Source organism: Nicotiana tomentosiformis, chromosome 4 (genome assembly GCF_000390325.3).
Source record: "Nicotiana tomentosiformis chromosome 4, ASM39032v3, whole genome shotgun sequence".
Classification (NCBI taxonomy): Eukaryota; Viridiplantae; Streptophyta; class Magnoliopsida; order Solanales; family Solanaceae; genus Nicotiana; species Nicotiana tomentosiformis.
In genome coordinates, this window is record NC_090815.1 from 43,281,793 (window position 1) to 43,353,881 (window position 72,089).

General features: G+C 38.7%; 2 protein-coding genes, 1 long non-coding RNA gene and 1 pseudogene across 3 annotated transcripts; 1 reads left to right on the forward strand and 3 right to left on the reverse strand.

Moving 5' to 3' along the window:
• The first annotated feature begins 13,228 nt into the window (after positions 1 to 13,228).
• On the forward strand, positions 13,229 to 14,555 carry LOC104113665 (transcription factor PRE6-like). Its single transcript, XM_009623905.4, has 2 exons — positions 13,229 to 13,704; positions 14,310 to 14,555. The coding sequence occupies exons 1-2, from the start codon at positions 13,579 to 13,581 to the stop codon at positions 14,460 to 14,462; spliced, it is 279 nt and encodes a 92-aa protein (XP_009622200.1). The 5' UTR covers positions 13,229 to 13,578; the 3' UTR covers positions 14,463 to 14,555.
• Positions 14,556 to 19,181: 4,626 nt separating this feature from the next.
• LOC138908946 (uncharacterized) lies at positions 19,182 to 20,269 on the reverse strand. The gene is made up of 2 exons (XR_011415374.1): positions 20,074 to 20,269; positions 19,182 to 19,280 (listed from the first exon to the last, which is right to left on the reverse strand). It is a non-coding gene; the product is annotated as an uncharacterized lncRNA (long non-coding RNA).
• A 2,253-nt stretch (positions 20,270 to 22,522) lies between these two features.
• LOC138909580 (uncharacterized) lies at positions 22,523 to 23,365 on the reverse strand. The gene has a single exon (XM_070200787.1). It carries the CDS (start codon positions 23,363 to 23,365, stop codon positions 22,523 to 22,525), a length of 843 nt encoding a protein of 280 aa, XP_070056888.1.
• A 1,848-nt stretch (positions 23,366 to 25,213) lies between these two features.
• LOC117280886 (uncharacterized) lies at positions 25,214 to 41,482 on the reverse strand (annotated as a pseudogene).
• Between the last annotated feature and the right edge of the window lie 30,607 nt (positions 41,483 to 72,089).

A 72,089-nucleotide genomic window follows, 5' to 3' on the forward strand; every position in this document is an offset into this window, starting at 1 on the left:
AACGCATATCAGTCGCAGAGTGTGGCAGAAGTGCTCAACTCAGGAGGGCCATTTTGCGACCCATTTTGCGGGCCGTAGAAGTATTATGCGGTCGCATATGCGACCGCAGATCTGCGTCGGGGCTTTATTTTTCTAATTTTATAACCCGACCCCCATTTCGTTTATCTAGCCTAAGGGTTCATTTTTGGGGGATCACTGGTCATTTTAAAGAGATGAGAGAACTATTCTAGAGAGAGGAAAGGGAGGGTTAAGGATTGCACCACTCTACCTTGATCGAACCTTGGGATTTCATCGAAAGGAACTTGCTAGGGCTTCAAAGAGGTAAGAATTTCTTTCCCCAATTCTTCAATTTCGGGTTTGGGGTTGATTATGGGTGATAAAGGTAGATTTATCACATGCATGAGCTAATAGGGATTGTGGGAAAGTTGTTGAACAATCTTGTGTGATTTCATTGTTGAATTAGTTGAGGGAAAGGATGGGTCATAGTTGTGACAGCCCTTGACATACGAATTTCTCTAATCATGCTTGTAATTCTCCCCTCCTCTATAGATTTGCATCGTTAGGAGTGTTGGGACATTATTGTGGCACTACAAAAAGCTCTTTCGAGGTATGAAGGCTAAACTCTTGTTCTAGTATCGGAATTCCTGAATCCTTGTAAAATTCTATCATATGTAGTCGAACTTGAAACGTTGTTGATGAGGGGTATTCAAACTAGTAGAATTGATGCCCAATTGGCATAACGTGTTAGAACCCTCGTGTATTAATGATTCTCTATTTTTGACTTAATCATGTTATACCCCTTTGGGAAGAACATCTTGTATGAAATCAGTGTGATTACATTTCTCATATGATGATACTTTATGAATTTACACTTGCTACGGCCAAAGGTGCCAAATAGTTGATTAGATGGGAACTCTTTTGTACATATTATTAACATTTTGGGAACTCGAGTTGTGGCATTGTGGTTACACCTTAACCCGCATACATTGGGGTGAGGCGGCGGGGCCGCTTTGTGTAGAGTTGTGGTATTGTGATTACACCTCCACCCACATACGTTGGGGTGAGGCGGCGTGGCCACTTTGTGTATAGTTATGGTATTGAGAATACACCTTCACCTGCATACATTGGGGAGAGGCAACGGGGCCGCTTTGTGTAGAGTTTTTGGTATTGTGATTACACCTCCACCCCCATACATTCAGGTCAGGCGGCAAGGCCGCTTTGTGTAAAAGTAGTTATAGAGGATTCCCGACTTGAAATATATATGTGTTATTGGATGTTCTTAATAAATCTTTTTTGACTTTTATGGCTATCTAAGACTTTTATTTTTACCATGATTCATCATATCCATCGTGTAATTCCAAGTCCTTGCATATGTTTGGTTTTCGTACTAATATTATTCGACATGTACTAACGTCCGTTTTGCCGGAGGCGCTGCATCTTTAATGGATGCAGGTAGTTCCATAGCAGGTGGTACTGATCAGTGATAGCAGGACACCCCCTTCCTCAGCTGACTTGGTGCGCCCCACTTCATTTCGGGTTCATGTATTTCTTGTTCCATGCACATAATGTATTGAGGTATGCCGGGGCTTTGTTGCCGGCATTATTGTATTACTCTTTTGTTTCTATTAGAGGCTCTGTAGACATAGTGTGGGTTGTATCCTGTTTTGGGAAGGTTGAAATAAACTTGTTGTAATTGTATCATTTGTCCCACTTTAACTACGAATGTATAGTGTACTGTTTTGAGAACTTGTTAATGACGTAACTAATGGAAGTGAACTAGTGTTATTCACATGACCTCATGATGTTTAATTAATGATATAAATGTATCTTTTCTTTAATCATGCACAAGTTGGGTAGAAGGTATTGTATAGGCTTTCTCGGTCGGGGTATCTTAGTTGAGCGCCAGTCACGCTCCTCGAGGTCAAGGCGTGACAGTAGGTTACTATTGGCCTCGGATGAAACGGGACGCAAAGACGTTCGTTGAGAAATGCGACAAGTGTCAACGCCATGCGTAGTTAGTGCACCAACCAACAGAACTCTTGCGTTCGGTGTTGTCCCCATGGCCATTCATGAAAATGGGAATGGACATAGTTGATCCTCTACCATAGGGTCCTGGAAATGTAAGATTGTTTTTAGTTTTAACTAACTACTTCACTAAATGGGTTGAAGTAGGCCCTTACCAAAATATCAGTGAACACGAAGTGGTCGACTTCATATGGGACTACATAATCTGCCGATTCGAAATTCTAAAGGAAATTGCTTATGACAACGTGCCGCAGTTCATAGGTTCGAAAGTCACAAAATTTTTGGAAGGATTGAAAATCAAGAGAATTACATCTTCACCGTACCATCCAAGATCTAACGGACAGGCAAAATCAACCAACAAGGTAATCATTCAGAACCTGAAAAAGAAGTTAGAAGATGCTAAGGGAAAATGGCCCGATGAGTTACTGGGAGTGTTATGGGCATACCGAACAATAGCAAAGTCAAGCACAGGAGAAATACCTTTCTCTCTCGTGTGTGGCACGGAAGCACTGATACCGGTGGAAGTGGGAGAGCCGACTTTAAGGTTTTCTCGAACAAACGAAAAAGCAAACAATGAAGCATTGCTGGTAAGGTTGGACTTGCTCGACGAATACAGGGACTTGGTATATGTAAGGATGGTTGCTCAAAAGCAAAGGATGGAAAGACATTACAATCGCAGGGCCAATCTCCGCTACTTCAAGGTAGGAGGCTTGGTTTTGAGAAAGGTGACTCAGAGCACTCGGGAAGTCAATACCGGGAAGCTAGGACCAATATGGGAAGGCCCTTATCGAGTTTCAGGTATCATCGGTAAAGGGTCGTACAAGTTGGAAAATCAAGATGGAGTCAAATTACCCAACAATTAGAACATGACTGCAATTAAAAGGTATTACTGCTGATGGATCCTACCAATGCTGAAAGTACACGCTGCACTTTGTTTTCCCTTCGACCAGTTTTTGTCCCAATAGAGTTTTTCTGGAAAGGTTTTTAACGAGGTATCAACAAAAACCATACTATGAAGGGAGTGACATCGGCAAAGGAAATACCTTTAGATATCAAGGCAGTAACATTTTCACATCGATGGCGAACGACTATGTGGATGGTTAAATAATCTTTTCTTCGATGGCAAGCTTTGCCTTCCATCAATAGAGAAAGGATTATTTAGCCATTCACAAGTTGTTTCCACCGTTGAAACAAGACTTTCAGTGTTTGAATTCGCATTCTTCGCATTTGAATACTAGAGGGAATAATATCCGATACGGCACCAGGAATGCCACGAAAATCGTGGACTGCAAGAGTCGGGATCAATGTTTCATCAGGATTGGGGACTGCATGATCAACTCCGTAGAAATAAGTTGTACAAGTTAGCAACATTTATGCTTATGTAATTTTAAAGATAGAAAGAATAAAATAAAGTCCTTTTATTTTTATCTTATTTCTTGTCCAAATAATGAGTAAATTTTATCGTTTGAAAGTTAACTAAAACTTCAAATGCTTCTGCCGGAATGAACAAGAGATGTCCTCTTCAAGAGCACCATAAACATAAGGGCCCTTTATTATGGAACCCTCGTAGTAAAGGGTAGATTCCGGAAGCGTTTATGCCTGGAATCAAAAGCTATCGGATTAAAAAACTCGAAGGTCTAATCGACTAAATATAAAAGAAATATTTTTGTGCAACACTTAAGCAAAAAAAAATTTATTTATTTATCAAAGTGTCAAACTCGGTGAAAAGCTTGACATAATTAGAAGATTCAAAAAAACAATTATACATCATCGCCGCCGGAACCCGAAGGGGGAGATGGATCTACAATTCCCCCGGTAGAGGAAGGCGGATACGCTCCGGGTTCAGCGCCTTTATCTTCTTCAGTATCCCCTTCAGTTCTTGAGTACTCAAAACTAGTGCTTGGAACCAGTACTCGAGAATTGAGTCGCAGTGGGCAGAACAGGAAGATTTTGACGAGTAGATAAATCCAGTTCCTGGGCATGGGCAATATAATCGTCTATGTTGGCGATGCCCGATTTGGCCTCCTCCAAGGTCTTCCTCTTCATATGATATATGGAATATGTCTTCTTGAAGTCAAGGGAATCCTCTTGGCCTTGGAGTTTGGCCTGGAATTTATTGATTTTGGCTTGAAGCTCTTCCCTTTCGGACTTCATAGCATGGAGGCGGGTGTCGAGCTCAAAATTCATAGGTCCATGGACTTCTTAAGCCTCTCTTTCATTCGGTCCCTCTTTTCCTCGGCAACATTGGCCTCCTCAATTTTAGAGCTTAAGTCTGCCTTCAAATTATTGATCTGCTCCTCGAAGGCAGACTCGCGCTCGGCACCATCAAGCACAACGTCATGGCGCTTGACCCACTTAGCCTTAGCCTCTTGAAGTTTTTTGTGTAATTGAGAAGCTTCTTAGATGTGGGCCTTTTATCTTGTTCGCTCTGCTGAAACCGAGCCTCAAGCTCGCCCATCTCAACAGCTTTTGCCTCTAACACTGGGAGGCGCGCAGCAAATTGGTTCCTTTCGGCCAAAAGTTGATCCCGCTCAGAAGCAAGTCCTTTCTTATCGAGGATCAACCTTTGCAGGCCTTCAAAAAAAAGAAAGTTGGCCTATAAAATAGAATATTAAAGTCAGGATTTCCATTGCGGCATGTGAATAGAAAAGAAGATATGAGGAAACTAGTACTGTACGTACGTCGCGCTATGCATGGCATTATTTATCAGGAACTCTCCAGAAAAGGAGCGCATTTTCTTCTAATCTTTCTCTGAAGCCAACGACTTCGGATAATTCGCAAGCTCCACCGGCTTGGACAAAAGATGGCACTCTTTCGAAATCGAAAGAGTAGCACTTCTCCTCCCTCGAGGATCTGGAGAAGGTGTTGAATAATTATGCCCCAAATTCCCGTGGTCGGGAGACCGGGGAGGAGAAGCACCCCTTTCTTGGTCAGGTGGTACCGGTGAAGGAGACGTAGTTGTTGCTGGTGGCGAAGGAGCAACTAGTGTCAATGGGCGTGGACCCATCGGTATGGAAGGTGAAGAAGCAACGGTGGTAGAAGAACTGTTGATTGTTATTGGCTCAGTGGTCGGAGGCAGAAGAGGCTCAGGGTCTGAACTCCTTGGACCGGAGGCAACAAAAAAGGTCGGAAAACAAGAATCAACATTCTCGATCAATCCCGTCTCGCCCAAAAGTGCCTCAACTTCATCCGATGTTAGGTTTTGAAGTGCTCCCGGTTGAGCATCTGATTGAGCTAGTGAAGATCTTTTTCTCCTTTGAAGGGGAGCTTCTTCACCACTGGCTTCCCCTTCATCGACAAGGACCATAGTGGTCGGCTTGGATTGCGTCTTCTTTGCTCTCTTCTCTTAAATCCCAGTCGAGGAGGAGCGCCATCTCTTTGGTTTCTTGATCTCAGGCTGGGGACTCCGAGAGGAAGCACCCTCACCGGAGGCTCGGGTATATCCACGAGCTATGCTCCGGGCAAGGACATTTTCTAATACCCTCCTGGCCTCCTCGGGGTCAACCAAGACGTCAACCTCGTGGCAGGTGACAGAGCCCCTTGGAAGTCTCGTATTGGACCAAAACACAGTGTTAGCAGTTTGTTCGTAAAAGATTTCTTATGTTCGAACAGGGGTAAAATAAAGGATGTTTTAACTTACCATGGTGCTTGGCCTTTCGCCCGTATTTGGGGGACATTTCTTTCCACTGGCCGGATTCTGGAGTCATGATTTCCAGAATTTTCTGAACCCACTGGTCCAGACCTTAAACACGGGATGGTTCCCATCAGGTGGCTGAGACAAAAGAAACAAAAAAATCAGTAACAACATGAAACAATCTTTTCATGAAGGAAGGAAGTGAATGACCGAAAACTTACGAAAGTGATTCCACGACTCGGGAAAAGTTAGAGTTGTGGCCGGGACGATGTCCCTGGTAGCAACGACAAAGGATCGTTCCATCTATCCGTGATTGTTTTCATCATTTATGCTGGTGAGGAGAGCGTTGTGACCATGCTTGCTAAAGTTTATTACTCCCCTACGAAAAATTTTGGTAGAGTAAAAGTTCATTATGTATGCAAGGGTTAGGGTTTCCCCGGTCTCCATGCTCAGTTGGCGAAGGCAAGCCACCTTCTGCCATATAGATGGGCCTACTTGTGTTAAGCATACCAGATACCGGTGGCAAAACTCCAAAATTATTTGGTCAATCCCTTCACTCGACTCTAGGAAAAATGGACCCAAAGTAAAGGGATATGTACAGACATACATAAATCCCTCCTTAGTGAAGGTAACCTGTTCTACCATATCCAGGACGAGGATTTCAAAATTGGGTCAGTTGCAGTCCTCCTTCATAGTTGGGATACTAGAAGGGCGAATAGAGGAGGGATGCCTACTAAATGGCCGAGTCAGTGAAGATGCAGAAGGAGCCTTCTCTTGAAAGGCGTTAGCGGTGCTAAGATGATGTGGTATGATGGTGCTAATAGTGGGAGGATCAGAATCGACATCAACTTCCTTGTCCTTATTTTTCTTTGGGCCTCCACCGAAGAGAAGATTAGTGTTTCCGAAGAAGACAGAGAAAGAAGCTATGGTAAAAAAAGTTCAGTAAAACTTTTGATGAGAAAGTTGAAGAAGATGCAAAGATGAAGAAAGGCTTTTGAAAGTTGTAAAAGTGAAGAAGTAAAAATGTTAAGTAGCACGAAAGTTATAGATAGCAAAAATCGTGGTCATGATTACCTCAAAAACCGGCGAAAATATTTGCTGAATGGTGGGGAAATACGTGTTCGGGGTATTAAATGCGAGAAAACTTGCGTCCTTTCAAGCTTCAGAGTCTGTTCAGGAATTTTTCCGCCAAGAAAGAAATCTTCGCCAACTTTTCGGTAACACTAAGATATGTCACCGAAAAGTAAGGGGACTATCTGTATGGGGTAAAATTGGTTTATAACGGGTGGTCGAATAGTAACATGATACGTGAAACCAGAAATAGGCAAAGGGCAAGTCAGGGAAGAACCAATACCAGATATAACGAATGTAATCGACATAGGGTAAATCCCGAAGGGAGCATAGTTAACAAAAAAAGACCAAGGGTTTTCCATCGGATATCATTCAATGAGGGAATATTCACTAATATTAAATGAGCGACCATTGCAGAGAATATTTGCATTCATAACCTGTCATCACGTTCATTAATGACTCTTTTGTTACCATTTAAAAAGAGCTTGATACTAGGATCTTGTTTCCCTAGGAAGAGTTATAAATAGCAGGCCCAGCAGCCATTGCAAGGGGATGAAATATTCTGCACACAAAAGCTTTATTTTATTATGTTTGCTCTCAATTCAACAACTTTATTTGCACTTTATCGTTATGTTCGCTTTTGCTCTCGGAGATACTGTGTTCGGAGCTAGGCTCGTCATCTTCTTCAATTTCAATTGCTAATCTCAATATTAATCTTGTCTCTTTATCATTTTTTGGATCAAATCAATTCGCTTGTTTATTAATCATGTAACAAATTCAACTATATTTTTTTACGGGTAAACAACAATACATTTGAGTTCGATTTCTACCATCCATTATTTTCCTTATTTCTCGATTCTCTTACGTAATTTTAAAAAAATGATCCTTCCACAAAAAAAATTGGCATTGTATGAATTCTAATATTCAGTTGAGTCTTTCATTATTCTGTTAAAGATATAAAAAAAACTTCAAAAGGAAAAAGGAAAAATTATCTTGGTGCAACAACTATACAGGAAATTCATCTTGTCCCCAAAAACTATACAGGAAGTTCGCCGAGAAAAGGTGCAACACATCCCTATCATGTCATGTAATTTCTTTCTTTTTTTTCCTTCCACTAGTCCAGTATTTCTATTTAGTCCAATGTGAGCTCAACTCATCAAGATAAATATATACACTAGAGGCGGATGCAGTATTGTGACACCACATTCATGAACCTAGTACTTTAATTGTGGAGCATAAATAATGCATAAAAATTTACTAAAAGTGTAAGTAATAGTAAATATGAATCCATATTTAAAAAATATAATAAGTTAAATACTAATAGCCTTAAAGTTTAAACCCATAAAATTTAAATTTTAAATCAACAACCAATAAACATCCCCTGTCCGGGAAGAGTTTGGAAATCTCTGTTGCATAGGGCTGACTTTGAAAGCTTATATCTCGTAATCTACAAGGAAGTGGAAGATGAGCAACAAATGAAAGTTATAGCTCTTGGAGTCTAGTTTTCAGAAAGTCAAACCATTCATCATTTGGAGTTTTATACAAAATGTTATGACCATTAGAGGCTGTCTAAGAAGAGTTTGAAAATGACTTTTGAAGAATTTGTTCATCGCGAACGCGAAGAACAAACCCCTGGACAGCAGAATAAAGTCCAAATTCGTGTCATTCTTCCATTTTTGGACCAAAGAAGCTCGGGTGAGCCGATTTTTTGAGAGTTTTTTAAGGAAAACATTGGGGGTAAGAATTTCTAACTTGATTTTGATTAAATTACATGAATCTATTGTTGTTTTTATCACTAAATTAGTGAATTGGGTTGAAAAATTTAGAAAACCCTCTTGGTTTAAATTTAAGATTTGGAGGTCGATTTGTTATTGGAATTCGATAAAATTGGTATGGTTGAACTCGTATCGGAATGGGTGTTTGAATTTTATGAAAATTATGTCGGGTTCCGAGAGTCGGGTCCTGCGTTGACTTTTGTTGACTTTTTGGAATAAAATTTTAAGTCGACGAATTATTATCCGAAATTATTTTCGATAAATTTTAATGAAGTTATACAATTAATTTGGATAGATTTGAGCGGTCCGGAGGTCAATTCAAGCAAGAAGGCGATTTTGGAATATCGGCATAACTTCAAAGAGGTAAGTGTCTTGCTTAACCTCGAGTGGGGGAATTACCCCTTGGGCATCAAGTCTTATGTGCTATTTGTGAAATGTGAAAAGCCGTGTACGCGAGGTGACGAGTACGTACTCGGCTTATATGTGTAAATGTTTATTGAGTTAAAGTCTTGAGCATATTATGTGATAAATTGGGTAATTGTTGGTTTGTTGTTGTTAAATCTATTGTTATATGATAATTTGATGTGATTGTTACTTGATTATTTATGTAATTCCGTGAATTTGTTAGTTTGATAATTATTGGAATTGAATTTCATTATGGATTTTTTCTCTGCAAATAATTAATTAAATGAGCTTAAGAAGAGGTGTTTATATAATTATTAAAAATTTGAATTTAATGAAGACTTTGCTTTATGTTGAATAGTTTCTATCTCTATTGGTTGTTTTTGGGTGTTGTACATATTGTGTGGAGCTTTTGGCTATTTTGTTGTGAAATTAATTGATTTTGTTATATTCTTAGAATTTGTTATGGCCATTGAGCAAACTGTAATGTGTAGTGATTTTATTATGTTGCCGTGATAACTTGTCGTGTAAATTGTTGTATTGTGTGAATTATTATTTTGAGGAGATAAGGGTGTCATTTCACCGTTGATATTATGTGGGTATAAGGGTGGCATTTCACTGTTATTGTATTGTTGGAATATTGTCTGGGCGGATCGATAAGGGTAGCAATAGGAGCGATAAGAGTGGCTATTGATATTGTCTGGGCGGAGCGATAAGGGTGGCTATAGGAGCGATAAGGGTGGCAATCGGAGCGATAAGGGTGGCTATAGGAGCGATAAGGGTGGCAATAGGAGCGATAAAGGTGGCTATTATCATGGACGATATGTGATGATGTGGGGTTGTGGTTTTGATGATTTTCATGTGATGTTGTGATTTTCTTGTATTTATTTTTATACCTTGTGTAATTTATCTTATTGTTGGTAAATTGATAACAATCTGATTTATGGTGAAATTGAGAGCCTGTGGCTATGGCCAGGCAGATTATAAAATGAAATGTGGGCATGAGGTGTCGTGAGTAAATAATGAGGATATTTGGCACGTGAATTGTCCGTGCAGTTGAGATATGAAATGTGGGCACGAGATGCTGTAATGAAATGATAATGATATTTGGCACATGAGTTGTCCGTGTAGTTGTGATATGAAATGAGGGCACGATGTGCCGGAAAAATATGATGATTTAATTATGGACACGAGGTGCCGTGGAAACATGAAAAATGGCCTGAGACCCGTGTTTACGAAAAATATGAAAATGGGCTGAGACCCGTGTTTTTATGATTTTGAAATGAGGTGTCACATGGTGACTTTTAATTGAAAGAATTATATTCAAAATATTTATTTGGAAGGATTTTTATTCAAAAAGAATTATATGAAAGAATTGTATTTGAAAGATATTTATTTAAGAAAATTATAATTGAAGATATTTATTGAAAGAATTTTATATTCGAAAGATGTTTATTTGAGGAAATTATATTTGAAAAAGAGTTTTATTCGTAAGAATTATGTGTGAAAGATATTTAATTGAAGAACTTGATTTAACTGGGTATAAATATATTTATCAATTGTTGAGCGATATTAATGGTGATTTTATTGTCTTACTGTGCACATCACTGGTTGTTTTATGTTGTCCTTATTGTTATTTGTTTCCTATTATTTTGTATATTATATTGCACAGGTTATTAGACTAGTGAGTGTCTTGATTGCACCTCGTCTCTACTCCACTGAGGTTAGTCTTGATACTTACTGGGTACCGACAGTGATGTACTCATACTACACTTCTGCACATTTTTGTGCAGAGCAAGGTATTGGAGACATCGGACTTGAGCAGAGTTAAAGCGAGATCGTAAGGATTCAAGGTAGTGCTGCTTAGTCGTCGCAGTCCCTTGGAATCTTTTTATTTCATTGTACTGTTAATTTGTAATCAAACAGTATTGTATATTCGGTACTCGTGATCATTCCATGTATTCAGTTAGAGTTCGTGACTCAGTACTACCAGTCTTGGGAGGTTGTATATTGTAATTATTTCCGTTGTTAGTTTTAAAAGAAATAGCTTCAAAATGTAATTGAAATCGGCTTACCTAGTCTTAGAGACTAGGTGCTATCACGACGCCTGTGGTGAGATTTTGGGCCGTGACATCCAAAGAAATTGAAACCGAGGGACTATCTTCCTAGATTAAACAAGGTGAAGATCTGCTATTTTTCGTCTAATGGTGAAATGTTAAATCTTTTTATTACCCACCTTAAGGTGGTTAAAATTTATTAAACTAAAAGCAATAAATGAATCTCAAGAGAAAGAGGAAAACCTCTGAGTTCCAAACAAATGAAGCTTATAACAATGCAAATTGGAAGACTTCTGCAGTTTAACTAAGTGATGGATGAAACAAAACCTTTTATGACTTAGATATGATAAGTTGGAAAGGTCTAGAGAATGTCACTCCTAGCTAGACTTCATTTTTCTTTGAGAGGTTAACTTGGAATCCCTTTCTTGTTCATGGAAAGAATACAAGTTATAATCTTCTTTTATCTTTTGTTTTCTTTTCTTTATTTTATTTGTCCTCTATTCTTCTTGTCGAATATCCATATTCACCTATATCATCATCAAAATCATCGTCATCAGAAAAAGAGAGTCTGTCCAATTACTTCTTCTACGCCAGAACCATTGATTGGGTTTGTCCTGCTGAAGTTAGGTAAAGAAAGAAGGGTTTAATGATCATCGGCTGACATTACTAAGCAAGAGCCAAGAGTTAATGGAAGAAAATTATTCCACGGAGGGAGCTCTAGAGGCGGATTCATGATTTGATGTGTACTAATTTTAGATTTTAATTCTTTTGAGTTATTGGGTTCTTAATTTATAATTTGCACATATTAAATGAAACTTTTTAAGATGTATACATAGAGGCGAAATGAGAACTTCAAGCTTATGGGTTCGGGATCTTAATCCTTTTAAATTATTGGGTTCTAAATTAATAATTTATACATATTTAATAAAATTTTAAGATAAAAACATGATTTGAACCAAAGTTACTGAATTCGACCGAACCAGCAGCCGACATTGTGGCTGTGCCTCTGCGGATACAAGATTTGGATCAAAGCTATTAAGTTACGTGAATATCTTAAATGGTACATCCCCTAGTTCTACACATAGCTGCACTACTCTACTCCAACCTCGTTGTCATGGATATGATTCACATCTCTTTCAAATCATCATCAAGTCATCATAAAACAAAAAATGTAAATGAATTCAAATACAGATACTATTTCTTATAGTATGTTAATAGAATTAATTTTATATACCCGTAGTTGGGGTGGGGTGGGGTGGGGTGGGGGAAGGTATAGAGACTAAAGTGGTCTTTGTTGTTATATTAAAATGACAGGGAGATAATAAGATAACATGGGCTTGCGTGCTGCTACTGACACAAGAGGCCCCAAAATTGGCAGATAAACAAGGGCAAATTTTCTATTAGCCTTCTTCCCCTACTTGACTTCGTAAACTAACCTCTAGTTTAGGAGACATATGGAGAAGGACATCAACGCGTTCCTTCTCCTACCCTTTAACCCACAATAAAGTAAAAACAATATAAGTATTGATCAGAAAATGAATCTTGGATCTAATTTAATCCAAAATCTAACTCATGAGCTGAGAACCGCTCAAAATCATATAAGTTAAGAGACCAAGTTCTCCATCAACTACTAATATTTGAATGTAACACCCCCACACCAAATCTGACAAATGAAGCGTGGACAATATAATATGTGACATGAAATCGGGTAAACCAAAAATTAGAATAAGTCTTAGAAATTGAAATTTAAACCTAACTCAATCCTAACAGTTAATTAGGATTGTCCAAAACTAAGTCCTCCCCTTCCACTATCGCCTTGTGAACCTAACAATTATAAGCAAATCTATGTTCAATTCGACATATATACACGTATACATACACATATCTTTATATATGTTACTCCGCGCATAATTATACTAAAATTAAGTTTATTATTACAAAAAAACAATGGCTACAATAACTTTTATACCAACGGACAGAGGCAGATGAACATATATTTAATAGGTTCAACGGACCTCATAACTTTTGATATGAAGTATATATATATATATATATATATATATATATATATATATATATATATATATATATATATATATATATATATATATATATATGTGGATAACATAGCTAAAGTTCAATAATAAAAATTTTAATGATTGAATTCCTTAAATATTATTTAAATTCTAAATCAACCTCTACTCAAAATCATGAATCATATTTTCTAATAATCCACCAACCCATCCAGCCTACCCTAGCCTCCTTATTCTCTTTCACCGATTCCTTCTATTTCCTCTCTATATATTTCAAACTTACTATAAAAACAAGAATAGCCCACAGTTTTCTCCCATGCACTTGTCTATTGATCTTCACCTCCAACACTTCTTGCTTAGTGTTTTTCTCTTACTCTTCTTTATGGTTCCCATATCTCTTTGTCCATAACTTGTCTATGAAATAGTTACTATCCTCTGCTCTTTTTAAACTCCCACTCAACAGAACTCACACAATATTCACTCGAGATTCTATTATAACTTCTCTCTGACAGCTTAATCACAAACTCTTTCCGTTCTGGTTTATTGTTTGAATTGTGAGTTCCTTCTCAGTTCCCCTGACAATGTCAAGCCGAAGATTACGTTCGAGACAGTCAGGAGTTTCAAGAATAAGCGATGATCAAATTGCCGATCTGGTATCTAAGTTACAACTGCTTATACCTGAAATCCGCAATAGGCGTTCTGACAAGGTACCATGAATATATATTTTTGAATTTAAGTTCTATGTATTGACTGGTGTAATACACAATTATGTCGCTTATAAGATAACATAAATAAATCTCTATAGTACGTATTAAATATTGCTAACCTGATAAAACTAGTAACTAACATAGTTACACTGATCGTTCAAAAAATTGGTATTGTCATGTATATAATTAAATCCGAATATTTGTTAGCTATATTTACTCCACATTGGTCATTTGTTGTCTTCAATTACTTACTATATCCATGTTGTGTGTGCACAAATGAACACATTTTCATGAAGCCATTCATATTTTATGTGGCCTTCGTTTTCTTTTTAGGGATAAGTTTGAGGGTCATATTCTCATGCCCACAAGCCCTCATTTAATACTCTGTTGCAGCATGTGGTGTAGGACTCTTTGTCACTTCATAATATTTCTTGCTAGTCACATTTATAGGACTCTTTGTCACTTCATTATATTTCTTGGTAGAGTACTCACATTTGTTTACATGCATTATTTGAGCTTATGTTAATTAAATAAAAGGTTTAATTAGTTAGTATATGATCACGTGAATAATTATAACTTTTATCTTACCATTTGGTTTGAAGCAGGTTACAGCTTCCACAGTGTTGCAAGAGACATGTAACTACATAAGAAGTTTACACAGAGAAGTGGAAGACCTAAGTGAACGATTATCGGTGCTTTTGGATTCTACTGAGAGTGATAGTGCTCAAGCTGCTATTATTAGAAGTTTACTTATGTGACAATAATTGCCATTATTAGAAGCATACTAATTTCAACTGCTACCTCTATTTTGTACTTCACTTTAATTCCATCTTGTTATTTTGGATTCCAAAGTTTTGCAAGAGACATGCAACTACATTAGTAGTTATATTTAATTAGCGTTTGGCCACTAGGCCAGTAGTGTAGGAGAGACGCTCTCTCTCTCTATTTAGACTGGCTAGTATCAGCTATGTCATACATATATATATGGCAAGTTTTGGATAGTATTATTGGTTTCTATCCATCCATTTCAAGAGCTGATGCTTCTTTGCCCAACCATTGTTAATTATAATTAAATATTTTATCATCTGTCATTCTGTTACTTTCTTTTCATCTATTAGGCGTACGTAACTTTGCTGCATCATAGGTGAATTTACAACGAGTATAGAGATCCATTGGACTATTTTCATCCTGCCTTTAATTAGTTTTATTCTATATGATGTCGTTTGACTTATAACGAGTAGAGATCAATGACTTACTTTAATCTACATATTCCAGTTGTAGTTGTCTCGGCTTCTGCTATGGCTACGGATACCAATACCAATACCAAATTTATTAACATAAATATCCGATTTTTTGTAAACGGAATATTAATATTAAATCCAAACGTAATAGTATATGCCCTTCACTTTTTGTAAAAGACATTTACAAAACAGTTTGCACCTCTTCAGAAGAACAGTTTGTACCTATAAATACCAGTCCACTCTTTCAGATTTTTCATACGAATTTCTGACTTCTCCTCCTTTCTTCTGCATTGTTTTAACTACAAACAAAGCATCAGTAAGTGTGATTTGCTACCGATTTTGTGTTTGCTGAAATATTGGTGTTTGAAGTATCGCTACACCAGTGTGTAATTCGTTCCATCCTGGGAGGAAATAATCCACAACCTTGGGTACTAGGAGGGGATTAAATTCCTTAAGGAAACACTGTGAATTCAGTGGGCTCGGATTAAATTCTGTTTCATTTACATTTATGTTATTTTATCTTCTCCATAATTGTTTTACAAATACAGTTAAACAACAGTAGTCATTAACTGTGATAGTTTAATATAAAAAACAAGACATTCTACTCTAAGTTTCAATGGTTTGACTCTTTAAATTGTTGAAATTATCAATCTCTTTCTATATAACTTATGATTTTTACGTAGCATGCTAGGTATCTGCTGATACTTGAGATATAGCAAAACATTTCATATGAAATAGAAATTTAGTGTGGTATCTGGCGAGCTCTGACTAGTGTGTGCAATTAACAAATCAAGAGGTAAGGTTACAAAATTAATTACTCAAAAGGCAGTAATTTCAACATTAGGCTTTACTAGAATGGATATCCTTTTGTTATTGGAGTGTTTTACTTCCCCTGTAGGATTATCCGGTGTTAATCCAAATTAATCAGTCCATCAAAATTTTGATACCAAATGATTAAACAAAAATAAAAATATTAAGTAGGATTTTACAGGACAATCTTTGATGCCTGAAAGTCGTATCCACTAAGCACGTCACTTGACAGCTTCTTGTCAGCAAATGTCTAATTCGGTATATGAAGATCAATGAAATTTTAAAAATTAAAAAATAATTAAAAAATAATAATAAATGACATTTCAATTTACAAGATGCAGTACCCCTTGGTGGACCATTTCGTAGCTTGACAAAACTAGGGGTTTCATAAGGTTCATGTGCGGCAGCTTGGCTAAAGAGGTGTGGACCATGCAATACAGAATGCGCATGATTTTATTACGTTTCAATTTATATATACAATATTTTTCGTTTTGGGGCTTCACAAAATATTTGATGATATTATATTTTAGTTAACTTTTATCATTTTAAAAATTTAAATACGTAAAATTATACAAATTTTAGGCTTTTATACGTTGTTCTCTGTAAAACTACTTTTTTCTTTTTACTCCATTATTTTTTGTATTTTATCTTATAATATTGTAATAGATATAAGTGAAGTTAATATCTTAAATAATGCGTTATTCAAACGTCGTTATATGTATTGAGACAGATGAAGAAATTTTATCTTATCTCCCATTGTACGACCTCACGTGAGGCTTCCTAACAAGTTAACAATCCTTTGGCACTAACCTCTAACCCTCGGTAGTAATTGTAATTATATGACAAGTTGAGGAGAGAACGTGGTAATTATATGAATGATGTAAGTTGATCATATTAGGCAAGTTGCAGACTAACAAAAATAGAACTTTACTAACCTTTCTCAACCACTGTTTCCTACCGTGGAAGTTGGGGAATTCATAATCCTGAGATACCGTATTATTCTATTTGCACACTTGACAAACACTTATCCTAGGTCGTGATGGCGCCTAACACCGCCGTCAGGCAAGCCAACGATGATTGATCCACTTAATTACTCATTTTTATTCCTTTTGAAATCATAATTTCCATTAACTAAATAGTATGAAATAGAATTTACAGGGTGAAACAATTATAATTACATGAACTACCATACTAAACAGTCAATAGGAAACCCCAAAATTCGGTGTCACAAGTGCATGAGCATCAACTAGGAAATATGATAAAATACATCATCTGTCTGGAATACAAATTAGACAGGAGAATGTAAATAACTGTGATGGAGACTCTGTGTGTTACGGATACGTAACATGGGATGCAGCTCACCTAAGTCCCCGCAATAGCCACGCCTCTGCGCCCATAAGAATACTAGACATATATGTACCTGTACAAGATATGCAACAAGTGTAGCATGAGTACATAAAACACGTGTACCCAATAAGTATCTAGTCTAACCTCGAAGAAGTAGTGACGAGGGGTCGACTTCGACACTTACTATGGGCTAATAATAAAATACCGAAATTATAATTAAGCATGGATTATGTAAATACAGCTGAAAACTCAATAACAAGAAATAAATAAATAATTCTTTCACTGATAGTAAATCTCAAATTAATTTCCATCATTTAACAAATTAATCTCTCAAGGAAATGAAACAATATCAATTATAATTGGACTCCAAGAATTATTACGCACAAATTATGCCGATGTCACGACCCAACTCCATGTCAGGCTGTGATGGCGTCCAGCACCGTTGCTGGACAAGCCAACAATGAACAACTTAGTGATTTCTCATTTGTTTTTGTTTATTAAGAAATTCCAACATTTAGCTTTACTTATATTTAAAGTATTTGATAAATAAAGAATTTTTAAAGCAAACAAACGGAAACATCTAAAAGAAGTTATAACTATTGAATTACAACCCAAAAATCAAAGTCTACTAATACGTGCCAAGATATAGTGTCACAAGTGTGTGGGCAACTAGTAGAATATAGAAAAGATGACTATCCTACTGTCTGAAACATAATAGACAGATAAAAACAAAAGAGAAACTTCGGCATGCTGCTGAGCAGCTCAGTAGGGGGCAGCTCACCGTGAAGTCTCGGTCCAAGATCAGGTATGCGTGCCGGACGGGTGACTAGATGCACCAGCCTCAGATCCTGTACAATTAAGTACAAAAGCGTAGTATGAGTACATAAATAATATGCACCCAGTAAGTATCCCGCCTAACCTCGAAGAAGTAGTGATGAGGGATCGACTTGACACTTACTAGGGCCAACAATAATGTAATTAAAGTGTTATGCTAAGTATGAATATCATGAATAATACTGACAGTTCAATAACGGGAAGAGATAAGTTCTTCTTTCATAATTAAAATCTCAATTTCAGTCATATCATTTAATAACTTACATTTCAAGGCATTTAACAATATAAATCACGGAGAGTTCCAAATAATTAACATGCACAATTATGCCGAGGGCGTATGGCCCGGTCCAACATAATATTAAATTGTGCACTGCCGGAGGGTCAAACGACGCGAACCATAGATGCATTTATTTACTACTGAGGCGCTCGACCTGATCCACAAATAGCAATTATTTTTAAGGAAACACGAATTTCCATTTACAATCAAGTATTCTAATAAATTCTTTAAATAGGTGAACTTAGCCCTTTTTCAAATTCTTTTGTCAAATTTTAACATGATTAGAGTAATTGAATTAGTAAGTAAGGGCACACACATTTCGAATAAGGCATGATACGATTCCTGAGCTACCCAGACGATAGCATAATAGTAGCTACATACGGACTCTCGTCACCTCGTACGTACGTAGCCCCCACAAATAGGTACACATTTATATTTAATTCACCTATGGAGTTAATTACCTCTTACAAGGTTAGAAAGGAGACTTAACTCATCTCAAAGCCTACTTCCCAATTCAAGAACGCTCTCAAACCTCCAAATTTGACGCCAAACAACTCGAAGCTAGTCAAAAATTACATAAACTAATCAATCTATGCTCAAAAGTTCATAATTCCACCATTTAAGTGATTATAGTCCTCAATCATAGATAACTTCCAATGTATTTTTCTTGGCTATTATTGGCATAACATGCATTACACAACAAAACCTCCTAAGTCATGCATTCATGTCCATAACGTTGTGGTGCGTCAATGAGTTTGTTGATATTATTATAAGCGCTTGCATGTTTCTTCCATTTCTTGCTGTCTTTCAGAAATGCCTTAGCAGAAACTCCAGAAAATAGTCCATTAGCGATTCCTGAGGAAACATCATAGTCCTCAAGGGAATGCACTAAATAAACAACAGAAGATTTTAACTTCTCTGGAAATCCCAGCGCTGAGCAGCTACATAATTTTATTTTACTTTGAGAAAGTAAGTATGCTGAGCAGGTGATGCTGAGCAGCAACAAAATTTTGCACCACATTTTATTAAGAACTCATTTTGGACAAGAAGCAACTTCATATTCACTACTAGAAATTCGGTAAAACCCGACCAAAAAAACCGACCAACGTTGGTCGGTAATGGCCAAAAATCGACCAAAACGCGACCATTTATGTGTGGACGGTATTTTTGTGGTCGGAAAGGAATACCGACCAAAGTTGGTCGGAAATTACCGACCAACTTTGGTCGGTCAATTAAATTCAAAAAAAAAAAATATTGCGAAAAAACCGACCAAAGTTGGTCGGTTTTTTCCGATCAAAGTTGGTCGGTTTTTTCCGACCAAAGTTGGTCGGTATTTTAATTATGTAATAAAAAGATTCACCATCTGGGAATCGAAACGGGGTCTGTACTGTGGCAGGATATTATTCTACCACTAGACCATTGGTACATTTTATTTTAAGATTGCCTTTGATTTGATTTATACTCTTTAATTGTATTTTCGCACGAAAATAATCGACCAAAGTTGGTCGGTTTTATTAAAAAGTAAAATTACCGACCAAAGTTGGTCGGTTTTTTTAAATGATCCGCCGAATTAACCGACCAATTTTGGTCTTTTTTTTAATATTAATTTTTATTTATTTTAATTGAAAAACCGACCAAAGTTGGTCGGTTTCTTGAAACATAAATTTCGCGGGACTCAAAAATAGTTTCCCGCATTTTTGCGCCAAAGAAAACCGACCAAAGTTGATCGGTTTCGTAAAAAAAAAATATTAAAAAAATTTTTTTTTGAAAAACCGACCAATTTTGGTCGGTTTTTTGATCGACCAAAGTTGGTCGGTCAACCTTGGTCGGTTTTTGCAGAATTTTTAGTAGTGATTTCACTGGTTGTCATAGGTTCTCATTATGCAATTAGCTTTACGCTGGGGTATTCATGCTGTCATATATATGATTATATGTTCAACAAGCATTGACCACCATTTGAACAGAGTTTTGTATTGACTAGATGCCCCTCTGTTAATAAACCAGAGTATTTAGGATTTAGGCTGCCATAACTGTTAAACAGAGACAAATGATAACAAGTGAATGATGTTTTCTTTTTTTATGAGGTGGTGACAAGCAGCTCAGCTTGCACTCACCTCAATTTTTCCACCGAAGTGGTATCTTCCACTAGCATAGGTAACAAGTAACTCTAACCAAGATTTATGGTCCTCGGTCTGCTTCATTAACTACTATGTCATATCCTTGGGTGCGACAAGCCAATAATATTGAAGGTGTTTGGAACTAGACATACCAGACACTAAATGTAACTGAGTCAGCAAGAAGTGACATTAAAAATGCAAGGAAATCCATTTCAACCATACTGCATGTCACTAAATATGCAAGGAAATCCATTTCAACCATACTCCATACATCATTGAATACAACAAACAGCAACAACAACAATAACAAAAATAATAACAACATACCTAATATTATCCCACACCGTAGGGTATGAGGAGGGTAGTGTATACGTAAACTTTACCCCTACCTGGCGAGAATAGAGAGGTTGTTTCCAATAGACCCTCGGCTCAGGAAAGTATAAGCACCACAATAATGAAAATATAGATAAGGGACGGTACCAAAAAGTCATATAAAAGCAGAATAAAAAGAATAAGACAATAAGGTGATCAACAATGAAAGAAAACAACGGTTAGTCATAAATGCGTCAATACTATTGTCTTGTCTCCATACCTTCCTATCAAGGGTCATGCCCTCAGTCAGCTGAAGTTGCGATATGTCTTGTCTAATCACCTCTCTCCACCTCTTCTTAGGCCTACCTCTACCTCTTCGTAGGCCCTCCAATGTCAACCTCTCACACCTCCTCACTGGGGCGTCTGTGCTCCTCCTCCTCACATGACCAAATCATCTAAGTCACGCTTCCCGCATCTTGTCCTCAATAGGGGTCATACCACCTTGTCATGAATAACCTCATTTCTAATTCTATCTAACCTGGTGTACCCGCACATCCATCACAACATCCTCATCTCTGCTACATTCATCTTCTGGATATGAGCGATCTTGAATGGCCAACACTCAGCCTCATACAACATCGTTGATCCGACCACCACTCTGTATAACTTACCCTTAAGTTTCGGTGGCACCTTTTTGTCACACAAAACGCCGAAAACGAGTCCCCATTTCATCCATCCCGCGCCAATACGATATGTGACGTCTTCATCAATTTTCTCATCCACCTGAATAATAGACCCAAGGTACTTAAAACTCCCTCTCCTAGGGATGACCTGCGAGTTCAGCCTCACCTCCCCTTCCCCTCCTTGAGTCTCGCCACTGAAATTACACTCTAAGTATTCTGTCTTGGACCTGCTCAACTTGAAACCTTTAGATTCCAGAGTTTGCCTCCGTACCTCTAACTCTGCGTTCACACCGTCTCGCGTCTCGTCGATCAATACAATATCATATGCAAATAGCATACACCACGGAACCTCCCCTTGGATGTGGCGCGTCAGTACGTCCATCACCAGAGCAAACAAAAAAGGGCCGAGTGTCGACCCCTGATGCAACCCCATCATAACCGAAAAATGGTTCGAGTCCTCACCCACCGTCCTTACTCGGGTCTTTACTCCATCATAAATATCCTTAATCAACCTAACGTATGTAAAACGTACACCTCTAGCCTCCAAACATCGCCACAAAACCTCCCTCGGAACTTTATCGTACGCCTTTTCTAATTCGATGAACACCATATTCAAGTACTTTTTTCTCTCGCTATAATGCTCCATCAATCTCCTAACAAGGTGGATGACTTCTGTAGTCGAATGCCCCAGCATAAACCCAAACTGGTTCTCGAAAATAGACACACTCCTTCTCACCCTTAGTTCTACCACTCTCTCCTAGACTTTCATACTATGGCTAAGCAGCTTGATACCCCAATAGTTATTGCAATTTTGGATATCACCCTTATTCTTGTATACAGGAACCATCGTGCTCCACCTCCACTCTTCGGGCATCTTATTCGTTCTAAAAATGACATTAAATAATCTAGTGAGTTACTTCAAGCCTGCCTTGCCCGCACTCTTCTAAAACATCACTGGGATGTCATCCGGCCCGGTCGCTTTGCCTCTGCTCATCTTACGTATAGCCCCCTCAATTTCATCAACTCTAATCCGCCTACAGTACCCAAAGTCACAGCGGCTCCCAGAGAGTTCCAAATCACATAGTACAATGCTCATGTCTCCCTCCTCGTTTAAGAGACTATGAAAGTAGGTCTGCCATCTCCGATGGATTAGCCCATTATCCAACAAAACTCTACCTTCTTCGTCCTTGATGCACTTCACTGGTCCAAGTCACGCGTCTTCCTTTCTCGCGCCTTGGATAACCTGAACAACCACTTATCCCCACCTCGACCCTCGAATTCCTCATAGAAACGACTAAAAGCTGCAGTCTTGGCCGCGGTAACTGCTAGCTTTGCCTCTTTCTTAGCCGACTTATAATGCTCCATATTCGCCCTCTTCTCCTCCTCACCTACACTTTCCACTAGCTTCAGATACGCTGCTTTCTTGGTTTCCACATTTCCTTGAACCTCTCCATTCCACCACCAGTCTCCCTTGTGACCGCCAGAGTAACCCCTTGAGATCCATAATACCTCTCTCGCAGCTTCCCTAATGTACTGCGCAGTCGTGGTCCACATAGCGTTTGCGTCCCTACTACTCCTCCAAACCCCCATAGTCACCAGCTTGACCCCCAACTCCTGCGTTTTAGCTTCCGCCAAGGATCCCCACTCTATCTTATATTGGCTATACATTGCCCTCTTCCTCATGATCTCAAGGTCCATGACCAGAAGCCTATGAAGGGTCGAGAGGTTCTCACTCGAGATGACCTTGCAATCCGTGCAAAGACCTCTATCGGACTTCCTACAGAGTAAATAATCAATCTGAGTCTCGGGCACCGAACTCCGGAAGGTGACCAAGTGCTTCCTCCTCTTCGAGAAACTCGAGTTTTCTATCAACAAATCAAATGCTCTAGCAAAGTCCAGCAGAGACGTTCCTCCTCCGTTTCTATCTCCAAAACCAAAGCCATTATGCACATCATCATACCCCCCAAACGTCGCTCCAATGTGGTCGTTGAAATCTCTTCTTATGAAAAGCTTATCGGTATGCGGGATACCACACACCATCTCATCCAAATCCTCCCAAAAATGCCTCTTGACTTTCTCATCCAAGCATGCTTGGGGTGCGTACGCACTGATTATGTTCAAAGTAAAACCTCAAACAACTAGCTTAATAGTTATCAGTCTGTCATTCACCCACCTAACCTCCACCACTAGCTTACGAAGGTCCTTATCAACCAAGATACCTACCCCGTTCCTGCCCCCCACTCTCCCAGAATACCAAAGTTTAAAACTGCCCGCATCCCGCACCTTATCTCCTATCCACCTAGTCTCATGTACACAAGCTATATTAATCTTCTTTTTCTCGAGAATCTTCGTTAACTCTACAGATTTTCTAGTCAAAGTTCTTATGTTCCAAGACCCACTCTCAGCCTAGTAGCTCCCTTAGCCCTCTTACCCCCCTCCCCGTTGATACCCCCGAGGACAAGACCTTACCCTACCATCGTTCACCAAAGCCACTATAATCTATAAGTCACTACGCAAGCACTATCACGAAAACAAGCGACAAAAATAAAATAAATTACCGAAATATAATCTACCACTAAAGGTCGCAAAACAGGTGAAGAAATAAAATAAAGGAACTAACAGGAACTATAATCTACAACTAAAGGTCAGAAAAACAGGTGAAGAAATACAGTACAAGAGCTAAAGAGGGCTATAATCTACAACTAAAGATCACAAAGAAAATGTGCAAAACTATAATGCAAAGTTATCACTAATGCAATTAATTTAACAATGCTAGGGCCAATACTAACTAAAGATTCAAGAACAAAATAGGCAGGCAATGAGATACAATTACGGTAAAATATCAAACTATTAAAATATCAAGGCAAGAGAGAAACAATATAACCTGAATTGCAGCCTTTGAAGTTAACGGAAATCTAGCCGTGATGGATTACGACGAGCTGGAGGAACGGTGTCGTCGTTTGAAACTCGCGGACCGAGAATCAATCGGATTTTTTTGGATTTGTATTCGATTTCGATTTGTTTAACCACTCAACCCAAATGTTCCGTATATACTCTCTGAAAATCTTCTGTACGCCTCGTCGGAAAGCTCACCGGAAAACCGATAAATCTCCAAAAGAAAGAACGAACTTTGCCGGAAAATCAATACTGTAATTCCAAGAACCCGGACTTGATTCTCAAGAAACACAAAAGTAAAAGGGAAATTAAACTGAAATGCAGATGGAGAGAGAAGAAAAATTCAATTTATTATCTGCTATAAGATCTTTATATGACTGTTGTTGGAATACAGTTGGTTCTTGGGCTGCAAAGATGATGGAATAAGTGAACTGCGAAGACAATGGGCACCCGGGGGTGGGGTGGATGGAAAAGATGATGCAACCGCAATGGAATATGTGAAAACAGTTGTCTTTTTGGCTCAAGAAGATAGTGGTTCTAGGTGGAGAAGATGGCGGCAATGATGATTATGGATGGATAACCGAGTTAGATGCTTCCAATTTTCCTTGTAATGAAGAACGAAAATCAATCCAGTTTCAGTTGGACGGGAAAATGGGGTCGTAACAAAAGCAGCAACAAAAATATGGAAAAAGTGACGGCCGCATACATCATTGAATATAACTTATAATAACATGCCAAATGCAACAAAAGAACTCCAGTCGATCTTTTATTATAGCTTCTACAGAAAGGGGAGGCTTACTAGAGTTCAGAATAATTGTGGTGTGCGCTGTAATATCCCCATATCGAAGATTCCATCGGTATGAAGAAACAATAAACTTACAGTTAAAGAGATGCTACCAGACAAGTAAATGATTCAACAGAACATAAGGGAAACATGCAAAAAAGGGAGAAAAGTGAGTCACAATCTCTTCTGGAATTTTAACCAAGAAACTCTTTCCAAATCAAATATGTTATCAACTATGATTTCTCAATAATAACAGAAATATTCATACAGTAGCTCCCCATGGGATAAGACAACGACAACAATGAGACATATCAAAGGCCCCAGATGGATATGGCATTTTAATTGTTCCTAAGACACCAATAATAACAGCAGGCACACCCATAAGCCTACCAAGCACCAAAAACCATTGTTAGCCAAAACAGATAACAGAATAACAGAAATACAGGCTACACTTTTCATGTAGAAGAGAAGGATAGATCTCTTTTACAATAAGAAAGATTTACTCAGCAGAAAACAAATACTAACAACCAGCAGTCCACAGACGCCAAATTTGGGTTGGGATTACTACTGAAGCATGCTGATAAATATATTTGTCTGCCCCTAGTGGAAACTGTATTCCTCTTTCACGGAACCAAAAATAAAATACCTTCATACTGAAACCAATTCTGAATCCGCCTTCTTAACTGTCAAGCTCTTATATGGAGAATTGGCACAGGAACATAATCCCGGCTTTTTCCCATACAAATGGGGTAACATGTCCCATAAGGCTGGAATAAGGCACTGTAACTTCCTTGCATGAGTTGGACAATGCCTTTCATGGTAGATCATACCCAAGTAAGGTCATAGAACGCCTTTGTTCTTGACAGGGTAATCAGTGTATCGAGGATCACGTGGCTTAAATTCTTTGAATTCCATTGCTGACTCATCAATATTAGCAGTGTGGGTACCATGACCAGTGTCAAGATTGAGATTTGGTAGGATATTGCAGCTCTTAGCAATCTTGGTGACAGCTAGAGCTACACTATCTCCTTTCCCAGAGCGACTTCTTTTCCATACTCCCAAGTAAATAGAAGAAACAGCACAGACCAGCTACTATAAAAATTGACATAGAAGTCCTAGTGTGTTGAAACTACAGACATCCAAACATCACAAACTGCACCAAAAATTGACCTTGATTATGAAAATGAAAAAGCTTGCAGCTCGATCCAAGTAATATGATAAATTGCTTCTTGAGGATTAAAGGTCATATCATTTGATATATGTGATTATCCAAACAAAACTTCTTCAATACAACAGTTCCACCTTAAAGTTCTCTCAGAATTGTAAGACTCCCCTCTCAATAATCCACAGAAGGAGCATCCACTCATACCAAATATTGTCTACTATTAACCACCTACAGGGCGAGATTGGATAAAGCTCCATTTGTCCACACTGAGGGAGAAGATGGACATACCAACAAATGCAGATCACAATAGTAACCAGCACAGATTTTAAAAACTCAGCACCACCACTTGGAACAAAGTTATATCTTTTAGTGGTCTGATAGTTCTGTTTTCTACATAACGCCAATGTTCCAATCCATTACCAAACGCTCAAATAAGATTAGTTGGCTCCAGTATACTGAAAGGGGTACATTCAATCTAACTTTGCCTTAATCCAGAACATGGATCAGATATATGAGTGCTCTGTATCTATTCTACTCTTTTCTGGCACACTTCATTCTAATACTACAATTTTGTCGCAAATTACGACAAAGACAAAAGCACCAATAGGTAGACAATCACCCATTATTCATGAAAGAGAAAGCCATGAAATGCTTCTATTGCAGCAAAATACTACCGAAACTAATTCTCAAACATCGACTGAACGAAAAATCCAAAAAAAAAAATATCATATCTAAGTAATGCTTTGCTGAATTCTCCAAACCCTCAATTGATTATTTACAAATCCTTCTGTAAACTTTGAAAATCTCTCTTTTGTTTCGTAAAAATCCTCCAAATACAGAATGACATGGAAAATTCTTAACTAAGATGCATTACATCACAATGCATACATTAGCGTAGCCTTAGAACAATATTAAAATTGTCTCCCTCTGATGTATAGGTCACGGGTTCGAACCGTGAAAACAACCACTATTGCATGCATTATGGTAGGCTATCTACGTTAAAGCAGGATGATTTGTGCACCGGCTCCCTTTAAGATACATTACATCCTTGGAGGACCTCTAAATCCGTTACTCTAAATATTTTACCACTATCGTCAGCAATGGTTAACACCTGCTACAAGCACAACTAATTTTTTTTTATTTTAGAGACAAAGATTTTTTAATTCAAGTGGAACAATTTCTTCATTGAAGAGCATCTTCTTCAATAAATAGCATACGGCTTTCATCCTCATTAAACAAACCAAGTAGATTGGAATTGCGAGCATATTTAGCATATTCCTTTTTTGACCTAAGTCGTCTTTCCCGGCCCAAGCATCCCACCAGTTTAATATAACATCAAGATTTGACCATCCTTTGATTACTCATCATCCTATCTTACCATCACTTCATCAAAACACATCATTTCTCAATACACACTAAATCATAGTTCATAGTGATGATGTATGACAAAATAGTGGGTTTTGAGATGCGATGTATAAAATAGGAGGACAAAGAAACAAAGATTCGCAAATCTAAATGTTATCAACTGTTGGAATGACTGGACAAGGGAAGAGGGATTTTGGTCAATCTTACCGACAACACTCTTGTACTGGGTTTCTCGGATCCCTTATCAAAGAATACTGAAACATCAGCATATAAAATACCTCACACATAAATACTGGAACAGGGAAGTAAAGGAACTGAGCTTCAGAGCTGACGGCTGACCTAGCATCAGCAACACATAAATAAGGGTGAATCATAAAGTTTTAGGATGTAACTTATATTTGTAAAACTATTCCATGTTTTGAAAATAATTATATTGTGGATGTCCATTTATTACTCCGCTATAGATAATCTTCCTAAAGAAGATTATCTATTTAATACTCTGTTGAAGTTTATCTATAAGCAGCTGATACAGGCAGGTTGCAAGCAGCTTCTTATTAAACAGGCAGGTTGCAAACAGCTCATGCAGACAGCTTACATGTAGCTAAAGAAAAGCCTTGCAGCTGCTTCCTGAAAAGCCTCGCAGCTGCTTCCTTTCTTCTATAAATAGAGGAGTTTTCAGTTCATTATGTACATAAGTTTGAAGTTTGAATAATATATCAGTTTCTCTCTATACTTGTCTTTACTTTACAGTTTTTATTTTATAACACGTTATCAGCACGAGACTCTGCCATCTCGAGAAAATACTTTGAAAGTATCAGAGGTACGAACTTTTTTTTTCTAAATAATGTCAAATCTTTCTTAACTTGAGTTTATAGCCCTGGATATATTGGGTAAAAGCTACATGTCTTAGGTGCTTGATGCCGAAATTTATCTTGATGCGATGGGTCTGGCAGACACCATCAAAGATAAAAATCAGGCATCAAACCAAGACCGTGCCAAAGAAATGATATTCCTATGCCATCACCTTGATGAGGGTCTAAAAATAAAATATCTTACTGTTAAAGATCCAGTCATAATGTGGAATAATTTGAAAGATAGATATGACCACCTGAAGATGGTCGTTCTTCCACAGGCACATTATGATTGGACTCATCTAAGGCTACAAGATTTTAAATCTATCAGTGAGTATAATTCTGCTATGTTCAGAATTATTTCCCAATTGAAACTATGTGGTGATAATATTACTAATCATGATATGTTGGAGAAAACTTTCACCACTTTTCATGCCACAAATATGCTCCTGCAGCAGCAATATCGAGAGATGGGATTTAAAAAGTATTATGAACTTATTTCACATCTTTTTGTAGCCGAGCAACATAATGGGCTATTAATGAAAAACCATGAAAGTCGACTTACTGGTTCTTGTCCATTCCCTGAAGTGAATGAGACGAACTTCCACCAAGCTAAGCGTGGAAGAGGACGTGGCCCCAGTCGTGGTCGGGGAGAAAACTCTAATCGTGGTAATAACAATGCACCAAAGAACCCTCCTCACCACAAGCAGTGGAAAAGGAAGGAACAAAAGCATGAAGCGGTGCAAGCAACAAAGCCAGAAAATGCATGCTATAGATGTGGAGGAAAAGTGCACTGGTCACGTATATGTCGTACGCCAAAGCACCTAGTTGAGCTGTATCAAGCCTCCCTGAAGAAGACAGAGAAAAATATTGAAGCAAATTTTATTTCTGAAGATAATTTAGACTTCATGCATTTGGATGTAGCTGACTATTTTGCACTCCTAGAAGGAGAAACAAGTCATGTGATCGGTAGTGAATCTGTAAAAATGTAAATATTTTAATTTTTGTTGTTTGTAGTAGATAGTATGGTTATGTAATTGTTGTACATAAATAAAAGTTATGCTTTGATAATAATATTTACTATCATATTTATTTTGTTTATGTGGATAATCCTCAAATTATGTTTGGATCAAAGACCAATCATGAAGATATTTGTGTAATTGATAGTGGAACAACTCATGCCATATTCAAAGATCAGAAATACTTTTCTTATTTGCATAAGGAAAAAGCAAATATTTTTACAATTTCTGATAATATAAGTTTGATTAAAGGCTCTGGAAGAGCTATTGTATTTCTGTCTAAGGGAACAAAACTTATTATAGACAATGCATTATTCTACTCCAAGTCCCGAAGAAACTTGTTGAGTTTTATAGATATCCGCCGAAATAGGTATCATGTTGAGACAATAGATGAAATGAACGTGGAATATCTTTGTATTACAAAGAATATTTCTGGCCAGAAATGCATTGTAGAAAAGTTACCAACTTTATCTTCTGGCTTATACTATTCAAAGATTAGTACAGTTGAAGCACACTCTATCGTAAACCAGAAGTTTACTGATTCAAATACTTTTGTGCTTTGGCATGGCCGTTTGGGCCATCCTGGATCAATAATGATGAGATGAATTACTGAAAATTCGAGTGGGCATCCATTAAAGAACCTGAAGATTCTTACAAATGATGAATTTTCTTGTGATGCTTGTTATAAAGGCAAAATGATCACTAGACCATCACCAATGAAGGTTGGCATTGAGTCCCCTACCTTTTTAGAACGTATGCATGGGGATATATGTGGACCTATTCACTCACCAAGTGGGCTATTTAGATATTTTATGGTCCTAATAGATGCATCTTCAAGATGGTCTCATGTTTGCCTACTATCATCTCACAACCGGGCGTTTGCAAAGTTATTAGCCCAAATAATTCGATTAAGGGCACAATTCCTAGATTATCCTATAAAGGCTATTCGCCTTGATAATGCTGGAGAATTCTCATCTCAAGCTTTTGATAATTACTGACTATCAGTTGGAATAAAAGTTGAACATCCTGTAGCTTATGTTCATACTCAAAATGGCCTTGCAGAGTCATTTATTAAACGACTGCAATTGATAGCAAGACCACTACTTATGAAAATAAAATTGCCCACTACTATTTGGGGCCATGCTATCTTGCACGCAGCATCACTTATCCGTCTCAGACCAACACATTATAATAAATATTCTCCGTCACAATTAGTTTTTGGTCATGAACCAAATATTGCCCATCTACGAATTTTTGGATGTGTTGTATATGTGCCAGTAGTACCACCACAGCGCAGTAAGATGGGCCCCAAAAGAAGGTTAGGAATATATATTGGGTTTGAATCACCCTCTATTATTCGCTATCTTGAACCATTGACGGGAGATTTATTTACTCCTCGATTTGCAGATTGTCGATTTGATGAAACAAATTTCCCATAATTAGGGGGAGAGAAAAAGGAAATCAAAAGAGAAATTGTGTGGAAAGTTTCATCATTATCTCATTTTGATCCACGTACCCCTATATGTAATCAGGAGGTCCAGAAGATCATCCATTTACAAAATATAGCAAATCAAATGCCAGACGTGTTTACTGATTTGAAAAGGATAACTAAGTCACATATCCCTGCAGAGAATGTGCCTATACAAATTGATGTCCCAGCAGGACCATCTACTAGCATAAGAACTAGTGAAACTAAAGCACGCCTGAAGCGTGGTAGGCCTTTGGGTTCTAAGGATCGAAATCCTAGAAAAAGAAAATCGACAAATGATCAAAATGATATTATGAAGGGATCTCCTGAAGAGACCCAAGATCTGATTAGTTCTGAGATTCTTGAAGAAATCAATGAACCCGAGACTCAAGTGAGTGAGGAACTTTTAATAAGTTCTACTTGTGATGGGATTAATTTAAATCGATCTGAAATAGTGGTGAATAATATTTTTGCATATAATGTTGCAGTTAACATTATGCAAGATAGTGAGGATTGTGAACCCCGGTCTGTCGAAGAATGTCAACAAAGATCTGATTGGCCAAAATGGCAAGGGGCAATTCAATCATAATTGAACGCACTTGCTAAAAGAGAGGTCTTTGGACCAGTAGTCCAAACACCTGCTGGTGTAAAACCAGTTGGTCATAAATGGGTTTTTGTGCGAAAAAGGAATGACCAAAATGAAGTTGAAAGATACAAGGCTCGCCTTGTCGCACAAGGATTCTCACAATGACCTGGAATCGATTATGAAGAAACATATTCACCAGTTATGGATGCCATAACATTTCGATATCTTATCAGTTTAGCCTTACATGAAAGGCCTGGAATACATCTAATGGATGTGGTTACAACTTATCTGTATGGGTCACTTGATAATGAAATTTACATGAAAATCCCTGAAGGATTTAAAATGCCTGAAACATATTCAAAATCTCGGGAAATGTACTCAATCAGATTACAAAGATCCTTGTACGGTTTAAAGAAATCTGGGCGCATGTGGTATAATCGCCTCAGTGAATATTTGCTGAAAGAGGGTTACATAAACGATGTTATTTGTCCATGTATTTTTATAAAGAAAATGGCTTCAGAATTTGTTATACTTGTTGTTTATGTTGATGATATAAATCTTGTTAGAACTTCAGAAGAGCTCCAAAAAGTAATTGAATATCTTAAGAAAGAATTTGAGATGAAAGATCTTGGAAAGAAAAAACTTTTTCTTGGTCTGCAAAATGAATATTTAGCAGACGGGATCTTTATCCATCAATCTGCCTATACAGAAAGGGTCTTAAAACGCTTTTACATGGACAAAGCGCACACATTGAGTACACCAATGGTTGTTCGATCACTTGAAATGACTAAAAATTTGTTCCGACCTCCAGAAGAGGGTGAGGAATTCCTTGGTCCCGAAGTATCCTATCTCAGTGCAATTGGTGCACTAATGTATCTTGCTAATGCTACAAGGCCTGACATAGCATTTTCTGTTAATTTACTAGCAAGATATAGTTCTTCTCCTACACGGAGACATTGGAACGAGATTAAGCATATATTGCAATATTTAAAGGGAACTCTTGATATGGGTTTATTTTATGCTAACAAAGATAGTACAGATCTTGTTGGTTATGCAGATGCAGATTATTTATCTGATCCCCATAAAGCTAGATCTCAAACCGGGTATCTGTTTACATGTGGAGGTACTATCATATCATGGCGCTCCATAAAGCAATCTATTATTTCTACTTCTTCAAATCATGCTGAAATAATAGCTATTCGTGAAGCAAGTAGGGAATGCGTATGGTTGAGATTAATAATTCATTTTATTCGAGAAAAATGTGGTTTGGAATGTGAGAAAAGACCCAAAATTTTATACGAAGACAATGCTGCATGCATAGCCCAATTGACGGGAGGATTTATAAGAGGAGATAGAATGAAGCACATTTCACCAAAATTATTCTACACACACGATCTTCAGAAAAATGGTGACATTGATGTGCAACAAATCCGTTCAAGTGACAATCCGGCAGATTTGTTCACTAAATCTTTACCAACTTCAACTTTTGAGAAGATGGTATACAAGATTGGAATGCGGAGACTCAAATATTTGAAACAAGATTTTAATCAGGGGGAGTAAAATACACGATGTACTCTTTTTTCCTTACTAAGGTTTTTTCCCACAGAGTTTTCCTTATAAGGTTTTTAATGAGGGAGCTAGCAATGCATATTACTAAATATGTGTACTATTTTTCCTTCACTAGGAGTTTTCCCACAAGGTTTTTTCCTAGTAAGGTTTTAACGAGGCATAATACCTTTTAATGAACATCCAAGGGGGAGTGTTATGAAAATAATTATATTGTGGATGTCCATTTATTACTCCGCTATCGATAATCTTCCTGAAGAAGATTATCCATTTAGTACTCTGTTGAAGTTTATCTACAAGCAGCTGATGTAGGCAGGTTGCAAGCAGCTCAATGAAATGATTTGCAGCAGCTTCTTATTAAACAGGTAGGTTGCAATCAGTTCATGCAGACAACTTACAAGTAGCTAAAGAAAAGCCTTGCAGCTGCTTCCTTTCTTCTATACATAGAGGAGTTTTCAGTTCATTATGTACATAAGTTTTAAAGTTGAATAATATATCAGTTTTTCTCTATACTTGTCTTTACTTTACAGTTTTTATTTTATAACATTCCACCGTTAATAATAGAGAAAAGGGATGGATTTATCCGTGGACTTTCAACTTTGCTAAATAGCCTACATTCCCTCATTGAACATTATATAACTAAGTATTCTTAATTTTGAGATAACTAGGCTTATGGTACGCTTGCACCTATATTAATTACATAATTTTTAAAATATTATTCCACTATATATTTGGCTAATTTAAAATTATATAATAAAAATTAAAAAAATATTATTCTTGAAAATGCTGAATGTTATTCCCATTTAGTTAACTCAATAAATGAAGAAATTATGTCCGACATAAAGTTTTAGATGCTTTATTGTGATTTATGACGATGGTCTTATAAAAATTATTGTTATTTTAGTGACATAATACTGAAAACAAAACACAAAAGAGAATAAAAAAGGTTGGTCTTATAGCTCCCAAAATATTATTATTGACAATATAAAGTCTAAATTGTTGCACCCTATATTTTCGTACATAAAAGTACGCCATAAAAAAATTGATGAAAGATAAAAAATGAGATGTTACATCCCGCATTTTAGTACGTTAAAATTTATCGTAAGTTAACCGACGTAAGTTCAGGAATGAGATTATTTTGAGATTGTGAGCATTATGCTATTTCAAACAAGTGATGAGTGAATTCGTGAAGGAGAGAGAGTAAGCAAATCAAAGAAAATGAATTTCATCGAAGTTTGACATTTTGGGACAAAAGACGGCTCGAGCTAAAATACCCGGTATTTATGGACTAGTACCATACAAGGTACCACATGACCATGATAGTAAGGTGTATAAAGTGTATTAAAAGTGAGTAGTATTTTACGTAATTTGAGATAATTCTTATTATGTGGGTAATTGGTTAATTATTGGTTAGTGGGGTTAACAAATTAATTAAGGAATTAAGTGGGTAATATTGGATAAGGATAACCCCTTAATGTGACAGCTCACAAAGTCACAACCTATGACTCTTAGGGGTCGTTTGGTAGGGTGTATTAGAATAGTGCGGAATAAGGTGTATTAGTAATGCATGGGTTAGTAATACAAGCATTAGTTATGCATATATTATTTCTTATCTACTGTTTGGTGTGGTATATTACAATTATAATGCATTGCATAATTTTTAAGAAAAATAGTTGTTTACAAAAATGCCCTCCATATTCTCAAGCTTTAAGGGACTTTAAAGATAATTTTGTCTTTAACCAACTTAATGCATGCATTAGTAGCCTTGGTATTACTAATGCCATGGTTTTCTATGCATTACTTATACATAGAATAATACCAAGTATGATGTATAACTAATACAAGTATACACATGTTGAAAAAATGTACCAAACAAGATATTAGTAATGCATAGAGTTAATGCTTGCATTATTTTTTCTATTACCTCATACCAAACCACCCCTTAAATCATTCTTCAATGTGGCATTTTAAGAGATTTGGGTGGCCAACTAAGCCACAAATGTAGGGCCCACTCCCAAAGGTTAGAGAAAACCTTTTCTAATTCATTTTTTGAATCTCTACAATGACAAGGAAGTTTCAGCAACTCATTCAAAATATTATCAACGTGACTTTGCTACCAAAATTCATACAAGACCACATAATACAATAGTAACGTGAGTTACTTCAAGAATTCATGCGAGATTGTGTCTTAACAAAGGAAAGCCACTGTAAGTCTTAGGAACGTGAGGTTCATATATCAAACCGTGAGATTTGGCAATTATAAGGGAGTACAGTGCAATCTTTCTCAAGAATATCATACGAGGTTTTAATTGATATGAGGTATGTCGGCAGTAACGGGATTGTAACGAACTGCTATTGTGGTAGGAAGATATCTTGGAATATGTTTTTGGCCTGATGCATCCTTTTTAGTCCTATACGGTGTATAGATACAAGAATTGGGTCTTATAAGAAATTCTAGATGTTAGAGATTGGGTTCTAAGGTTTATGGACTAAGGTTAAAGAACAAATCTTTAGTTAGGTTGTGTTGACAGGCTTATATGGATTGAAGTGACGTGGGATCATCTATGGGTATATGTATGCTGAGTTTATACAGTGATTTGATGGCTTTGAAACGAGTCTTGGCACGTCAGAGGACAAACGTATGTTTAAGTGGGAGAGAATATAACGACCCGAACGATCGATTTGAGCATTGGCATTTCGTTTGATGGTTTAAGTTCTTGAGTAGCTTCATATGATGTATTACGAATTCCTTGCATGGTTGGTATTGATTCTCGGGAGTTGAAGAGTTGACTAAGGTTGAAGAGTTGACTAAGGTTTGACATTTGTATAAACGGTCTCAGATTCATATTTTTATGGTTCCAATAGGTTTGTATGGTGATTTTGTACTTAGGCTTATGTCAGGATTTGTATTTGGAGGTTCTTAGGATGATTTGGCTCTTTTTGTCAAAAGTTGACAATTTGAAGGTTTAGTGATTTATAAGTTTAGCCATGAGTTGATTAAATGGCTATTGGGATTAGATTGCTATTATGAGACTTGTAATAGGTCCATCACTTTATTTGGAACTTGTGTTCAAAGTTTGATTTCATTCCGAGTTGATTTGATATGATTCGAACGCGTTCGATAAGGTTTGAAGGTTTGAATGTTAAGAGAATAACCTTGGTCTTTGATTCTTGGTTTTGATATTATTTATGATGTTTAAAGCTTTTGGATAAGTTTGAATAATATATTTGGACTTGTTGGTATGATTGGACGGGGTCCCGGGAGCCTCGGGTGTGATTCAGGGTGGTTTCAGACCAGGTTTGGTGATGTTTGAGTTGCTGGTTTTTAGCAGGTGAGGGTATTCTTCGCGATCGCGGTAAGTGTAACGCATTCACGTAGAGTATTCTGGTATTGGGTCTGTTGCTCATTGCATTCGTAGAGCATAACCTCGTTCGCGTAGTATTAGTTCTAGGTGTGCCGTGTTCGCGTGTCAGTGTCGCGTTTGCATGGTAAAGATCGCGTTTGTGAGGTGAAGATTGCGTTCGCGAGACGGAAGGAGTACTAGTCGTCGCGATTGCATGGTTGAGGCCACAATTGCATATGGTATTTTTGTCAGATGCATGGCTTGTGCTTCGCGGACGCGGAGAGGGGCTCGCGTTCGCGAAGAGTACTGCTGGGCAGTATATTAAGTTGTCATTTTCGGACTTTGAGCTCATTATATCATATTTTGAGATTGGGAGCTCAGATTGAGGCAATATTTTAGGTGATTTTCACCCACCTGGGTTGGGTAAGTGCTCTTGACTCAGATTTGTCTATTACTCATGATTCTATCTTTGATTTATGTATTTTATTGGTGAATCTAAGAGAGAAAAATTGGGAGGTTTTGGCAAAACTTTTTTAAAGTGAGAAATGGAGATTTGAACCCCGATTTGGACTTGGTTTTGGATGAGACTTGTATATTTGGACTCGTATTTGAATTGGTTTTCAGAATTTGTGAGTTCCTTTGGGTTCCGGGTGCGTATCTCGGTTGACTTTGAATATTTGATTAAAGATTCGACCATTATTGTTTGGGTTTGATTCCTATGGAATTATTTGATGTTATTGAGTTGTTTTTGGCTAGATTCGAGCCGTTCGAAGGTCGATTCGTACGACATTTTTTAGTATTGATTTGGCTTTTTAAGGTAAGTGTCTATAACGACCCAGCCGGTCATTTTGTGCATTGTAGCCTCGTTCCCCTATTTATTGCTTCTATTATGTTCATTTGTGGTTATGTATGTGACTTGTCAGGGTAGTTGGTTTGGTTTTGCGGATGTTTGAGAGTAAATTGGGACTCTTTGTTCCAAGGTTGGAAGCTTAAATTGGAAAAGTTGACCGAAGTTTGAATTTTGTGTAAACGACTTTGGAATGTGGTTTTAATGGTTCTGATAGCTTTATATGGTGATTTTGTATTTAGGCGTATGTCCGGATATTGATTTGGAGGTCCATAGGTTAGTTTGAGATGTTTTGGCGAAAGTTGAAAAGTTAAAGGTTTGAAAGGTTGAGAGGTTTGACTGAGAGTTGACTTTGGTGATATCAGATTCCAATTTTCGTTCCAAAAGTTTGAATAGGTCCTTTGTGTCATTTGGGACTAGTGTGAAAAATCTGAGGCTATTCAGAGTTGATTTGGTATGGTTCGACATTAGTTTTAGAAGTTGGAAGTTCGTTAGTTTTATTAGGCTTGAATTGATGGGTGATTCGTGATTTTGGTGTTGTTTGATGTGATTAGAGGCTTCAAGTAAGTTTGTATTGTGCTTTAAGACTTGTTGGTATATTTGGATGGGGTCCTTGGAGCCTCGGATGTGATTCGGGTGGTTGGCGTATCATTATGGACCTTGAAGGATTGCTGAAGCTTGGAAGTTATGGTGTAATCACACCTGCGATGGAATTACCGCAGATGCGACACCATATAAGCGGCCATGGAATCACAGGTGCGTGTTTGGTCCAGTGCTGGTGAAGGTAGCAGGTGCGAAGATTGACCGCATCTGCGAGTTCGCAGATGCGGATAAGGGGTCACAGAAGCGGGGAATGGTTGGCAGAGCGAGGACCGCAGATGCGGGAGGGTTCTGCAGGTGCGGACCCGCAGAAATGGGAATTGGACCGTGTCACGACCCAAATCGGAGGGTCGCAACGGGCACCCAGTGCCTTACTCAACCGAGTACATACATAACATATCTTTCTTATCACACCATCTATCACGCCCCAATCTCAGGGAGCACGACCGGCGCTCAACCGAGTGAACCCGGTCGAGCAGGCCTATTAGATACTTTCTACCCAACTCACCCATGATCAAGAGAAGACATGATTTCATTAATTGGATAGTAGGAAGATCATATATACAATACCTAATTGTCCATTGGTTACATCATTTTTAAGTTTCAAGATACACACATTCTTATGATTCGAGTGGAACAAGAGATCAAAACACAACATAATCTGTTTGACTTTTCTAGCATCCATGTACAAACCACATAGTGTCTATAGAGCCTCTAAAAGATACAAAAGAGTGTTATGATAGTACCGGCAACAAGGTCCCGGCTATACCTCAAAACGTGATAATGATATGAACAAAAGATACAATACATGACCCCTGGATGAAGTGGTGCTCACCAAGTCTGTTGGGAAGATGATGTACCACTATTGCTGATCAACACTGCCTGTTATAGAACCACCTGCATCCATTTAAAGATGTAGTGCCCCCGACAAAATGGACGTTGGTACTGTCGAATAGTACTAGTATGTAAAACTAAACACCATCTCAATTGAATGAATAATAATACAAGGGGGAACAATCAAGAATTCAATAAGAGCTTCAAATAATACTAAAACATCAAGTTAAGGATCACATAAGTTTTCAAGTCAATTTCCATGTTATTAGGTTGGGTGATCTTTAGAGCCAATATACCATAATTCACAATACCAATGTATTCTTACACAGAGTCCGATCACGACCCGATCGGCTAGGTCGTCTAATTTGAGACATCAACCATAACCACAATTTCAATTATCATTTCCAGCACAATCACCACCATGTGTGCAGCATGACGCCCGATCACGGCCCGATCGGCTAGGTCGTCTCACCTGAGACATTACCTTTTCAATCAATCATCTCAATTCACACTTCTTTCACATCTTTTCAATTCATTGGCATGAGTGGAGTCAATTAGAAAGTCATTCTTGGCACTTGGCCGAATTTCATAATTCCAGTTTCCCCTTTCCACATTCAAACATCTTTATCATTATCAACAACAATAAGGTTTCCCATTCAAGACATTAAATTCACATATGAGCAATTTGGGAATCTTAGGCACATAGAAGCTTTTCATACAATTTGGCATAACAACCTTTATTTCGATCTTGAGTTGAAATTTTAACATTTTTAACACATATTCCACATTTTGAACACATCCTAAAACGGCAAGATGGCATGATGAAGCATTTAGAATAAATATTGAACATACACCATTCAACACAAATACATTAGGAATATCCAATTCTATAATGATCAATTTGGGACTTACACCAATTACGTGAACACCGTGGGATTCGATTCTAAGAAAAAGGGGGTTTAGCCAACATACCTCAATTGAGCTTCCTTTTAAATCTAAAACGTTACGGAATTCTTAGCACTTCGATCTATTTTAGAAATATAACAATTTGGACCAAAATTAGGAAGATGGTCATGATTCTAGCTCATTTGAGCACATTATCAAACACTAGGTGTGCATTAATGTTTTAAGGTCCTTTCATGGAGGATTCCATCATCCCACAACCCATTATCTACCATTTTTAGCTCACAACCTTCCCACATTTATTGATAACACATGCATGCAAGATAAAAATCCCCCATACCCAAGAATTGTCTTTCTAACTATCCCATTGTTTGGTAGATTTTCGAAATTAAGAGCTAGGGCATAGATTCTTACCTTTAAGATGAGGACTATCTTGATAATCTTCAAAGATTGAGCAAGAATTGTTGGATATTAGGTAGAAGGTTACTTCCCCACTCTAAGGACTCTTTCTCACTCTAAAACAATCAGAAATATGATAAAAAATGGACTATGGTAAATGTTTTAAGGAAATAGGGTCGGGTTTAAAAACCCAAAAATGAAGCTCCGGAACAGGTCCGCATATCGGCCGCCCAATTTGGTGCCAAAACCTAGAAAATATATGTTTGGGTTTACGATAGTTATGCGGCCCGCAGACTCATTCTGCGGTAGCATATTGCGCCGCAGAACCTCCCTCCGCAAAAAACCTAAGACTGATTATGGGATCAAAGTGCGGCCCGCGAAATGGTTGTGCGGTTGCATAATTGGCTGCGTAATTGACATAAAAAATTTCCCAGGTAGCTGCTTCACTCTGCGGCCATTCTGCGGCCCGCAAAGTTATTATGCGACCGCATAATGGGCCGTAGAATTGCCTATTTCTGCAAAATATTTTCCTTCAACTCCCCAGCGCACTGTTCAATCCAAAATGTCCAAAAATATTAGTAACCTCTACTCCTAACCCGACATCACGTAACCCCGATTTTTAGGAAATATTTTACGGGGCCTTACATCCTCCCCCACTTAAGATCATTCGTCGTCGAATGAGGGTCAAGGTTTACTATTAGCACCTTATGCAACTCAGTTTTCATACCACACACCAGCAGCCCCAAATTTGACTAACTCCCTAAATTTCCAAATATTTCGCTAGAGTTTCCCCTATAACTAGGCCTATCAACTTGTCAGAGAGCCCCAGAAACACATCCTCAAAACATATACACAATCCAACGATGTAACATAACACAAAACAATACCAAATGTGGCCTCACAAGCAATATATTACCAGATAGGAACACCCTTAACCTCAATTGTACAAATGATACATAATTCATAGAAAGTAACTCTTAGAATTTTCATTAATTACAACTTTATAAATACATGGCTATTAAAACAAATAAGAATACTTTTTCTTCATTTCTTCCTCTGCTTACCAAGTAGCCTCTTCAACCTGTTGGTTTCTCCATAGCACTTTTACGGATGCAATTTCTTTATTTCTCAACTTTCGGACTTGCCGATCAATAATAGAAACTGGAATTTCTTCATATGACAGTTCCTCATTAACTTCAATTGTCACAACCGGCACAATAGCTGATGGATCTCCAACTACCTTCTTCAACATAGACACATGGAACATCGGGTATACTAATGACATCTCAGGTGGTAGCTCAATCTTGTACGCTACCTCACCGATCCTCTGAATGATTATGTACGATCCGACATACGTCGAACTCCATTTCCCTTTCTTACCAAATCGCATTACACCTTTCATGGGGGAAACCTTCAAGAATACCCAATCATCTTCCTTGAACTCTAAGTCTCTGTGACGTACATCCGAATAGGATTTCTGATGACTCTGAGCAGTCTTTAACCGTTCCTTGATGATTTTACATTTTTCCATAGCCTGATGCACGAGGTCTGGCCCTATCAACTCAGCTTCCTCAATTTCGAACCACCCAATGGGAGATCTACATCTCCTACCATATAATGCCTCAAATGGTGCCATTTGAATACTAGCATGAAAGTTGTTGTTATAAGCAAACTCTATGAGTGTCAAATGATCATCCCAACTACCCTTGAAGTCAAGAACACAAGCACGCAACATGTCCTCAAGAGTCTGAATAGTCCGCTCTGCCTTCCCGTCGGTCTGTGGATGGAAGGCTATACTAAGATTCATCTGAGTACCCAAACCTTGCTGAAATTTCTTCCAAAACTTTACCGTGAACTGAGCCCCTCGATCGGAAATGATAGAAACTAGAGTGCCATGCAGCCTGACTATTTCCTTGATATACAACTGAGCATACTGTTCTGCTGTATCGGTAGATTTAACTGGCAAGAAAAGTGTTGATTTCGTGAGTCGATCCACAATCACCCAAATTGAGTCAAACTTGCATGGAGTGCATGGTAATCCCACCACAAAATCCATATTAATCATTTGCCACTCCCACATTGGAATTTCTATGTTCTGTGCCAACCCATCAGGCAGTTGGTGTTTGGCCTTTACTTGCTGACAATTCGGACACCTTGCCACAAAGTCCTCCACATTCCTTTTCATGTCATTCCACCAATAGACTTCCTTGAGATCATGATACATCTTCGTAGAACCTGGGTGCACGGAATACCTGGAAGTGTGAGCCTCGGTCATGATTCTTTCCCGGAGACCATCCACATTTGGAACACATAGCCGCCCTTGGTACCTTAGCGTATCATCATTCATGCCAAGAGTAAAAACCATAGTTTTATGTTTGTGAATCCCCTCCTTAAATTGTACCAACAATGGATCATCGTATTACTTCTCTTTGACTTCCACAACAAACAATGATTCAACCCTATTTTGCACAATTACCCCTCCTTCACATGAGTCTGCAAAACGAACTCCACAACTAGCTAATTGGTGAACCTCCCTGGCCAATGACCTTCGACATGCCTCCAAGTGAGCCAAGCTACCCATAGATTTCTGGCTAAGAGCATTCGCCACAACATTGGCTTTCCCCAAGTGATATAGAATATCGATGTCGTAATCCTTGAGTAACTCAAGCCAACTTCTATGCCTCAGATTCAACTCCTTTTGTTTGAAAATATATTAAAGGCTCTTGTGGTCCGTGAATACATCCACATGGACCCCGTACATATAATGACACCAAATCTTCAATGCAAAAACCACCGCCGCAAGTTCTAAGTCATGTGTTGGATAGTTCTTCTCATGATTCTTGAGTTACCTAGAAGCATAAGCTATCACCTTGCCATGTTGCATTAATACACACCCAAGTCTGATCCTCGAAGCATCACAATATACTACAAACCCATTTGTACTGCCTAGTAGAGTCAACACTGGTGCCGTAGTCAATCTCAATTTCAACACCTGGAAGCTCCTTTCACAAGCATTTGACCATTGGAACCTAATTACCTTCTGCGTCAATTTAGTCAACGGAGAGGCAAGAGTAGAAAAACCCTCCACAAACTTCCTGTAATACATTGCTAAGCCCAAGAAACTGTGAATCTCGGTTGGTGTCGTAGGTCTAGGCCAATTCTTCAGCACTAAAATCTTTTGAGGATCAACCTTAATTCCTTCTCTAGAGACAACATGACCCAAGAATGTGACAGATTCGAGCCAAAATTCACATTTTGAAAATTTTGCGTACAATTGGTGCTGATGAAGAGTCTGCAAAACTGCCCTTAGATGATCGACATGGTCCTCTTGACCCCATGAATACACAAGAATATCATCAATGAACACTATGACAATGGAATCGAGAAAAGGCTTGAAAACCCGATTCATAAGATCCATGAAAGCCGGGGGGGCATTTGTTTGCCCAAAAGACATTACTAGAAATTCAAAGTGCCCATACCGGGTCCTGAAAGCTGTTTTCAAAATGTCTTGCTCCATGATCTTCAATTGGTGGTACCCAGACCGTAAATCAATTTTGGAGAAGTACCTAGCACCCTGTAACTGATCAAACAAATCATCTATTCTTGGTATTGGCTATTTTTTTTATTGTGACTTTGTTGAGCTGCTGGTAGTCAATACATATCCTCAGTGATCCATCTTTCTTCCTCACAAAGAGAACCGGTGCACCCCATGGTGACACACTCGGTTGGATGAAACCTTTCTCTAACAAATCCTTCAATTGTTCCTTTAACTCCATCAATTCTGCTGGTGCCATTCTATAGGGCGGAATAGATATAGGCTGCATGCCTAGCATCACATCAATCTCAAAATCAATCTCCCTATCTGGAAGAATCCCAAGGAGCTCATCAGGAAAGACCTCTGGAAATTCATTCACAACTGGCACATACTCGAGTGTAGGCGCCTCAACATCGGTGTCCATAACCCGGACCAAATGATAGATACACCCCTTATTAATCATCTTTGTGGCCTTAATGTAAGAAATAAACCTACCTTTTGGCTTCACATTATCCCCCTTTCATTTAACAACTAGCTCATTTGGAAATTCAAACCTCACAGTTCTAGTTCATCTATCGAGCTGGAAAATCATAAATAAAGCCAATACATTCCCATAATTACATCAAAATCTACCGTCCCCAATTCATTGAGATCGGCCATAGTGTCCCGGCCATGCACCATGACAACACAACCCCTATAAACCCGTGCGGTCACAATAGACTCACCAACCAGAGTAGATACAAAGAACGGCTCAGGAAGCTGTTCCAGTTCTATCCCAAATTCCATAGCAACATAAGGGGTAACATAGGACAAGGTGGAACTGGGATCAATAAGAGCATATACATCATGAGATTGGACAGTCAATACACCTGTGATAACATCTGGAGAAGCCTCCGCTCTCTGGCGACCACTCATAGTATAGAAACGGCTGGGTCCCCCTAAACTCTGTGCACCACCCCTAGCTGCACCACGCCATGCTGGTGCTGTAGTGCCTCGAGCTGGAGGGTGTGCTGAAGATGTAGCAGCTGCAGAACTGGATGGCTGTGCTGTGACCCTACCCGCACCCTGGCGGGATGAACTACACTCCCTCTAAATATGACCCTTCAATCCACAACCGTAACATATGGGTAGGTCCATGTAGCAGATCCCTAAGTGCATCTTCCCACACCTGGGGCATGAGGGCCTCCACATGGGGTCCCTTACTGCCCTGATTGGTCCTGAAATGACTCCCTTATTGCTGACTGGGCCCTGCTAGCGGTGCACTGGCTGAAGACTGAGCAAAAGACTGGGATGGCCCTGATGACCCTCCCCTAAAAGCTGATCTTCCCCCACCAAATGACTCCCCAAAGTTGCTCGCGGACCAAACCTTGCTGGTACACTCTCGCTCCATTCTATTCTTCAACTTACGGTTCTCCGTAGCTTGCGAAAATACTACCATTTTCCCATAGTTCATATCTGAATTCAAGGCAGCTGTAGTGGCCTCATTGATAACCATATTGGCCGCACAATTTGGTGCCAAAAACTGGAAAATATATGTTTGGGTCTACGATAGTTATGCGGCCCGCAGACCCGTTCTACGGTAGTATATTGCACCGCAGAACCTCCCTTCGCAAAAATCCTAAGGCTGATTATGCGATCAAAGTGCGGCCCACAAAATGGTTGCGCGGTCGCATAATTGGATGCGTAATTGACATAGAAAATGTCCCAGGTAGCTGCTTCACTCTGCGGCCATTCTGCGGCCCGCAGAGTGATTATGCGCCCACATAATGGGCCGTAGAATTGCCTATTTCTGCAAAATATTTTCCTTCAACTCCCCAACGCATTGTTCAATCCAAAAAGTCCAAAAATATTATTAACCTCTACTCCTACCCCAACATCACATAACCCCGGTTTTTAGGAAATATTTTACGGGGCCTTACACTATTATGGGTAAATGGGCCAGAAGTGTCGTCATGAGATAAGTAGAATAAAAGATAAGGGAATACTAGACAAAGGACAAACCAACATGATATAGAAACTTATACATGAGACATAAGGGCCTATAAGGCCGACATGATCATTTGAACACTCAAAACGTAGGCTGATAAGGCCACACAAGTATCCACATACATGACATATGTCTTTAAGCCCCTAAGAGTACATAAATAACATAAAGGTTGGGACAGGGCCCTGCCATACTAATCAATACATGTCCAAATCATACTGACCAAATAGGCAACTTCGAAGAAAATGGAGGGCACAACCACCTTCTACTGAACTGATAGCCTTCTAGGAGGACTGTCGACCTATCTATCGGGACCTTTGGGCATGAAATGCAGCGTCCCCCGACAAAAGGGATGTCAGTACAAATAATTTACAGAGTGTGTAAGGCATGGAAATCAGTATATGAAAGACATGAAAGAAACATGGAGTAAAGGAACCAACCTGTAAGTATGAATAACTCTGTGAATCTTGAAACATTTATAATGTCATGCATGTGCGTATAAATGTCATATGATGCATAAGTATATGCGTACATAACATCATCAAGCCTCTGAGGGCATCCCATCGTATCATCTCGGCCTCTGTGGGCGAATTCATCAACGTATTCCAGCTAATCAGGTGGCGGTGCGTATATAACGCCGTAACCTTTCCCCATACCCCATATACATATAATATACGCGTATATAACGCCATCCGATCATGGGTCAATGTACATGTATAAATGAATGCAATGCATAAGAAGTAAGTCAATAAGATCTCTCGGTATGTCATATGATCAATATGACTTCGGTTAATATCATGAAATAAACTTTATCAACTTACGTATTTTCTGAGACTCATGGATAGACGATATAATAATGGGACACATGGGGAATCAAGAAAATAGGCACCCCTAGTTGTTCTAAGAATAGAGTCATTTGTGAAAGTTCCGTGTTTGCTTGTTTTCATTGTATCATACGGATCATGCCAAAAAGAAAGAAAACCAAGCTCAATATGATCTTCTTACGTCTACAATGAGTAAGCCGACTTCGTCGTCATCACATAAGCGTTGTAACTCTCATATTTCAAAACCAATATTCACAAGAAAATGGACAGCATTTACCCTGTTCTTACTATATCCCATAAGTTACTAAAAGTCACCAAACAACCCAAACAAAAACAATATAATTCACAATAAGCTCTTCAAATACTTCAACAACCATTTTGAGTGGCAAGCTCGATTTATGATTAACAAAATATAGTTTGAATCCAATTACTTTTCCATGAATCTTCCTACAATATCTATAACATCTTACTTATGTTTACCATATCATTTACAACCCAAAACATCATAAGAATAATCTTCAAAAATAATCTACACGCCTAACACCTTAACCTTTATCGTCAACCTCTTATTTTTCATGTTATCTTCTTAAATAAGCTTAGTTAGCACATAGATAATCTTAAAAACATCAGCCATAACATAATCAAACTATTTATAACAATTTCCAGCCGCAACATACTATATATATAGCCTCAACACAACCCATAAAAAGAGATAAGGATTTCTTATGCCATGTCAATTACTATCTTGTGGATATCCTCTTAAACAACTCAACCAATACATGATTAACCTTAAGCACAACTAAGAACATGATTTACTTACCTTATGCAGGAGATATAACTTTAAATCCCCATCTGTTTTAGCTCACAACAACCCTCAATCACAGCACAACACTATATGAGTTATATTCTCTTCCTGAATCAACGTTTGTGTTCAAGTTGGTAGGTAAATACTTGTATTTCTCCTTGAAACTCTAATATATATGAGGGATGGACTGATTCTCACCTTAATAAACAAGAAAAACATGAAATCTGAGGTTACTTCACTTGAAGAATCCTCCAAAATAGCCACAAGATAAAGCACTACGATCTAGCAAACACCATGGGAACTCTAGCATTGGATTCACGCTTTTCTCTTTGGTTTTCACCGTAGAATCATGGAGACTGCTTTGAGAGTGTTTTGGGAGAGTATATGGTCTGTTTGTGGTCAAAACATGATCCCAAATGAGCCTTGACCCGATCTTTAAAGGTTGGAGAATCACCCCTGCCTAAGTGGGTCCCATGGGAGCTGCTTGCGTTGTCTCGTGAAAACGCGAATATCTCTCTATTCCGATGTCGTATCGATGAATGGTTTAATGAGTTGAAAACTAGACTCTTAGAACTTGAATATAGTATGTGCATAGTCCCTTAATTCCATGTATATTGGGAGAAAAGCTTAGCTATATTTGACCTAAGTTTTAGCACATTATGAATGTAACTTGTGATGACCTTTGCTAACCTTTGTTCCATGAATTGCTTGACTTCAAAACATAACACATGACTATTATAAAACTAAAATATTTCATAAAATAACCTTCTTATAATGTTAAGCACCCTAGTTTCACCCCAAAAGTATATGTTATAACTTCCCTCGCTTGTCAACTTTCGACAAAACTTATTTTCTTCAATTTGTTTAGCTTCTAAGCCTTCCAACACTCTTGGTACTTGTTATCAATGATCTTAAATATTAACTTAATTTATATGCTTCCAAATATAATATCATTTTCGAGATTACATCAATTGACTTACGACGTACTCTCACGTACGAAAACATGGGGTGTAACATCATTCCCCCCTTTGGAACATCCCTCCTTGAATGTTGACTGATGTGCTTATCAGTTTCATAACCTATAGCTCTTACGAATACTTTAATATTATCCTTGCCATCTCGGCAAATGTTTGGTGAATAAATCCTAACGCCAGGGCATTCCCCCCTTTAGGCCTCTTTCTCACACCATGACTTGTGGTCGGAATTCTTCTAATCTCGTAACTATTGCTACTCTATGTCATGCAGCATGTATGACTCTGTCCTTGTATGCGTGCCTATGCGACTCTTCTATCCTTTTTCCTCCAGTTTTTAGCCAATCTCTAGGCCTCACTTTATGAACATTTACAGAACTATGACAACTTGTCCCTCTGGGCATCTATAGGTGTACTGATGTTCTTCGCTCGATACTTTGTCGAACTTACGAATATTGATATACATTGCTTCATAGCCTCGGTTATCGATGCTTATGGATTTACTACATCTAGGTAGGTGATACTATACCCTAACTCTTACTTCGTTTTATTATTACCGAGATCTGCTACCCAAATCCGGTTTACTCTCTCACTACTTATCCCATATGCATAATTCTAAGCCGTTTAATGCTTCCTTATTACTGTTCATCTAAAGAATGGCATCATAATCTCATCTCATACTTCTGAATTTTTATCCATTTATTGTTCACTTACCTTAATGTTGATCTATAATCTACCATTGATAACTTGAAACCTCTTACGTAATACATTGTCACTAGGGATCACGTCTCATAGGGGAACATCTGAAGTGATTTTCCTGATCCACCTAGGGACGATACTATACTTAAATAATCGTGCTTCATAGAATCCTAACGTGATTCATCTTATGGGGGTATTCTAATCTCATTCCATCCATGAAATCCATTTTCTTTAAATCATTACTCAATCAAAGACCCAAACGTCATCCTCTTATCTATCACAATTACAACCTTATTGTACTACCAGGGAAGCATTCCATCTCTTCTAAATTCTCCTAGTCTTAGTCTCCTTTGCATTCATTAAGGCTATACAGAGCTTTCTATAACTTACGAAAACCATTAGCTCTCTTGTTTTGATGGGTTTGATCCCGAGGACTTACCTATTCTCGTTACCTTCTCACTCATTTTTTCTTATCCTTACTCCTATCTACCTAAAACCTTGTCTCTTTATGATACATTATCTTACAACCTACACATAGCTATTTATACTATCACAACATTTCTTTAACTTGCTAGCATCATAGATTTACTTTTGTGCCTTCTCAGTTGCCTTTAAATATAAGCAATTACTTTTCCTGACCGTTCTGCCACTTGCTGCATGAATGCTTGGCTTATCTTAGTGCCCACGAATACTGGAATTTCCTGTGACTTATATGATCTCAAATATCATTTTTGATTTTTACTTCCCGTTCATTAGCCAAGATAGGTGCCACTTTTTTTTATGGAGTGCATACAATGTTGTAGTGAGACTGTTGTTATAAGATCATTTCTTCTTTAGGTCACTATGCTTATACTAAAGCCTTCTTCCTTATTTTCTCAGCTAGTCTTTTGTTGTAGTACTTAGAGGAGACCCTTTGTCTCTTGTAAAGCTCTGAGCTTATTACATCATATACCTGATAGAAGTTTTGAGGTTTTTACTTGCCTATAATTATCTGTAGTTACTTAAATCCGCGCCATTGTGCTCGTAGGGTAGCTTCTGAACTGAAATTATTAGAATTTCGCTAGTGGTACTTTTTTTTTCGTGACACTTATACGGTACCTTTAACTACCCCAACTCCTATCTGAATATTTCACAAGGATCACGATGTCATCATATCTGCGAGACTGGATTCCCTATGTTGGGTTTCACTACGTTTATCTTGCACGATATATTGATTTATCTGTATCTTCTTTTCTAACCATAACTAGACTCTTCCTGAATCAATTACAAACTACTCATTGGTCCATTATCATATCTATATTTCGCGTAATCTCTCTTGGCTTATTTCCCTTGCTTAACTTACCTCTCGTACTGACTCCTTACATATCAAGTGTTCATTTGCACTTATTTATCAATAATATCTAGTGCGGTAACCCTTACTGCCTCTCCCTGGCATGCTTGCATAATGTTATGAAGTCGTAACATATCTATAGGGTATAAATAAATGCAATCTCATTCCTTTCGCCTTTTTACCGAATTCTTCCTTTTCTATTCCATAATTACCTCATCATTTTTGGAGTCTTTTCACATCTTCACTGACCTCTTAAATGCCTTGCGTTAACCCTTCTGTACCAAGGATAACTGAATATCTTACGCACGACGGTGACACCTAGTGTAACTAGAACACTTAAACCCTTAAGCTTAACTCTGCTCACAGTGCTTACTTTAGGGACACGTCTTCATGAATGACCTTTAAAGGTTATCCTTCTGTTGTCCATTCTATTATTGCCGAAACGCGATCTCTGAAATTCTCACAATGTCGACTATTATCAAATCCTTCGGTCCCGAATTCATGTTCAGTTTATCTTATTCACTAGCCCATACTAATTTCTATTACTCCGGTGATCTAACTTTTCTTTCTAGTAAGCACGTTGGAGTCACCAACTCATTTCTCGAAATGAGGATATGACTTTAAGCCTATACTATTTTATTGTCTCAAGGCCTGTCACTTCTCGTCTTTTCATTTACTTGACTATAGACTCTGTCATCCTATCATATTTTGATTTACCATTATCACCAATTTATCAAATCTTACTCATAATACTTCATTTACTCTCTTCTTATTCTTCCGCTAATATTTTCGTCTATTACCTTATTCTAAAAACTTCAAAAACATTCTTTCGCTCTTAGATCCCCTTCCTCTATCCACAGGCTCTTCGAGTCGCCTAACATTCTCTCTTTACTAGGGGCAGGAGCCGTACAAAAAATAAATATATATCCTTCTGGGATTCCAGCGCCAATCTTCTAATTGTTTCTGGACATTCTAGTATTTCATATATGACTGTACTATTATAGAGTGCACCATCTGGATATCTCACAAGGAGAACTATTACCATGTTTTGCACTATCCTTCGAAAATGTTAACTAATTATAACAATCCATCCACAATTTTGGGAATGACACAGAAATTTGCAAACAAGTTCCAAATGATAAAATGGACATATTCCAAGTCCTGAAACAAAAAATCGAACCCGGTAGCCATAAAGTCAAACCATGGTCAAACTTAGAAAATGTCTACACCTTCAAATTGCCATCTTTCGATAAAAAGAGCCAACGCAACCTAGGAACCTCCAAATCCAATTTGGAGCAAATGACTAAGTCCAAAATTACCATACGAACCATTAAAATACCGTTCCGGGGTCGTTTTCATAATGGTCAAACCACAGTCAATATTTGCAACTTAAGCTTCCAAACTAAGAACCAATTGTTCCAAATCAATCTAAAACCTCCCCGAAGCCAAACCAAGCATTATCTTGCACTATCTATTGATTTATCTGTATCTTCTTTTCTAGCCATAACTAGACTCTTCCTGAATCAACTACAAACTACTCGTTGGTCCATTATCATATCTATATTTCGCGTAATCTCTCTTAGCTTAATTCCCTTTCTTAACTTACCTCTCGTACTGGCTCCTTATGTATCAAACGTTCATTTGCACTTATTTATCAATAACATCTAGTGCGGTAACCCTTACTGCCTCTCCCTGGCATGCTTGCATAATGTTATGGAGTCCTAACATATCTATAGGGTCTAAATAAATGCAATCTCATTCCTTTCGCCTTTTTACCGAATTCTTCCTTTTCTATTCCATAGTTACTTCATCATCGTTAGAGTCTTTTCACATCGGACATCTTAAACTCCTTGCGGTAACCCTTCTGTACCAAGGATAACTGAATATCTTACGCACAACGGTGACACCTAGTGTAACTAGCACACTTAAACCCTTAAGCTTAACTCTGCTCATAGTACTTACTTTAGGGAAGCGTCTTCATGAATGACCTTTAAAGATTTTCCTTTTGTTGTCCATTCTATTATTGCCAAAATGCAATCTCTGAAATTCTCTCGATGTCGACTATTATCAAATCCTTCGGTCCTGAATTCGTGTTCAGTTTATCTTGTTCACTAGCCCATACTAATTTCTATTACTCCGGTGATCTAACTTTTCTTTCTGGTAATCACGTTGGAGTCACCAACTCATTTCTCGAAATGAGGATATGACTTTAGGCCTATACTATTTTATTGTCTCAAGGCCTGTCACCTTTTGTCTTTTCATTCACTTGACTATAGACTCTGTCATCCTATCATATTTTGATTTACCGGTATCACCCATTTATCAAATCTTACTCATAATACTTCATTTACTCTCTTCTTATTCTCCCGCTAATATTTTAGTCTATTACCTTATTCTAAAAACTTTAAAAACATTCTTTCGCTCTTAGCTCCCCTTGCTCTATTCACAGGCTCTTCGAGTCGCCTAACATTCTCTCTTTACTAGAGGCAGGAGCCATACAAAAATAAATATATATCCTTCTGGGATTCCAGTGCCAATCTTCTAAATTTTTTCTAGACATTCTAGTATTTCATATATGACTGTACTATTATAGAGTGCACCATCTCGATATCTCACAAGGGGAACTATTACCATGTTTTGCACTATCCTTCGGAAATGTTAACTAATGATAACAATCCATCTATAATTTTGGGTTACTCAAACCCCAGTTGGATCTTGATATCCTATCCTTCTCTTAAACAATATCTGTTAGCTCCCATAGGGCATAACTAAGATGGGTGTGGCCAATTATAAATACCGATAATCTTCACTAACTGGGTACCTCGTACCCTTCTTCACTTTGCTTCTTTTACTTGTTGAAACTTGTATCTACCTTCTGATTCTCTTATTGCTTCTTACCATATGGGTGGATAGATATTCATGCCTTAGGGCTCGTTATCAAGAAGCTTACACGTTTTAGTACACGCATGATCTGCTGAAGACCTCACATTTACTCATCATAAGCATAATGCAAAACCAAGTTCCTCTGACTCAACTGTTCCACAGCCACATTCAATATCTTACCAACTATCTTTCTGTATATAGGTATCGTTATGTTATGAATAAAATAGAATTTAGGAGTTTGAATTCTTACAACTGAGCTATACCACACGATCTAGAGTAAGAAGAAAGACTAATAGTCCTAAATTCTTTGTAGCCTCCTGCTTATAAGGGTGGTGCACAATACACCCACAAATAAGACTCTACTAGACACGACTTGTAGACTCCCTAGGATAGAACTTCTTTGATACCACGTTTTGTCACGACCCAAATCGGAGGGCCGAGACAGGCACCTTATGCCTTACTCAACCGAGTACCAACGCAACATATCTTTCTTATCATACCATCATGGGTAAATGGTCCAGAAGGGCCATCATGAAATAACCAGAATAAATTTAAGGGCATACTAGACATAGGATGACCCAACATAATATAGAAACTTATACATGAGACATACAGGCCTATAAGGATGACATGACCATTTGTAAACTCAAAACATAGGCCGACAAGGCCATACAAGTATCCATATACATGACATCTATCTACAAGACTCTATGAGTAAATAAACATCATAAAGGTCGGGACAGGGCCTCGCCATACCAATCAATACATGTCCAATCATACTAACCAAATAGGCAACTCCAGAGCAATTGGAGTGCACCAATACCTTCCGCTGAGCTGATAGCCTACTAGGAGGACTATCAACATGTCTATAGGGACCTGCGGGCATGAAACTCAGCATCCTCAGGCAAAAGGGACGTTAGTACAAATAAAGTACCGAGTATGTAAGGCATGAAAAGCAATATATAAAAGACATGAAAGAAACATGGAGTAAATGACTCAACCTGTAAGTTTGAATAGCTCTGTGAATCATGAAATATTTATATTGTCATGCATATGTGTATAAATGTCGTATGATGCATAGGTATATGCGTACATAACATCATCAAGTCTCTGAGGGCATCCCATCATATCATCTCGACCTTTGTGGGTGAAATCATCAACGTATGCCAGCTGATAAGGTGGCGGTGCCATCTGGTCATGGGTCAATGTACATGTATAAATGAATGCAATGCATAAGAACTCACTCACGAGCTCAAAACACCAAGATAACATCTGGAACCACGAATCGGACCCAAAACATATAGAATTCACAATGAAACTCAAAAATTGCTAAAATCACAACCAAATCGTCCGATTCCTACACTACCCACTCGGAATGACACAAAAATTTGCAAACAAGTTCCAAATGACAAAATGGACATATTCCAAGTCCTGAAACCAAAATTCGAGCCCGGTAACCATAAAGTCAAACCATGGGCAAACTTAGAAAATGTCTAAACCTTTAAATCGCCATCTTTCGGTAAAAAGAGCCAACACAACCTAGGAACCTCCAAATCCAATTCGAAGCAAATGACTAAGTCCAAAATTATCATACGAACCATTAAAACACCGTTCCGGGGTCGTTTCCATAAAGGTCAAACCACGGTCAATATTTGCAACTTAAGCTTCCAAACTAAGAACCAATTGTTCCAAATCAATCTAAAACCTCCCCAAAGCCAAACCAAGTATTCCCGCAAGTCATAAAACAAAAAATACACATAGGGGAAGCTTCAAAAGGGGAAACTCGGCTCAAATACACCAAATAACCGGTTGGGTCATTACATTCTCTCCCTCTTAAATAAACGTTCATCCTCTAATAAGTATAGAGACATACTTGAAGTTTCAAAAAGATGAGGATAACGACTTTGTATATCATGCTTGGTCTCCCAAGTCGCCTCCTTGACCGGTTAACCTCTCTATTGAACCTTCACCTCTTCTTCGTTCTTCGACCTCAACTTCAAGACCTGCCAATCCAAAGAGCAATCAGCTCCTCAACCTAAGTCAAATCCTCTTCCAACTACACCGAAAAGAAATCTAACACATGTGAGAGATCATCATAGTACTTTTGGAGCATGGAAACATGGAAGACCGGGTGAACTCCCGACAAGCTGGGTGGCAATTCAAGTTTGTAGGCCACCTCACCTACTCTCTCAAGAACCTCAAAAGGACTAATACACCGAGGGATCAACTTGCTTTTTTTCCCAAACCTCATCACACCCTTCATGGGAAAAATTCAGAGTAGAACCCTCTCACCCACTATGAATACCACATCACGAGCCCTCCTATCAGCATAACTCTTTTGCCTGGACTGTGTTGTACGAAGCCGCTCCGAAATCAACTTCACCTCTCCAACGCTCACAGACCAAATCAGTGCCCAACAACCTAGCATCTGTAGGATCAAACCAACAAACCGTAGAATGACATCGCCTCCCATATAAGGCCTCGTACGAAGCTATCTGGATGCTAATGATAGTTGTTGTTGTAGGTGAACTATGCTAGCGATAGAAGCTGATCCCACAAGCCCCTGAAACTAATGACACATGCACATAACATATCCTCGAAGATCTAAATAGTGCACTCGGACTGCCGGTCCATCTTTTGATGAAGTGCCCTACTCAGCTCGACCTATGTGCCCAACTCTCCAAAAATACAATGTGAACTGCGTGCCTCGAGCCAAGATAATAGACACTAGCACACCATTAACGCGAACAATCTCACGAAGATAAATCCGAGCCAGCTTCTCTGAAGAGTAGGTAGTCATGACTGGAATGAAGTGTGCAGACTTGGTCGGTCTGTCCATAGTGACCCACACTGCATTGAATTTCCTCAAGTTCCGTGGAACTCTAACTACAAAATCCATAGTGATACGCTCTAACTTCCACTTCGGAATATCAAGCCTCTGAAGCAACCCACTTGGTCTCTGATGCTCAAACTTAACCTGTTCAAAGTTCAATCATCGATCCACATACTCCACAATATCTTTCTTCATTCTTCTCCACAAGTAGTGCTTCTTCAAATCATGGTACAACTTCGCGACACCCGGATGAATGGAATACCGCGAACTATGGGCCTCCTCAAGTATTAGCTCTCGCAACCCATCCACATTGGGCACACAAATCCGGCCCTGAAGCCTCAATACCCCATCATCACCAATGGTAACCTCCTTGGCATCACCGAGTTGCACCATTTCCTTAAGGATAAGAAAATGGGGATCATCATACTGATGTGCCTTGATGCGCTCAAACAAAGACGACCGTGAAACAATGCAAGCAAGAACCCAACTAGGCTCCAAAGCATCCAACCTTACGAACTTGGTGGCCAAAGAATGAACATCCAAAGCTAATGGTCTCTCCCCAAACAGAAGAAAAGGAAGACTCCCCATGGTCTGAGCCTTCCTACTCAAAGCGTCGACCACCATATTAGCTTTCAAAGGATGATAAAGAATGGTGATACCATAGTCCTTTAGTAGCTCTAACCACCTACGTTGCCTCATGTTGAGATCCTTTGGTTTAAATAAGTGTTGTAGATTCCCGTGATCCGTGAACACCTCATAAGACACCCTGTAGAAATAGTACTTCTAAATCTTGAGCGCGTGAACGATGGATGGTAACTCTAAATCGTGCACTCGGTAGTTCTTCTCATGGGGTTCAACTGACGCGAAGAATAAGCAATCACCCTACCCTCCTGCATCAAGACACACCCAATTCCAATTTGTGAAGAATCACAATAGACGTTATAAGAACCTAATACTGAATGTGAAACCTTAATGGAGCTATAGTCAAGGCATTCTTGAGCTTCTTAAAGCTCTCCTCACACTCGCTAGACTACCTGAATGTGGTATCCTTCTGAGTCAATCGAATCAAAGGTGCTGCTATGGATGATAAACCCTCCACGAAATAGGGATAATACCCAAACAAACCTAGAAAACCCCAGATCATAGTAGCAGTAGAAGGCTTGGGCGAACTCAAAACTGCCTGAATCTTCTTCGGATCCACCTTAATCCCCTCACTGGACATCTCATGGCCCAAGAATTCCATTGAGTATAGCAAAAAGTAACACTTAGAGAATTTAGCATAAAGCTTCTTCTCCCTCAAAGTTTGGAACACGATCCTCCGGTGCTTCTCATGCTCCTCTCGGCTACGAGAATTCACCAGTATATCATCAATAAACACAATAACAAAGGAATTCAGATATGGTTGAAACACGTTCATCAAGTGCATGAAAGCTGCTGGGGCATTGGTCAACTCAAAAGATATCACCAAGAACTCATAGCGGCCATAGCGGGTCTGGAAAGATGCCTTCGGAATATATGAAGCCCGTATCGTCAACCGATGGTACCCCAATCTCAAATCAATCTTCGAGAACACTCTAGCACCCTAAAAACTTATCAAACAAATCATCAATACATGGTACTGGGTATTTGTTCTTGCCGGTGACCTTGTTTAACTGCCTGTAGTCAATGCACATCCTCATCGAGCCGTCTTTCTTATTCACAAATAGCACCTGAGCACCCCAAGGTGAGACACTCGGTCTCATGAAACCTTTATCAAGCAAATCTTGAAGTTGTTCTTTGAATTCCTTCAACTCCACTGGTGCCTTGAGATATGGTGGAATAGAGATGGGCTGAGTGTCGGACCCCATGTCAATACTAAAATCAATATCCCTATCAGGTGGCATGCCCAGTAGCTCTGCTAGAAACACATCTAGAAACACTACGAAACTGATTCAACGGTAGGAGCATCAACATAACATCCTTCACAAAAGCTAAGTATGACAAGCACCCCTTCTCAACCATTCTTTGTGCCTTCAGTAAAGATACCACTCTCCTAGAAACATGACCCAATGAACCTGTCCACTCCAACCTCGGCAACCCCGATATAGACAACGACACGGTCTTATCGTGACAATCAAGAATAACGTGATATGGTGACAACCAATCCATGCCCAAAATCACATAAAAAACCACCATATTGGGTAACAAAAGGTCAACCCTAGTCTTATAACCCTCGAAGTGACCAAATAAGAACGATAGACATGGTCTACCATAATAGAATCCCCAATAGGCGCTGTCACATAAACAAGGGTACTTAAAGAATCACAAGATATATCCAAATATGAAGCAAAATATGATGACATATACGAATAAGTGGAAGCCGAATCAAATAAAACTGATGCATCCCCACGACAGACCAGAACAATACTTGTGATGACAACATCTGATGCAACAACCTCAGTCCTACCAGGAAAGGCATAATAACGAGCCTGGCCTCCCCCTCTAGGACGACCTCTACCCGCTTGTCCTCCACCTCTAACTGGCTATACCGGTGGAGTAGCAACTGGAATAGAAACCATAGCTTGAGTACCCTGCAGAGGTCCACCCCTCCGAAGTCTGGGACAATATCTTACCATGTTCCTAGTATCACCACACTCAAAACAACCTCTTTACGGGTGTGGCTGCTGCTACTGAGTCTGCCCCGGACGGCTAGAATAACTGCTATAGGAACTCCGTGTAGAAGGTGCACTAGAAAATGGCTGTGCAAAATGAGTACTCTGAGGTCCCTAAATAGCTAGAGCACTGCAAGTAACCTGAAGTGCATACTGAACTAGTCGACTAATAAAGCCTCTGCCATGATGAGCTAAAGGTGCAAGGCGTGAACCACTAAAAACTCCAAAATCTTGAAGCCTCTTGGCCTCCCTATCATCCCTCTCCTGGCCATAAATGCTCTCTAATCTCCTATAGATCTCCACAACTTAATGAAATGGAGCCACAGTCTCCAACTCCCTTGCCATACCGAATCTGAGGCCATAACCGAGTCCCTCAATAAACTACAGACTCTATCTCTAACAATTGAAACCAAAGAAGGTGCATGATGAGATATCTCAGTAAACCTCATAGCATACTCAAACAAAGTTGTAGACCCCGGGCGCAACTGCTCAAACTCGGCGCGCAACGCATCCTTGAGGGTCTGTGGAATGAACTCCTCAAAAAGAGATCAGTGAACTGAGCCCAAGTAAGTGGTACTGCACTAGCTGACCTACTCTCCTCATTTGTCTGCCACCATCTATATGCCATCCCCGTCAGCTGGAAAGTAGTAAGGTTGATCCAGCTCAACTCCTCTATGCCCATAATGTGTAGAATACGGTTACACTTGTCTAGAAAACCTTGTAAATCCTTGTTGATACCCAATTTTACCCTCATATTTTTCCAAAGAGTATATATATTATCAAAATGTCATTCTGCATCATTACTCAATTTACAAGATTAATAAAGATATTTTTATAATTCTTTCATGATTTTTACAACTTTAAAATTAATTTTCTTGCATTTAAATTATTTAATTATTTATTAATTATCCCTTAAATTATTTATGATGAATTAATCATCCAAAGTACTTTTTTCATCCACATATATGTTTCATAATATTTTACTTCATTTTATATAATTACATTTGTATTGTTTTGAGCTATTTACATAATTTTGCAAAAATGACCTATATTCTACAAATAATTGCATTTACTATATTATTTATGCCAAAATAGAATTTTTATATTTTTATAATGTTGAGTTATTAGTTTAATAGTTTTACAGCATAAATATTATTTTTACCATTTATTAAACATTTTAATAATTTATTTTATTAATTTTAAAGGGGTTTCAAGAGCTGGCCCAAAATAAGCTAATTTTCGAACCAAATTTGGCCCAAACCTTTAGCCCAACACCCTAATAACCCTCCAGCCCAATACCAGATGACCCTTTTAGCCCCACCCGGTCGTGACCCATCTTATAACCTGCCTCATCTCCCTTTTAATCTTGGTCGTTGATCTCAAAGATGTGGCCCTCAAACCATCCCTTTCTTTTATCCACCAAACCCCTAACCCTAAAGAACACTCTCTCATTCCGTTGCCCCCATAACCTCTCGAACCTTCCTCCTCACAAACCCTAGTAGCCGCCTTCCTCAATCTTCTCCCAAATCCGATCAATCATGGATTCTTCCTACTATTCTCTTACCTTTTATGGATCATCTCATCGTTTCTTACAAGACTAAGGTGTTACATAGTACTTGCCTCAATTTTGGCACGTACCAATCCCCAAATCGGGTGCCACCGCCTTCAACCTTTGAGATTTAGATGTTATTTCATCTATATGAACTCACTACCAGGCTAAACTGATTCTAATTGATTTTTCATGCTATATTTTCCTTATTTGTGTTTAATCTACTCTCTTTCTTTATTGGGTACTTAATTCTGATGTTATATAAACCCCTCCCCAATTCCCTTTTGAACGGACTGGAATCACCGAAGAACCACTGTTATTCTCTCATACTCTCACTCACTCGATACTATTCCGAATCTATTGCTCTTGGCCGGCTGAAAGCCAAGGCCGTCAAAATCCTCTCTAATGACTTCCCTAGTGTGAGCACTGCTCGGGGTCTATTTGAGGCTCTTGTGAACTCTGACGCACTAGGATTTGGGTCTTTTGGTTGTTCTCTTTGCTGGTGATATTCGAGCTATTTCTGACACCTAGCCGTTCTCTCATTTTGTTTGTTGAATTTGCAACTGGTTAGTGCTCTTGACTCTAGCAATCCTATTTCCCTTTTCTGCTTATGTTCATGTTCTGTATACTAATATTATTTGAACTTCTCTGAGCCAACATGATTTGGATACTGCGCTACCTTTGTATGCAATTCTATTCGTCTTAATGTCATTCAACAATTCTAGTGTTCTCTAGCATCAAAATCTGTTTAAGTCCTAAATTTTCAGAATATGCTCACTATGCGTGGTTAACTGGTTTGATCCCTGACCTCCTTGGGTTCATTATGTTTATGTTAAACTTGAATGCTGCATTTGTTGCCTGTTATGAGTTGATCTTCATGCCTTGCTTTGGATTGTTTTGTACTAAAACCTCTTAGGGAAATTGATGTTTAAATAATTCATGTATAACTTGCTACTTTCTAATCTTCTTAAGGTTAATTCATGACCATGACTACCTTAAACTCTCATTATTAATTCCATTGCTATGAGAACTCTTGTTTGACATATTTTTGCAATCAAACTTTACTTATTGTGAAAGTCTATCTCTGTGAGGCTATCACTTTGAATCTGTTCGTTACTACTCATTATATGTGTTTGCTAAATCCATTTGTATTTGCTCATGTGTTCGTCCACCTATTAGAAATCACCTTTAGTATGGTTACTTAGAAATATTGCTACTAAGAATCTATGTGTATGTATCCTTGCCCAGACTCTAAGTCACCTGAATGGGCGATTGCATTTATGTACCTATGTTCATGCTGCTTGTTAATGGGTAAGCGAGACAACTGTCTCAATGTTTGGGCCTGGTTTGTTGGGCCATGCTATTATTGGACATGAACACCGAATTCAACCGTGCTTTAATCATCCCTAAGTACTAGAATTTGGGCCTGTTGGTTTATACGAAGATTGGGGCTGATGAAGGCCTAAACGCATCACTGGGTTATTTCGTATTTATGTTGGGCCTGTAATTGTTCTATTGGGCACGTAACTATTCTACTTGTGCTTGTAATTATTCTATTTGGGTCTGTAATAATTTGTAAGAACAAAACAGATGGGGAAATTAGTAAAACGAGGGATATGGTACTTCAATTCTCACATAAATGGGTAGAAAACGTGCCTATAGGATTTATGTGGTCTATTTGCTATTACATGCTTTAGTTTTATGTGTAGAAAGCCTGCCTATAGGAGTCACACGCACACGCATAACTTAACTTGCCAGCACATGCTATTTCAAGTATTTGCCGTACCTGTTTCTTCTATTGTGCTTTCTTAGATAGCATGTCTATAGGGAGTAGCAATGCAATATTCTACTTATTTAGGTGCCATGCTTATAGGACTTTGAATGAATAGTCTATCAATTTCCTTAATTATCATTGTACTGCTCATCTAGATACCATACCTATAGGTTTAATAATCAATTAGCTTCCCATATCGTTTGTACTGCCTCGTTTAGACAGCATGCCTATAGGTGTAAAACTATATAGAGTCAATTGCCAACTATAGATATCATGCTCCTAGGACATTGTCACCCATCTAAGAAACTCGTCTATAAAATCAGTGCTAGTAATTCATGATTCTGGGGTCGTTTCCCTGCTTTTTGCGCAAACAATCTAGAAATCATGCCTATAGGTTTGTTTCCTGCGTATTGCTAAAATCATAATCACTTAGAAACCATGTCTATAGGACTTATAATGATTTAATCTGTACGTTGGCCTAAAATGCAGCATTGCCTGTTTGATATTGGAATCATATAGAGATCATTCCTATAGGACCAAAAGATTCTAAGTCTCAAGTTCGAAACGTTCTATTGCTTAATCTTAAAATCAATCTACGTGCTTATCTGTTTATGTGTGGAGGTTAACATGAGCCACTCTTTGCTATTATGTGCAGTCCTTTTTTGTTTTTGAATGCCCGATTAGTTTTATCATTTTTAAGCAACCTAAGTAAGTCTAGAACCTCCCAAATAGAGATCCAAAGCCTCATGGACCGTAGGCATGGGACAGGTAGTGCACGCATAGGACGCGACTTGGAATTGAATTAGAACGCTTTACGTAAACAAATTCAACATAGTAATCGGGTAGAAGGAGATGATAGTCTGTGCCCGCTGAATAATATAAGCAACTCCTATCTAAAAGGAGTTGCGAAGTATTATTTATGTTGCACGGGGTGATCCTTTAGGCTAAATAACTTAGTACCCCCTTTCCTTTATACGCTTAGTCATTTAACATAGACCAATCCTTATAATCATTAAAGATTAGTACCAATTCCCTTTGTGTTATAATAAAATTCTTTGACTTTTTGTATTTCTTTGTTTATTTGATCACCTAGCCTAATCCACATACTTTTAAGTTTGGCCGGGACCCACAGTTGTGGACCTCGAAGAGTGCGTAACACCTTCTCTTTGAGGTAATTTGAGCCCTTACCCGATCTTTGGTGGCATTGACTAGTCAAACAAAGTTATTTGCATAATAGGTTCCCTAATGCACCTTAAATATTGTTAGGTGGCGACTCTTCTCTTTTAATACTCATTTAAATGAGTTGTCATACGTCGAAACCCGATTTCGCGAGAAAACGAGGCGCGATAGCATGGAGACTCTGCTGGGGATTATACTTAGGCTCTTACCATAATGAACTTGCCTTATGTGGATTACTTTCTTTGTTGCATGCACATCCCTTCCCTTCTTCATCTTTATTTATTTAAATTTGCTTTGACATGCATATCCCTTCCCCTATTCACCTTTATTTTAAATCTACTATGACATGCACGTCTCTTCCCCTATTCACCATTGTTTACTATGACCGCCCTTCATCTCTTTTCATCTTGTCTAAGACTGCTATATCAGGCCTTTCCCATTCCTACTTCCTTACCTGCTTTATTACATTCCCGCATATATTTTTATGAACTAAACTAACTCCTTCCTTTTGTCTTTCTTCTATATTCTTTCTATGTTTACCTTTGCTATATTATTTACTGCTTTTACATATCATGCAAATACTTGACAACGTGTTATTATTGCTGAATAAAGAATGATCCACATCATAATCCACTCGTGCCAACTATCAACATAGCAGAACTTAATGAATGTCCGCGCTCTTCCAAAAATTACCCTTTTAAATCAGAAAGGCTTATTTGCAGTAGACTAGTCGATCAGCGGTGCAATCGACGGTTTCGTGCCTTTCCCTCTCAAGTTGTCTACTTGGGAGTACCGTTCTTGATCATTCTAGAAACCCCACTCCAACTTAAAATGTACATGCATCATGCTAAACCTAGTACGGGTTGGAACGTTATTAACGTAACAACCTGCTAAGATGAACCTTGTCCAAAGTCCGACGGGATTTCCACAATACAAATGGACACTATCATATTATGTGCATTACTTGGAGAAAATACGCCAACATGTTGATCATTATTGCATAAGTAGTCAAATTTGGAGGGGGAAAGGGCTAACCTTTGTTTGCTTGCAGAAGAATGAAGCATGAAGTCCCCAGGTTCGGTATGGTCCAAAACATCCCATCATTGCTACTTAACTAGTGGAAAAACCTTGCACCTTGCGACAAGAATCATGTGATAAGGGTATTGGGTGACCTTCCATCCTTGTTGAACATTCGACCAAATAGGGCATTGATTGAGGCCGCTACCATATTTTGGGACGAGAAACGAGCCATTTTTCAATTTGGCAATATAGAAATGACTCCTCTCCTAGAGGAAATAGGAGGCTTCGCCAAGTTACCATGGGATAGTTCGGGATTACTGGTGCTAGAGAATCGCACTCCTCGTGGTTTTCTAAAGATGTTGGGTTTTAAGAAAAATGACGAGCTTCTCTGTTTAAAGAAGTCATACATCCCTTTTGAATTTCTTTATAAGCGTTATGGGCATAGCAAGTCATATCGTCTTCATCATGGGGGACTTTCCATTACTTCCTTGAGTTGGACGCACCTCCGGGTTTATGTGTTCATCATCTGCTTCGTGGGGTTGTTGATATTCCCAACAAAAGGGGGAAGTATTCATACTCGCTTAGCCATGGTTTCCAGGACTTTGATGGAGGGCATCGAAGGATAAACTTATACCATCATCCCTATGATCTTAGCTGAGATGTGCCGCGCTCTAGATTGGTGCTAGCAGGGATTTGGACACTTTGAGGGTTGTAATTTTCTACTACAAGTCTGGCTGTTGGAACACTTTCAAAGAGGAGAGTATCGTCAAGAACTTCTGTGACGGCCGTTGAATGACTAAAAGGTCACGGATGAACAGGTACATTGGATGTTTGAATGGTTCCTAGTAGTGAGTTCATCATCAAGTCAAGATGGACTACTCATCTGATACTGATTGGGTTGTGAGTCATCTATCCTTATGCTCCCATAAGGGTAATGAGGCAAGTAGGGAGAAAACAAGTCATACATCAGGTTTCCAACATGGTCCAGTACAAGGGAGATTTCAAAGTAGACGTCATTCCATTCAAGTTCGAGGAACAAAATATGTGGAAACAAAAGATCATAGTGGAAAAAGAAACCATTGAGCCAGACATGTATCACGCCGGTCATATGTACTACTATCTATCATGATTGGAGGATGACATAGAAGGAGACGTCCAGTCGGGAGTCAATTTGACGGATAGGGTCATAGATGAAGTAGATAAAGCACATGTTAAGTATAGAAGGCTACGCAAAAGGGTGTTCGAGTCTGAAGCTAACATGGAAGCGATAGAGGAATGGAAGGGCATTGCCACTAAGTCAATGGAAAGATTGAAACACTTGGAATAAGGATTGATGGAGCTCGAGGGAAAGATGAGAAAGAGACTCTCAGATTGTCAAGGCACGGATGGCAATGGGGGAGGACATCTAGCAAAAGCCTACTTACTGTTGGATATGCGCGATTTGGGAAACCTGATTGATGGGGTCAAAAGAGCTAAGAATGGAGAAGGTCTTTCAGGGACCAAGTAGACTAGGAAATGATGTTCTTTACAACTTTCTAGCTTAGCTTTAGATTTCGATTGTAATAAGGCTAAATGCCATTAGTAATTTTTATTATTGTCGATTTAATAAAGGTTTGACTCATTTTATGCATTAATGAAATGACGCAAATGTTGGCATAAATTTTTCTCCAAGTCTACGTGTCACTTAGGACTACCTCGAGCACAATGAGGTCTCCAAACTAGGACGTGAATTATTGCATGATTTTGTGAAACATGTTTAATCCCGCAAGCATTCTTTCAATATCCCTTACTAACTTGGTTACCTTTTTGCTTTTTCTTTCTTTTGATTATTCCCATTCCCAAAGGTTGGTTCGTGCATACTGGTATCATCATCATATCACATTAGATCCAAAGGTCCTCCACCTCCTCCTCCACCAAGAGATAATAAAGGCAAAAATAAAGGAAAAGGGAAAATGGATGATTTGAGTGGTATCAGAAAAGACAACGGAGCCACAACAGAAAACGTTGAAACTTCAGATGGCCGAAGAACTCCGGCACAGAATGAGTTGGTCTTACGTATGGAACAGAAAATCCTAGAACTAGAAGGCGATCTTGAGCAGGTACGAAATTTGGCAAACCTCTCCCTAACTCGCAGTGTCCCCGACATCAACCAGCAAAATACGTTTACCCAGAACCAGACACCACAACAAAACACACAAAACCAAAACCCACCACTAACTCCTACTGCACCACACCAGTATCCCACACCTCCTCAGAACCTCAATCCTCCTCTAGTACCAACTCCTCAACACCACCCTCATCATCCATCTCAATACCCACAAACCACTACTTATCACACTCCTCCTAATACACCACAACCTACTCTTGATCCCCAAAACTCAACCAATGACCACCCTTATACCCAAGTTCCCGGAGTCTACCAAAGTAATCCGACATATGTGGAAACGTTACCCCAAACTCCGCAACAAGCCCTATACATACCCGAATCGACCAAAAAAAGACATGCTCGTTAAGAACATGGCGGAGGAAATCAAGAAGCTCACTGGTAGAGTTCAAAATGTTGAAATCGGTATAGGCGTTAAAGGTCTAAAGTATGAGGACCTGTGTATTCAGCGGGATGTGGAATTGCCGGGGGGTTACAAACCTCCCAAGTTCGAAATGTTCGATGGGACTGGTGATCCGAAAGTGCATCTGAGAACATATTGTGACAAACTTGTAAGAATGGGTAGGAATGAACAAATCCGTATGAAGCTGTTCATGTTAAGCCTCACAGGAGATGCTTTGTCTTGGTACATCAGTCAAGACCCGAAGAAGTGGGTTAGTTGGGTAAGCATGATATCAGACTTCATGGACATATTCAGAATCAACACGGAAAACACGCCAGACGTTTTCTATATTCAAAACCTCTAGAAGAAGCCAACAGAAACCTTCCCTGAGTATGCTACTCGTTAGAGATCAGAAGCCACAAAAGTAAGGCCAGCACTTGAAGAAGAACAAATGAATAAGTTCTTCGTCATAGCTCAAGACCCGCAATATTATGAAAGGTTAATGGTTATTGAAAATCACAAATTCTCCGACATCATCAAGCTAGGAGAAAGAATAGAAGAAGGGATTAAGAGTGGGATGGTAACCAACTTCGTGGTGCTATAGGCCACGAACAAAGCTTTGCAATCGGGAGGTATTTAGAAAAATAAGAAGTAGGTGTCGTAATGGTTGCCCAGGGTCCCAAGTCTCCTCTCACATACCAAACACCTCCACCCACATACCAACCCTCACCCCCTAGATACCAATAACTTGCTACCACTTATCATGCCTATAATACTCAACCCACATATTACCATTCTCCACCACCCGCCCGCCAAAACTACCAAAAACCACGACCAAATTTTGACCGAAGACCACATAGACAATACACATTGCCGAACCCATAGACCAATTGTATGAGAGGCTGAAGGCTGCTGGTTACGTCACTCCCATTCCTGCCGTTGCTATGGATAATTCTTCTCAGTGGATCAAACCCAACAAGACATGTGCCTATCATTCAGGCATGAAGGGTCATACCATTGATGAGTTCCGCACATTGAAAGATAAAATTCAGACATTGATCGACACTAAGGTCATACAGGCAAAAGAACCTGCACCAAATGTTCGTAATAATCCTCCCCCAGATCATAGAGGCGAGGGAGTGAATGTGATAGTGACTGATTAAGAATGGGACTCGAAGGGGTCAATAGGACTCATTCAAGAGGGAGATGCTCCTAAAACATCTCCAGTCACCCTCGCGCCGGTTGTGGTCCACACCTAGGCGCCATTTGAAGTTGATGTATCTATACCCTTCACCGTGATGGTAGTTCCCACGCCATCCTACCAGTCTGATGCCATCCCATGGGACTATATTGCAGAAGCAAGGAGAAAAGGAAAAGCAAAAATAGAGGAAACAGGGGCAACACAAGGTATGACTAGAACTGGCCGAGTTTACACCCATGAGAACCGGGGAGGAACAAGCAAGGAAGCCGTATCTAAGCCGCCTATGGTCAAGATTGGCAATGATGATCTTTGGAGGAAGTTGCAAGTAAGAGAGTACTCTGTTGTTGACCACATGAACAAAACTCCCTCTCAGATATCCATATTGTCACTGCTGCAAAACTCAGCCACACACAAGTATGATTTGATGAAGGTGTTAAGTGAAGCTTATGTACCTACCAACATCACTAGTGGGGATATGGATAATATGGTCGGACATGTATTGGAGAGTCACAGAATCAGCTTTCATGAAGATGAATTACCACCAGAAGGATTGAATCACAACAGGGCACTACACAACATAGTGCGATTTGAGGATAAGTTCATCGCTAGGGTCCTGATAGATGGGGGTTCAAGTTTCAACATATGCCCACTGACTACTATGAAGAGATTAGATAAAGGCCTACACGAGATACGGATGAGAAGCATGAATGTGAAAGCATTCGATGGATCTTAGAGACCTACCATTGGAGAGATCAACCTTAGTCTACAGATGGACCGGACTTGGTTTGATGTTACGTTTCAGGTGCTGGATATATTTGCTACTTACAACCTATTATTGGGATGACCGTGGATACATGCTGCTGGTGCAGTGGCTTCAACCCTACATCAGGACATGAAATATGAGTGGAATCATCAAGAGGTGATCATTCATGGAGATGGAAGTAACCCCATCTACACCAATCAGACTGTTCCAGTTATCGAAAGTAGAAAGATGCTGGGTGGAGAAACATACCATCGCATTGAGCGAGTTAACGCAATTGAAAACGACCGATGATGGAGCAACAAAATAGAAAGCATAATGCTATGGACAGGGTATGAAACCGGCAAGGGTCTTAGAAACAATCTCCAAGGGATCATCAAATACGTACAACCATAGAGTCATGTCACGACTTTTGGACTCGGATATGAATACACATGGCAGTAGTACCAGGATTTGTCACCACCATGGCGTGGTCCTTATTATCCACTGGAACAACCGGTACGACCTTTGTAGCAGACATTCCATCAAGCTGACATGATGTGGGGATCCGAAGAAGATGAAGTTTTAGCGGGCATGAGGAAGTTGTTTCTAGACGAAGAGGATATGGACTGCAGTGAAATAGTTGAGGAGGAGGAGGAGGAAGACCTTAAATTCATACCATTGAGAAAGGAATTGTTCTCAAGAACTGGACTGCTGCACTATCCCGGGCCCGTCGAGTTCCTGGGTAGCCTGGCAAATTAGCATGAATTACTTTAAATTTTGAGTATTTGAGACATTTTTTAGTATTTGTTTTTGAAATAATTGCTCGAGTCATCGAGCCATACTTGTTGACGTTTTAAGATTTTATTAATGCATTACTGCTTTTCGTATTTATTATTTTTTATATTTTCTTTTTTAGCATTATTGTTACTTATCCCGATGAACCTACGACTGTGATATGTAATGAGACAACGTGACATATGGATAGTGATTCAAAGGATCTGGAAGATGATATAATACCTGAGGAAATCATCAGAGAAGTGGAAAGCTTTGAAAATAAACCAAAGTCTAATTTGGAGTAAACTGAAACCGTTAACTTAGGGGATTCCGAAACGGTCAAGGAAACACGTATAAGCATTCATCTAGCACCATTAGAGAAGGAAGAGTACATCAGATTCCTAAAAGAATATTAAGATATTCGTGCATGGTCCTATGACAATATGACTGGTTTGAGCATATCTATAGTGGCTCACAAGCTACCCACTAATCCCATGTGTCCATCGGTAAAGCAGAATCTCGAAAAGTTCAAGCCGGATATGAGTTTGAAGATAAAAGAAGAGGTCACCAAGAAACTCAAAGCCAAGGTTCTCCGAGTGGTCGAATATCCGACTTGGTTGGCCAACATTGTGCCAGTTCCAAAGAAAGATGGGAAAGTTAGAGTATGTGTGACTATCGAGATCTGAACAGAGCAAGCCCCAAAGATGATTTCCCACTACCCAACATACACATACCGATTGACAATTGTTCCATGCATGAGCTCCAATCCTTTGTGGATTTCTTCGTAGGATACCATCAGATCTAGATGGATGAAGAGGATGCCGAAAAGACAACCTTCATTACACCATGCAGGATATACTATTATAAAATGATATCATTTGGTCTGAAGAACGCTGAGGCCACCTATATGAGAGCCATTACAATCATCTTCCATGACATGATAGATAAAGAAACAAAGGTGTACGTTAATGACGTTATCATCAAATCTAAAAGGAATTCAGATCATGTAATAGACTTGAAAAAGTTTTTCGACTGCTTCAAAAATACAATTTGAAGTTGAATCCTGCAAATGTGCCTTCGGAGTCCATGCGGGAAAATTGTTAGGATTCATCGTCAGTCGCCGAGGGATTGAGTTGGACCCATCAAAGGTCAAAGCTATCCAAGACCTACCACCTTCGAAGAATAATAAAGATGTGTTGAGCTTTTTAGGGTGTTACACCCTATATTTTCGTACATAAAAATGCATCGTAAGCAAACTAATGTAGGACCAAAAATGAGATAATATTTAAAAGTATATAAATTAATTTAATCATGTTACCTCTGAGGTTACAAATATTGAAGATCATGAACAACAAGTACAAAGAGGGTTGGACGGTTCAGAAGATAAAGCAATTGAAGAAAATAATGTTTCGTCGAAAGTCGACAAGTTGGGAATGTTATAACATATACCTTTGGGGTGAGACTAGGGTGCTTAACATGATAAGGAGATTATGTTATGATTTATATTAGTCGTATGACATCCGTGTGTTATGTTTTGAAGTCAAGAGAGTTGTGGAACAAAAGTCGATGAAAGTCATCACAAGTTACATTCATAAGTTTTACTGAAACTTTGGGTCAAATGTAACTGCAATTTTCTCCCAATATACTTAGAGTTATGGGGTGTTCCACCCATCAAATTAAAGATCTATGAGTCTATTTTCCAACGCATTAAACCATTTGTCAATACGACATCGGAGTAGAGAGATATGTGCATTTTTGCGATACTGCGCAAGCTGCTAGGTGACAAGTAGGTGTGTCACCTACTTGCTTAAATGAAAGCCCAAAAATGGGCCATTTCGGGTCGTCCAAAGAGGCCTTTTAAGGGCCTATTTTCTTCATATATTAGACTTAAAATAGAGCATAATAACCAGACATAAGCTCTGCAAAGAATCCTCCCAAAAATTTCCCACAAACCCTAATTGATTTTCTCTCCCTTTCAAGTTCTAATTGGAGGTAAAACCTAGAGTTTGAAGAACCAAGATAGGAGCTGAGTTATCCAACAAATAAGGTGAGTTTACTGCTCTCTTTCATCCAGTTTTTCTTCTGTAAATTCATGGTAAGTCGTTCTATACTTGTAAGAACTCACGGGACGGTGATCGGAAGCCGTGAGTTCGAGTTATTCACTTGTAGCGGACTGTTTTGTGGACTGTTTTGTGTTGCTGTTGGGCTGCGTGTTTTACTACTGTTTTGTGGAGTTTTGGAGGAGGAAGGGGGTTTATAAACACCATATAAATGTAGGGTGATTGGCTGGTCATTCGTCATAACATTTCCGGGTCGTTTGACACTACTACGGTGGTCGTTTTGTGTATGAAGAGAATGGGGTGTGTTGGGCTGTTTGTAGTATTTGATGGTGTATATAGGGCTGGAAAATGATGTATATATGTTGTTATTGTTCTGTTCTTGTATTGTTGGTGTTATCTTGAATTTGGAGGAAGTAAGGATTATAGGGGAGATGCTGCCCGTTTTAATACAAAATAAGTTTGTCGTTCGTTGTGTGATAGTTGTACCTTTCGTAACTTAACGATAGTATTATTATCATTCTTGTAGATTAAGATGCGAAGAGGTGAGTTCAACTTGGTTATTACAAAGATTGTGATAAGGTATGTTAAGGCTAATCCTTCCTTCATTTTGGCATGATCTCGTAGCTATATGTGTTAGTAATGAGACAAAAAGAGAAGTTCATATTCATGAATTTATTCACACTATTCTAGTCTCATAAGTTACAATATTATTCCTTATCGAGATTCTATATTCAATATAGTATTGTCTTCTTCTAGTCAAGAGAGCAGCAAGCCTATA

Coding starts and splice junctions, on each gene's coding strand:
- LOC104113665 (XM_009623905.4), top strand. CDS start 13,579: ATGTCAAGCCGAAGATTACGTTCGAGACAGTCAGGAGTTTCAAGAATA. Junction 13,705..14,309: donor GCAATAGGCGTTCTGACAAG/GTACCATGAATA, acceptor GGTTTGAAGCAG/GTTACAGCTTCCACAGTGTT.
- LOC138909580 (XM_070200787.1), bottom strand. CDS start 23,365: ATGGTGTGTGGTATCCCGCATACCGATAAGCTTTTCATAAGAAGAGAT.